Genomic DNA, 60,948 nt, shown 5'->3' with positions numbered 1-60,948 from the left:
TCTAACTCCCGCGGCGTCGTTTTAAAATTATTGTCAGTTACATAACAAATCCATAGCTAAGTTTTTAAAATAATGAATTAGTGTCCTGATGCAAGCAGTAAGGACTCAATTGTCTCACGTTGTACAAATGTGAGTCACGAAGACGAAATGTCAGTTCCGTCCGACTTTCGATATCTCTTACATAATAAATAACGAATCTCCGCCCTAATGCACATAAAATTATTTATTTATTTTCTACTTTTTAACGATTAAATTAATTAAACAACCGATTAACCATTTGAAAAAAAAAACAATAATTTTTTTAATCTCGGTAAAAATTTATAATTACATTTGATGGGCAAAACATACATGTGGACTCGTTACACATTATTTAAGTGCACGTTTAAGTGAGCTAACGAAGCTCAGGTGCCTAATTGATGGAGAAAGTATTGCTAGACTTGGCTTATGTTTATGTTTGAACACAAACTAGATGTTGATAATAATTAATGTTTGGGAGTCTGTCGTTAGTTTCATATTATTATTCATATATTTATGAGGAGACGGCGGATAATTAATTATAAATATGTGGAAGAGTTTTAGAGTACTAAATTATGTTATATCTGGAGCATTGAATTTATACAGACTAGATATTGTGTGTATATATACGTAGAGCCAGTAATAAGTGTTTGTATAACGTGGGAATGGCTCGCTGACCAATATCATTACGGTGTCTCGCTCAACGATTCCTATCCCAATTTGGACAATTTCTCACTGCTACAATTATCATACTGTAACGTGTACGTTTATTATTAACCCTATGGTTTTGTTGATTAACGTACTGGATAAAAATAATTACGGTTCTTAAATATAATTTCAATTGCAGATTTTATTATTATTTTTTTTTATGTCGATAATAGTTTTAGGAGTCGAAGGAAATTTGTTCTCTGAGGGCTGGATATTTTAAGAAAGGACAGGGAGGGTTATGGAATTTTGTGATTTTTTTATTTTTTCAAAATTTCGAAATTAGGTTATAGTTAAAATAGCTGTATCTTTTTAAATATCGTTCTTATAAAATTTTTTGTTGATACCAAAATTGTAGGAAATTGAATTTTCTACAATTTTGGTCTTTTTACAAAATATTCTAAGACCAACCGTTTAAAAGTTACAGCTGATTAAAGTTTTTGATCATTATGAAAATGATTTCCAAAAATTCATCTATAGCTTACACTTAAAACCGCCATATCTTTGAAAATATCAGTCCCGCAGAATTTTTTGTTGGTACCAAATTTGTAAAAAATTAAATTTCCGACAATTTCGGTCTCTTTAAAAAATATTCAAAGACTAATCGTTAAAAAGTTACAGCCGATTAAAGTTTTTGATCATTATGAAAATGATTTCCAAAAATTCATCTATAGCTTACACTTAAAACCGCCATATCTTTGAAAATATCAGTCCCACAAAATTTTTTGTTGATACCAAAATTGTAGAAAATCAAATTTCCTTTCCAGTGAGCTACCTACAAGTCCACTTGTCGCCATTAATTACCACATAACTTAAAAATATTTTCTTAAATTTAAATTGACAAAATAATAACAGGAGTGTAAAATAAAATAAAATTTATTCAAATTAAAATAACATGAATTATAATTTAAATTGAAGGTTTAAACAGTGGTGAAGAATTGTTTTAAATACCCATTGAATTATAAACATAAATGGAGATCATGTACAAGAGTTAAATCATTGCATATTCATGAGTCCGAATAAGTAACCAAAAGTAAACCGACAGTGCATAACATGTCCGTCCTATATCCACATACATACGTCAGACATGCAAGTACAGATGTCAGTTGATTAAATGATACCCTTATGGTAAAGCCCAAGAATTCGATTATTCAACAGATCGGCGTTAATTTGACGAAGGACCTGACAGCCCCTCCGGTTTTGTTGCTCCACTGTTGGCTTTCCCTCTTAGGCTTTGTCCATAAAATAATATTACACGAATTCACGTCACTTTAACAAAGATCCATGACACTGCCGATTTTTAACCGGCAATTTAAGTACCCGGTAAATTTAAAAATCGTCATTTTAATTTATCTTGTGCTTAAGCTTTTTAATTATTTAATTTATATGCGATGACAAGATTTCTCTCACTTATATATTATTTTAAAAGATAATTAGTCATCACCTCCAGTCATCACTTCCATAAATTCTGCAATAAAACATTTTAATTTTACGCAATAAAATAAATAATTATAATAAATAATAAATAATAAATAAATAAATTACCGTCAAAGTCGAGTGTGCCTGAGCCATCGGCATCGATTTCTTCAATCATTAAATCGAGTTCCTCGTTTGTTAATTTGTCATCTAACTCGTGTAGAATATCGCGAAATACGTCTGTTGTTATGTAACCGTTTCCTTCTTTGTCGTATAGACGGAAGGCTTCACGTAATTCTTGTTGCATTGCCTCAGTGTCCTCTTCTACTAAAAATCTTGCCGCCAGGGTACAAAATTCTTCGAATTCCAACTCTCCGGATCCTTAAGGAAATAAATTAATTAACTAATTAATTGATATACTAATAAATCATTATTACCGGTTAGTTTATTAATTAAAAAAAATTTATATAAGTATTTATGGCGACGACAGATATATATTTACCATCTTCATCTACCTCCGCAATTATTTCGGCCAGTGTGTTTTCACTGAGCTCGTGGCCCAACATCGTTAAAATTGTCCCGACCATGTCGGTGCCAATGCAGCCTTTTTTTTCGTGGTCGAATGCATCGAATGCCTTCTTCAAGACTGAAAATTTTTGTTTTGACATTTATTTATTGCCTGAGAATTATGCGGGCTTAAGAAATTACCAAATAATGTGTTTTTTTAATCTTATCTTGAAAAAATAAATTTTTTTACTTTTAATTTATATTGCGACTAAACTATTGGATTTAAGTGAAAAATGGCATGAATACTTCTGATAGGAAATTTGATTTCCTACAAAATTGACCCTTTTCATTTTTCTCGTATCTGCGGTAGTTTCATCAAAATTTCGATTTAAAAAATTTTAAAACGAAAATTTCTATAATGATCAAAAAAAAAATTTTGGCAGTTCACTTTAAATTGAAATTCTATGAAAACTACTGGATTTACATGAAAGTCAGTAAAGACTTTTTTGTAGTAAATTAAATTTCCTACAACATTGACCCTTTTCATATTTCACATATCTGCAGTAGTTTCATCAAAATTTTGATTTTAAAAATTTAAAAACGAAAATTTCTATAATGATCAAAAAAAAAAATTTGGTAGTTCACTTTAAATTGAAATTCTATGAAAACTACTGAATTTACATGAAAGTCAGTGAAAACTTTTTTGTAGTAAATTAAATTTCCTACAACATTGGTCCTTTTCATATTTCACGTATCTCCAGTAGTTTCATCAAAATTTTGATTTTCAAAATTTAAAAACGAAAATTTCTATAATGATCAAAAAAAAATTTTGGTAGTTCACTTTAAATTGAAATTCTATGAAAACTACTGGATTCACATGAAAGTCAGTGATAACTTTTTTGTAGTAAATTAAATTTCCAACACCATTGGTCCTTTTCATATTTCACGTATCTCCAGTAGTTCAACCATAATTTTAATTTAAAACTTTTGAAAACGAAAATTGCTATAATGATCAAAAAAAAAATTTTTTTTTTCAACTTAAAATCAAATTTCTCTGAAAACTATTGAATTTACATAAAAGTCAATGATGACCTTTCTTGTAGGAAATTGAATTTCCTTCAAAAATGTATTCTATACTTTTTCCCGTATCTCCAGCAGTTTAACGATAATTTAAATACAAAAAACGAATTAAAAGTGTAAAATAATAAATCTTCATGTCAGAGAAATAAATTACGTATCACTATAAAATAAAATAAAAATTTTCAACTAGCGGAAGCGTAATAACATAAATAATAATTTAATGATTTAACTTACGGACAATTTGATCCTTCGTCAAGTCATCCTGAATAAAAATAAAAATAAATAATAATTAACATAAACACCTTTCACTAGATAATTTAAATAAAATAAAACATTATTACACATATGTAACATAAAATTATCGAGGCACTTACCATATTAGAATCTAATGAATATTACAAGTAGTATTAAAATAAAAATAAAAATAAAAAAAGTTAAACCCGACTACTTATAAAAGTGATAACTAGCCGATATGTGCGACCGCGGTTTTAAATCACTCGGTTTTAAAAGACCGCGGGAGCGAGAGCTAAAATACATGATTATAAAAGTTAGCCAGTAATTCCTGGCACAGTTGACATATTTTAACAAAATAACAAATATAAACGACAGAAAATCTTATAGTGGTTTTCAAAATTCTCGAGGACGTCTGCTAATTTATTACCACAAAATTCGTTTCAATCATTCGCGCATGCACACTAAATTAATTTTTGGCATTAAACAAGTTCCGTCAAATAAACCAGACCCACACTATAAATTTATGCGGATTTAAAATTTTTTTTTCTTTTTACTTGAGCTTAAAAAATATATTTACCAGCGATTGAGTAATTAGCGATTTCTCGGTAAAAAAAAATTCAAATAAAACTAAATGCGATAAGAAAAAAAAATTTTACTAATTATTGGAAAAAAAAAATGGCAAATAAATAAATTAAGGAAATGCCGCTTAGACTAAATACATATTAGTTGAATCAACTTTTTTTTTTATATTTCATAGAACTGAATAGGCTCTAGGTTGATATTACTGGTTGTCATTACATAGTTATGCATTCAAAACCTGGTTTATAACCGCGAATACATAAAAATTCCAGAGTCGAGAAGAGTGATGCAATTAACGGCTGCATGGATTAATTGCATAACGAAGTTGCTCGGGTTATTTTTGCCGGACTCTTTCATGGTTATGATTTAAATTATTTTTACAAAATTATTATGCTTTAATTAGTTGCAGAAATAATTTAGACAGCTACAAGTTATAGGAGGTTTTTGGAAAGGGAATTTTATTTCCTACAACTTCGACCCTCATGAAAAAATTTTTAATTTCAATCATTGGAAAGTTACAGCTACTTAAACAATTTGGTAATTTTTTCAAAATTTTAATTTTTGACAAACACTTAAAATCGTCATATCTTTTGAAATATTGGGTTTACAAAAATTTTTATTGATACTAAAGTTGTCGGAAATTGAATTTCCGTTTCAAAAACCTCCCATGACATCTATTTATTTCTAATAATTACAAAGATATCGCCTGTCAAGCCAAACATTTTTTAAGTTAGAATGAAATAATAATTAAGATAAATCACAGTAATTGAATGAGAAGGAGAAAGAAAAATGAATAAAGTAAAAAGTGAAGGGAGATTGAAGGCATGTCTTATCAAATATTTAATCAATATAACATAATATTTTAAAAGCATATTACAACCCGCGAAATTGTCATATTGAATGCAGGTGCGTGCGAATAATCTTGAATTAATGAATTAATTGAAATGACATTTAATAGCCAATTGCATCAGATATCGACTGATTGACTTATCAATAACTTATAATCGAATGCTTTGAATTTATTGCGCTGGTTTATCATTCATCAATTTTTAGTTTTTTATTTGTTTATTTTTATTACAAATACAGAAGTGATATAATATATATAGATATTTAAATTTATATTTATGTGGTGTATAGGTTATATTATACGATGATAATTAATGAGTTGTTACAATTTCTCCAGTCCAGGGACAATCAGTGCGTCATTGCCTCCACGAATTCTAAACATACAAAAATTAGATTGTGAAATAATTATTATAAATGGAATTTTTTATTACGTCATTTAAAAGTCTTTTCAAAATTGATTATAATCAAATTCAAATATATATTTTTTTTTATTTCAAACTTTTGACTGGTCCACTTTTCTCAATTTACAAGGCTACCGACTTCCGTTTACGGTAACAAATTTTTTTATCACTTCCTCTATAATTTTTTAAAAATTAAAACAAAAAATCATAATTCGAATTTAGAATTTTTTGACAAATATCGAAATTATTTATTTTTCTCTTATCTCCAGTAATTATTAATGTACACAGAAAAAAATAATTTCTTGGCGCAAGAAATTTTTTATATTATAAATTGAAAACAAAAATTTTCTTGAGACAAGAAAAAATTTCTCGGTTCAAAAAATTTTTTCTTGCTCTAAAAAAATTTATTTTCGCTCCAAGAAATTTAAAGTTTTCAATTTATAATTCAAAAAATTTCTTGAGGCAAGTAAAAATTTTTTTGGGACAAATAAAAATTTCTTGCACTAAGAAATCCTTTTTTTCTGTGTAGGGGAGACCGGGTCAAGTTGTCACATCAGTCATTATAGACAAATCGAGCGAAATACGAACATTGATCTGCATCGAAGAGGAGGCGATTCTTCGATGCCGATCGCCACAAATGACGGCTGTGATAATTATCCCCAGTCTCCCCTAATTCGAAAATGAAAACCCAAAAAAAATAAAAACCTTCAAAATCCAAAGTCCCGGAACCATCGGCATCAATTTCTTCGATCATCATATCCAACTCGTCATCATTTAAATTCTCATCAATTTCACTGAGAATTTCTCTGAAACACTCAGTAGTAATATAACCGTTTCCTTCACGATCGTAGAGCCGAAATGCTTCTTTGAGCTCTGATTTAAGTGCCTCGACATCGACGTCCTCTTCCATAAATCTCGATACTATCGTACAAAAATCCTCAAATCTAACTTCTCCGGCTCCTGTACAATATTTTCAAAAATCACTCCCTTGATAATTAAAATTAATAAATAAATAAATTACCAAAGGTGTCAACTTCCGCAATCGCGTTGTCTAAATCCGCCGGAGTTTCCGTTTCAATTCCCATCATGCCTATTATTATACTAATATCAGCAGTCGCGATAATTCCTTTTTTTTCTTTATCGAATGCATCGAAAGCCGTTTGAAGTTCTAATTAAAAAAAAATTCATTTAAATTATAAATACCAAAATACCCCATTATTTAAATACATACGTTTCTTTTGGTCTTTGCTCAATTGTCCTGGTTCCTGTTAACAGAAAAAAAATTAAAAACCGTCACTTCACTAAAAAAAAAATTTAATTAAAAACCAAAAAACACTTTACCATTTTTTGCAAATAATTATAATTACAAAAATGTAATAATAAAAATAACAGTAATTAAAGTTGACTCGGGCGTGGATTAAATGAACATAAACGTTTTTCGATGAGCGATCAAACTCTTAATGGCTTTACGATCGAATTGATACGTCAAATTGATCGATTAGAATTAACGCAATCTCGCATACCTCAAAGACAGCTCATTACAAATCATCTGTTGACATTAGATTACTCTTAACTGTTTCACAACTAAATTAGGTGAGTAAGACAAGTGCATGACCTACTACCCAATTTATCAATTTAAATCGATTATCGATACTCTATAAGTCCTCCAAGATCATCAGAATACCAATCAATAAATTAATTGATTCATTTCTTGAGTAATTAAGTATTTAATTAATTAATTGGCTGAAAAAAAAATAAATATTGGGAGGAATTAAAAATAAGACGGAGTTTATTGTTAAATAAAATGTATAAACAATAATACAATTGTTATAGTTCATTACTATCATTGTTATAATAATGATGATAATAATAAAAGTCAGTGGGTATGTAGCTCATTACCAAGTTCTTTTCCTATACTCAATAGACGCGAATTTACTTTGGCAGATTGCCTAAGTTTTAATATATACCAAACTCGACCTGCTTTGCCAATCAAGATTAAAAAATATCAATATATATATATAGACATTAATAAAATATCTTTTAACTTGATGACTAAAATAGACATTAGCAATAGACAACATTTCGTTAATAATTATCTTTATATTTTTATTTTAATCTTGTGCAATAAAATATTTTATTTTGTCTATTTTTGATTTTGGACATAAAAAAAATTATCGGAAAATTTTTTATTGACTTGGTAATTATTTTTATTAATTATTGATTTTTATGGATCCTAATAGGGGAAGGGGGGCAAAAGGAGGTAGGGTAGGCAAAACGGGGTACCCCCAAAATTTTATAAAAAAAAAATTTGATATTTCAAATGGTTTTTAAACATTCCAAAATCACTTTTGTAAATATAATTGAGTGTTATTTTGAATTTTTTTTGTCAAATTTTTTCATAAATCAATTGTCAGTTAAAAAATATTAATGACTTTTGTTTTATAATAAAAAATTTTTTAAATATTTTTTTCTTTCTTTGCATCTAATAATCATCTGAAATATAATTTTTCTTCATGTAAATGACAAAAAAATTAAACTTAATGAAATTCATTTAAAATCCATAAATTTTTTTTTTTACCTTTTTTAGGAGGTACCCCCCCATTTTGCCCGCAAAAATGAAAATTTTTTTTCTAACGGTAACTGAAAATTTTTTCTATTTACTTTGAATGTCATTAAAAAAAAAAAAAGATTTGGCTTATTTAAGGGAATACGCTACCGGACCTCTTTCTCACACTCAGAAAAATAATCGGGACTATCTTTGTTGCACACGTTGAGTAAATGAGAATTTTAAAACAATTTTTCTCGGAGACGAATTAGAATTTTTGAAAATACGAAATTTCTAGCCCTCTGTTAAGGTTTTAAAAAACGCTAAAGATTCTCTATTTAAGGTTTCTAATGTTTGTCCGTAAATTAAATTGAATTGAAAATCGGTTACCGTTAACCCTTAAGTCCTCGAAAACATGGAATTTCCTTAAGTACCCCGTTTTGCCCCTCCCTCCCCTAAATTAACGGGTAACAATAATTTGAGCTTTAATTAAAAAAAAAAAAAAGGATTTTTTGGGACAAAAAATTTTTTCCCGCTTTTTAAAGAAAAATTTCAAAAATGAAAAAAAATGACATCTTATGCAAATAAATAAATTTATTAATAATTTTCAATACATATTAAATTTGTATTTCAAAAACCCGACAATGAACTCTCGCTCTCAGCCATCAACAAAGAAACAGTTCTCACACCATGTAACGGATGTGGCGGCAATGGCGGCGGGCAATTATCAATCCCACTTTCTTCTCTAGCCCCCCCGGCATCTCGTATCGATTCATACTCATTAGCAGCAATACCTATCGGCGTCAAATAATCAATTTCGCAGTTGTCTCTCATCTCAAATTTCACCGGTTCGCCACTTCCGGTGGCCAAATTACCCACCCTGACGCCCCGCGGCAAAACCATGGCCTCCACGCCCCCGTGTTTAACCATTACCACTCTGCTGCTGCCTCGCAATAAGCTTGGATTGTTTCTGACAATAAAAAAACAACCGCCCGCGCATCCGAGACCGAACAAAACGCTCACTATTGTGTACAGAGACAATACAATTGCTTTGTCTTCATTCGACAGCCACAAATTTTTTTTGCACCCATCATCATCATTATTATTATTGTTTTTAATTAATATACTTTTACAAACGCAATTAAATCCACCAGAGCTAATGTTTCCTTCCTCTGCTCCCATTGCCTCTAATTTCGTTTTACTTAAATTTATTTCTATTAAATCCAACGAATTATTACAAATTATTTTAATTAAACTATTATTACTATTTATTATTTCCGTGGTGTCAGTAGAAGAATTGCCACAGAAATCAGCATCCAAAAACGACAAATTTCTATTTCTATCAGGACCTAAACATTTTGGCATCTCGGTAACCAAATTTGGAGCCTTCATAAGAAATTTTTGTATCCAAATAAATTTACAGTCGCATTGCCATGGATTATTTGTCATGGTGACTTTGAAATCCGGATTGGCGGTCAGTAATTTAGTAAAAATATTATCCGGAAGTGTGGACAATAAATTGTTGGTTAAAAAAATTTGCTTGAGACTTTTGCAGGCATCGAAAGTGTCAAAATTTATGTGGGTAATTTTTGAGGAATCCAAGTAGAGAGATTTGAGATTAGGGAAACTTGAAAAGATTTCTTTAGAGAGGATGGGAATATTGTTGCCTTGTAATGAGACTAATTGGACGTTTGATAATTGTCTTTCTTTTGTTGGTTCATTACCGAGGATGAGGCTGCGGCTGGAATTAGAATCGGGTCTGGGACTGGGACTGATCCTAGAGCTGGTAATGTTGAGAAGAACGGCTAGATTATCAATAGATCGATCCAATTCAATTGTCTCGAGGGTTTCAGCGACATTCGATAGCAAATGCCGTTCGGCGGCGTTAATTATGTTGTTTTGTACAGCGAAATTACGCAAATTCGAAAGTTCTTTGAAGACGGATTTATTGAGAACGGAGAGTTTGGTATTCACTAGTTGCAAATTTCTGGTTGTTATAAACAAGTCGGAGAGAAAAGCTTCAGGCTCGATTTTATCCAGCTGACAGTCTTCGAATCTAATTGACTCGACGGCTAGATTTACGGAGGGGCTTAAATTTATCCAGGATTTGGTCAATTTATTTGAGGGAAATCGGGCGCTTTTGAACACCAAGTCAATTGATCTTCTGGATCCGGGACTCGGGCTTGGGCATCGGTCCTTGAAGAAGAAAAATTTATTAGAGCGTACGAATTAAATGCAAGTGAGACGACTTTTGTTTTATTTAATGGATGACGTAAATAAAGGAAAAAAATACCTGAAAGACGGATAAGCAAGAACCGATTTGTCCAGAATCGGACCAAAAAATTGAACTGAAAGTAATAGTTTTACATGAAGTAATGACGCAATAACTCTCGGAAGACATTTCAGATCTTGCAATAAGACTTTTTGCGGGATACGGGATCAATGTTGTGGTAACACCGGTTTTTTCTTGAACTTGCACTTCTTTGCAACAAGTGTCCTCATCTCGTGGTCGAGTTCCTGTGCGGTCGTGGCTCCAAAAAAATAACAGTAACAGTCCAATTACCAAGCCAGTCATTCCAAAACCAATTGCTTTAAATTCTTCGACCCTTCAATTTCACTTCTTATTATTTTTAAATCAATCAGATTCTTTTTTTTTCAGATATATATGATTTCGTGGTTATTTGAGATAAATAGACGTCATAGGGGATCATTGGAAAGGAAATTGAATTTCCTACAATTTTTGACTCATTGCAAAATATTCTCAGATCAGTAATTCAAAAGTTACAGCCGTTTAAAAAGTTTTCCTATTTTTCAAAAAATTACCACAACTGCATTCACAGTAAAAACAGCTGTAACTTTTGAAATATCGACCCCACAAAATTTTTTATTGATACTAAAATTATAGGAAATTAAATTTCCTTCAATTTTGATCTGATTAAAAAATTTCATAACATCAATATTTAATGAGTTACATCTCAAATAAAATGACTCCAAAAATAAAATCACGTAAATCATAACTCTGACGTTAATTCCTACACTATTTTATATTCTCATCAAACATGCAGCAAATTAAATCCCTTTTCCTCACCCCATAACGTCAAATTATCAGCTAATTATAATTAATTATCTCAATTAACACAAATTACCTCACTGTACGCATGACTCTGACAGACTAGAGCATCTGCAGTCCGATAAAACAAAAGTATATTTTTTTTATAAAGTAAAATCAATAAATTATCAATGCCAATGAAATAACAATAATAATTATTGCATATATTTTATTCACTTGGAAGTACAGATAGACAATTTTAATTTATAAGAAACAATTACATACAAATATTTATTCTGGTGAATTTGGGCGATCGCGAACTTGTTTAATTTTTTTAATTAACCATCATTACTGTAAATATCAATTACCCAAGTAATCAGTGATCAGTAATCATCACAGTAATTATCATTACCGCCATAGAGTAATTACTATCAATTTAAAATCTAATAATTGATTAATTCACGTAAAGAACAAGAGTAAGATAAAATAGATAAATTTTATATATTTAAGAATTTTTTTTAAATTTATTCGTTAAATTATTTTTTATTCAAATACGATCACGCAGATACAATTCACGTGCGCAACAAGCGTTAATTTATAATTTCACTTCCTATTATATATCTGGTACTTATATTATTTATTTATATTTATTTAATTGGGGAGAGGGACGTTCTATCTCAAACTAAAGGTAAATAATTTTTTTTATTTAAACGTAAGTATGCAGCCATAAATGCACACTTGGGCATTTTAAATTTATATTTATAATTTATTAAACACTTTTTTTTTTTTTTTTTTAATAATTGTAAGACTGTACAAAAATACGCTTATTTAATAATTATAAATTAATTAAATATTTATCCGGCGTAACTCGGGTCCGCCTACGGCGATTCGATATGTCATGACATGGTTCTTATCCTTACCCATAACTATTTTCCATATTATATTTTATCATATATATATATTTTTTATTAATATTTAAATGTAACTCGTTATAGATTTGAAACTCACTTATGGAACTAGTTTATTTTTTATGGGATTGTGGGTTAGATAATATGCCGCGTGCGTTTCAAGAATAAATAGGGCCAGCTTGAAATCGCAGTTGGCGTATTTACAAAAAATATATATTTTTTTTTTTAAACTAAACCCGAGTAAAAATTTAAAGCTGCTTTGTTACGTCATTCGTTTGAGAAAACGAATTACAAGGGCAAATTACAAGGGCTGTAACTTTTGAAATACCTGTCGTATGATTATTTTTCAAAGGACCTTTTTTGTAGGAAATTCAATTTGCTAAAAAATATATCCACAAGTTTTTTTCGGAAAATCAATAGTTTACTCGTGACAAGCGTTCATAAGCCCGACACAATTTTATTCAACTTTGAATACAACAAAACTTTCAGCAGCCATAACTTATAAACTAATAATCCTAGGGTAATTTTACTGTAAACTTTTTTTGTTAATCATTAAATTTCCTACAAATTATTCCTGAAAATTTTTTTTGTAAAACCAGTAGTTTAGTCTCGGCGGCCGTTAGAAATTTATTTTCTCAATCTCGCCCTTTTCTACGCGACCCATCGTTGGAAAAATAAAATAAAGTTTTCACCCACTTCTGGGATGAAAAAAAATATACATTATTTATATGCTTTATTATATATTATAATATATACTATACTATATATTACGGCGTAGATAAAACAGATAAATTTTTCACGGTTCCCAGTACCAGGAGATATGTTTATGATTTTTATGGTCAAGGTAACTATCATAACTATATTTATCACACTACAATAACAATATATTTATATTTATATATATAACGTACTGGAAAACATTTAATGATATGTATAATCGTCCTCGTTTATTAAAGAGGGCTGTGACTTTCATTTAATTCTAAAGTGCAAAGCGTGCTATCCAAATTTATATTTAATTTATTTATAAATTTTTAATTATTCATATAAATCAATAAATATATATATGTATATAAGTACAAAGTACTTATATAAATATATCGGACTCGTGTTTATTCTAAAAATTAATACCTACGCAAATAAAATCCCGCTGCAAGTGTTCGTTTCCTGTTGATATAAATTATTGGGAGTACAAATGTTACAACTCACGCGTAATTATGTCATTGCTACATATCCAGTACTCTATATATTTAGTTATTTATTTAAACTTATAGTTAATTTATAAATAATTGCGTAATTTTACTTTTTATTTATTGAGGAGACCGCTAACTTTTTAATGCCACCGCGCGTGCGCTTACAAGACTCAAAGGGGCAAAATGGGCCGAGTATTTTCTACTAATTATTTTTCTTTAATGTAAATTACTGAAAAAAAGTCAGGGGAAAATGGACAGTTATAAAATTTTTTTGATTTTTAATTTTATTTTTGGTGGCCCATTTTACCCCGAACTTTTTTCGCGTCCGTGTATTTTATTTAAATTTTTTACTGGACTGATTTTATATTTTTTTAAATTTTTGACAGCCAATTTTACCCCTTATTTTTATTTTTAGCGCAGCCTCCAAAAATATCGAAACCCAAAATAAAAATTTTTTTTTGAAAAATTGATATGTAGGAATTTGACAATTTTATTAAAAGAAAAAATATTTTTTTAAATTTTTGACAGCCCATTTTACCCCTTATTTTTGTCTTTAGAGCAGCCTCCAAAAATATCGAAACTCAAAATAAAAATTTTTTTTTGAAAAATTGATATGAAGGAATTTAACAATTTTATTAAAAGAAAAATATTTTTTTTTTAATTTTTGACAGCCCATTTTACCCCTTATTTTTGTCTTTAGAGCAGCCTCCAAAAATATCGAAACTCAAAATAAAATTTTTTTTTGAAAAATTGATATGTAGGAATTTGACAATTTTATTAAAAGAAAAAATATTTTTTAAAAATAGTTGGCAACCATTTGATATGTATAAGACTTTGTATTTTTTTTTTTTTCTAATTTTTCTTAAAATTTTAATAATTAGTTGCAGATTGTCCGAGTAAATTTAATTGTAATCATTATATATTTAAAATGGTATAATTTTTCACGTTAGTTTCTCATTGTCTAGTATAATTGCTTTCTTTACATAGAGGTGAAAGTATCGTGAGAAATGAAAAATTCATGAATGTGTAATAATGATAAATAAACACAAGTTAAGTGGAATATTTGTTTTTGTTAAGAAATAATTCAATAACATACTAAAGTATTTGTTGAAATAGTAATTGCAACTGTAATTGTTGTTGCAGAGCTATTGTTATTACTAAATATATTTATTTAGTGATGTTACTGAAACAATTTTGAGGTTATAACGTTAACAAAATGGAGTACCGGGACTATGTAGAGATGGTGAAACGCAATAACATTTGAAGATGATGATATTTTACCAGTTTTACTAACGCAACCCATTTTCTCGAGAGGTAAATTCTGGAGCACGTACTCACGTCTTTCATTTAACATCATGCAGACTGTACGTTTTTTCGACATTGTGTCGTCGTCTTGACCTTTTAAATTTTTTAACCAGTAGGGAAACCATTGGAGGTCACATGTACAAATTAAAGGATTATCTGTAATTTTTTTAAAAATTTTTATTAAAAATTCGCGGTTTCGCGCACGGAAAAAAAAAATTCTTGACTGAAGGTAAATATTCTTGATTCAAGAAAATTTTTTTGGAGACTTAAATTTTCTCAGATAAAGTAGAAATCTCCGACCAAGACGAATTTTTTTTAACCAAGACAAATTTTCTTGGCTCAAGAAAATCGTGACTTGGTTCCCAAAAACGTTTGTCTCCAAAAATATTTTCTTGACTCAAGATAACTTTTTTTTCTGTGCGGTTTTACAAAAATTAATTTACCTGTTATGTCGATCATAACTAGAGTATCGATCATTCCTTCGGTTATTTCTTCGGGAATGTGAGTGAGTTTGTTATTTCCCAAATTTAGTGACTGGAGCGAATTCAAATTGTCGAATATCGTGGGCGGTAAAATTTTAATTCTATAAAAATAATTATTTTAGTTGGAAAAAAGTAATAATTGGATTGGAAGGAGAGCAGGAAAATGTCTTTTGAGATAATCACAAATTTTTCTGAAGATTGAGAAAGGATATGGAATCGCCGTATCCTGCAAACGCGTCCTCCGGAAGATATGTTATGTTATTAGATCTAAGATCCAGGTGCCGGAGACGGTGAAGACGTCGAAGTGCATCGCTCGGTATTACGTGCAGATTATTTTCTCCCAGTCTCAGATATTGAAGATTTTCTGTGATAAAAAATTTTTTTATTTTAACTCTTAAAAATAAATGAGATAAGTAGACGCCATAGGTGATTACCAAAAAGGAAATTTAATTTCTTAAAACTTTAGTACTCATTAAAATTTTTCTCAAACCAATTTTTTAAAAGTTACAGTCGATTAAAGGTTTTAATTATTTTTTCAAAAATCTAAACTTTATTTTACACTTAAAATAACCATATCTTCTAAAATATTGATTTTACAAAAATTTTTAATGATACCGAAATTATAGAAAATTAAATTTCTTAAAACTTTAGTTCTTACAAAAAATTTTTTAAAATCAATTCCTTAAAAGTTACAGCCGCTTAAACGTTTCGATTATTTTTCCAAAAATATAAAATTCATAATTTACACTTATTATAACCATATCTTCTAAAATATTGATTTTACAAAAATTTTCAATGAAATTGAAATTGTAGAAAATTAAATTTCTTAAAACTTTAGTTCTTACAAAAATTTTTCGAAAATCAATTCCTTAAAAGTTACAGCCGCTTAAACGTTTTGATTATTTTTCCAAAAATATAAAATTCATAATTTACACTTATTATAACCATATCTTCTAAAATATTGATTTTACAAAAATTTTCAATGAAATTGAAATTGTAGAAAATTAAATTTCTTAAAACTTTAGTTCTTACAAAAATTTTTCGAAAATCAATTCCTTAAAAGTTACAGCCGCTTAAACGTTTTGATTATTTTTCCAAAAATATAAAATTCGTAATTTACACTTATTATGGCCATATCTTCAAAAATATTTGTTTTACAAAAATTTTCAATGACACCGTAATTGTAAGAAATTAAATTTCCTTTTCAAACATCACCTACAATATCTATATATCTCAACTTATGGAAAAATATGATAATCGATTAAAATGGAGTATTTAAAATTTATTTACCCTCTAATCCGATAAAAGCATCGGGATCAACATGAGTAATTCTATTGCCTTCGAGTTCCAAAGAGTTTAATTGCGTCAAGTGTGAAAATACTCTAGCCGGTACTTGGCGAATTTGATTATGCGCCAATACCAGCGAGTCCAAACTTTTTAATCCTGCGTTAAAAAACAATTTTAATCAAGCGTTAAAATAAAGGCCCGTTACATCGTTACAGTTTACACTCAAGAAACCGCTTAAATTGATAATTATTCGGGTTAAGTAACAATAAAACTATTTTTCAGCCGCAATAATTTTAAGTATCCCATAAAAATTCATAGCTCTATTGTGGCCGTAAAAGCGAATGAAAGATAAAAACAAAAAATGTGAGATAACACAGAGCAGGGATGTTTTATAGAGCTTTTTGTAGGAGTAGTTTATCCTGCACTCGCTTAAAAAAATCCCTAGTTGTTTCATTTAATCGCATTCTCTATCCTCTCATTTACATTCTGTCTATTCGAGTTCTGTTCATATTTTTTTTTACTTTAATCTACTTATAATGGTTATAAATATGAATATGCAATACCTGAGTGCATCTTATGAATTTGATGAAAGCTAATTTAAAAGCACTACGTCTATGTGAGATCAGTGACCGAGATAGTAAAAGTTCATTGAAAAATTCACGTTCGCATGAGAGTAAAATGGCTAAAGCTTTAACTATACTTTAAGTATCTTTTATATATATGAGGATGGAAAAATGAACTATAAACTAGAAAATAATGTCCGCATAAAAAGTTATACATACAAGAATGAATGTGATGTTGGGTCATGTTACCCGAGATTTAAAACCCGTGAAATGGTTTCTCGCGACCACGCGACATGTAATCTACACTAATAAATTACGTCTTTTTTTACCACGAATTGTCAAATGTTATCTGACATCGAGTGATTTACCTAAAAACGACCCATACTTTTTTCTATTGGTAATTTTACCTCAACTGCTTATTTTGCAGCATCAGTTTTAATTTTTGTATCCAGAAAATCGGGAGTTTATTTTTCTTATCAGTGATAAGGGCATTAAATTCTGATATGGATACAAGGATATTTTTTTTCCTACACGGAAAGAAAATTATGGGAAGTTTTGTTATGCATTATGGGAATGGTTCCCATAATGGTATGGGAATAGTACCTATACTACTATAGGAATGGTTCCCATATATTATGGGAACCATCCCCATAATAGTATGAGAATAGTTCCCATACCATTACGGGAATGGTTCCCATAATGGCATGGGAATAGTTCCCATAATGGTATGGAAATAGTACCTATACTACTATAGGGATGGTTCCCATATATTATGGGAACCATCCCCATAATAGTATGAGAATAGTTCCCATACCATTACGGGAATGGTTCCCATAATGGCATGGGAATAGTTCCCATAATGGCATGGGAATAGTTCCCATAATGGTATGGGAATAGTACCTATACTACAATAGGGATGGTTCCCATATATATTATGGGAACCATCCCCATAATAGTATGAGAATAGTTCCCATACCATTACGGGAATGGTTCCCATAATGGCATGGGAATAGTTCCCATAATGGTATGGGAATAGTACCTATACTACTATAGGGATGGTTCCCATATATTATGGGAACCATCCCCATAATAGTATGAGAATAGTTCCCATACCATTACGGGAATGGTTCCCATAATGGCATGGGAATAGTTCCCATAATGGTATGGGAATAGTACCTATACTACTATAGGGATGGTTCCCATATATTATGGGAACCATCCCCATAATAGTATGAGAATAGTTCCCATACCATTACGGGAATGGTTCCCATAATGGCATGGGAATAGTTCCCATAATGGTATGGGAATAGTACCTATACTACTATAGGGATGGTTCCCATATATTATGGGAACCATCCCCATAATAGTATGAGAATAGTTCCCATACCATTATGGAAATGGTTCCCATAATGATATAGGAACTATTCCTATAATATTATGGGAACTATTCCCATAATGTTATGGGAACCCTCCCTATAATATCATAAAATTTTTTTTTTGCACAATAGTGTAGAAATTTCCCAAAATTTGAATTTTCTTGAATGTTTTGTGCTAACAAAAAATTCTTGTTAAAAATTTTAATGTTTTTTTGCCAAATACGATTTTTTTTTTCAATGTTTGAATTTTTGTTTTTATGTTTAATAATATTCCTGTGTATTGTAGAAGTAATTACCACACTTCTTTAAATTAATTTTTTCATGATAAAATGGGAACCATTCCCATAATATTATAGGAATGGTTCCTATAATAGTATGGAAACTATTCCCATAATATTATGGGAATGATTCCCATAATGGTATACGAACCATTCCAATTGCATTATGGGAATCATTCCTATAATATTATGGGAATGGTTCCTATAATATTATAGAAAGTATTCCTATAAATTATAGGAACCATTCCTATAATTATAGGAACTATTCCTATAATTATGGGAAACATTCCTATAATTATAGGAACCGCTCCCATAATTTATGGTCGTAATTCCTATGATGGTATAGGAAAAAATTTCACAAAATTATGGGAACCGCTGCCATGATTTTCTTTCCGTGTACAGAATTTCACTTTCTGAACAGAAATATTGGAATTTTTATTGACGTCAGTATATTCCTTTGCTCCGATTTATTAAAAAAAAAAAAATGTTTGAAGTAAAGTTATAATTTTTTAGTTTCACAACTTGGGTCGATAAAATATTAACGCGGAATATTTAATTTCAGCTAACCGGAAAATAATAAATATTTGCATAAAAAAAAAAAAAAAAAACTGAAGCTGAAATAAAATATTTACCTAAAAGTATAACTTGCATGTACAATGTTTATTTTGAAATTAAACTTTTCCCGCTTTCTCATTTAAAAAAAAAAAATTAACTGTAAATATTCCAGGAATTAAAAAAAATAAATTTCCTATCCTCGGGTTCCGTCCTCTATAATTTAATAAATTTTTCATTCCTTTCCACAAGAGACTGTCCCTTTTTCTTGTCAATATAAACCCATGAAAGGGAAGCAAATAAACATAAATAAAGTCTAAAAATATATGACAAGTTGTTTATTAAAAAATATAATACCTTCAAAGTCTCCTTCTTTGATAGTTGAAATTCTGTTTTCCTGCATCTCCAGTTTTTTCAAAACATCCAGGGATGATAGTGCAGAGGTCGGTATGTTTGTCAGAAGATTTCCTCCGAGATTCAGTCGTTTTAATTTCCGACTTCGTAAATTGTAAATAAATAAAATAAAATATTTGGTTTAAATGAAATAGTACCGGTAGCAGTAACAATAATAATAATAATAATGATAGAGGTAGACACGAGCAATGTAATGAAAGCTTTAAATTGCGTTACTCATATACGGTGTAATAAATAATAAAATACACGAGTGCCGAGAATATTTAGTCCTTTGAAATGAAACTTTTTGACGACATACCAAAGCGGTAATGCAATTTTAATCATTTTTGCGACATATTTAAATATTTAAATTTTTAATATAAATATATTAGTTTAATCTTACTCGTCAAGGCCTTTGAATGCATCTGGATCAATTACGCTTATTTTATTTTCATATAAACTCAGTATTTCCAGAGTGTCCAGTCCAGCAAATGATTTACTACGCAACTCACGAATTTTGTTTCTATTTAAATTCAGAATAATGAGGGCGTGAAGGTTTGTCAGCGCTGATGATGGAACAGCTGCCAGGGAATTTTGTGATAAATCTAGTTGAGTAAGTCCTTTTCCTATAATAATAATTATTATTATTATTATATAAATGGGCTCTACATAAATGAAAATTGTAAATTAAATTGAGTTAATGAGGTCTAGGTACGTTTTGACAATTGTGACAATAATAACTATACTATTTTATTTGGTTACTTATAACTTGTCAAATATATGAGGTAGATTCATGTTGTTTATGGTCATTAGAAAGGGAATTTAATTTCCTACAATTTCGGTAATGACAAAAATTACTGTGCGATCGATCGTTAAAAAGTTACAGCTAATTAAAGCTTTTGATTATTTTTCCAAAAATACCAAATCTACAATTTATACTTAAAACGGCTATATCTTTTTAAACATTGATCCTACAACAATTTTTATTGATACAAAAATTGTAGGAAATTTAATTCCCTACAATTTTAGTCTCAGTAAAAATTCTCCTAAGACGACTAGTTCAAAAGTTACAGCCGTTTGAACAATTTGATTATTTTTAAAAAAGTATATAATATATATAATCAGAGTTTATACTTAAAACGGCTATATCTTTTCAAACATTGATCCTACAACAATTTTTATTGATACAAAAATTGTAGGAAATTTAATTCCCTACAATTTTAGTTTCAGTAAAAATTCTCCTGAAACTACTAGTTCAAAAGTTACAGCCGTTTGAACAATTTGATAATTTTTAAAAAAGTATATAATATATATAATCAGAGTTTATACTTAAAACGACTATATCTTTAAAAATATCGATCCTAGAAAATATTTAACGGAGACCAAAGCTGTAGGAAATTGAATTTCCTCTATGAAGACCTCCCACAACGTCAATTTATCTTAACTTACTGAGAAACTCTAAATAAAAGTAATTTCATCTCAACTATTTTTTAAAAAATTCCAAAACAAAATTAAGTAACTTACCAATTGAACTAAGCGAGGATTCTTCAACCGTAGCCAAACTGCTGTTGTGAATCGCCAGATGCTGTACCACCAGTCCCAGAAAAATGAACCCTTGTAGCTTAGGCAAATTGTTGTGTCTCAATTTAAGATAAAAAATAACCGCGTTCTGTGTTTTTAACGCCGTCAGCGCGGAAGTTATATGCAGATGGTCCGTGCTCTCGCAAATGACATCCAGTCCATTTTTTTTAACCGAACACGAGCACGGTCTAATGTCAGCCTGATTCGGACACCTCGCGATTGTCTGCCCCAGCCCTCCGCCCACGCAAATAATTACAACAATCCACGTCATCCATGTCATAATTTTCTTCATCTTCACTTCGTATTAAATTTTTTCGAAACTTCCTCACTTTCTTCTCAAACGAATTATTGTTCTTCTATTTATTTCAATTCTCTTATATTTATTTTTTTTTCTTATCTACAACTACTGGTTCCCATCTTCATTATTTATCCCACGGCATATCTATTATTAAAACATAATTAAACACAATATTAATAGTAATACACAGGTAATTACAATTGATTTAATTAATAATAATTAATTAATTAATTAATCATTGTACGTAATAAACTTCATCGCATGTTAATTATTATTTCCATTCACTCTACACATCCGTAAGAAAAAGAAATATATAAATGTATATGAACATGCATATATATATATTTCAAAAGATATTACAAAATCACTTTATCACTAAGTATTAAAAAGTAGTGTAATAATAATGATTAAACTTTCATGTTTCAGGGACGTATTTTAAAATGCGAATTTTTTTTTTATATATTTAATATATTTAAAAATATAGATCACTTGTTTATTACTAATGCTAATATTATGATTACTGTTATTATTATTATGAAACGACGATAAGCAACAAATAGATAACAAGGTCAATCAGATTAACGGAGATAAACATAAAGCGAATGTATATTATTATTATAAATATATATTGGACATATGATATGACACTGGTGTTGTTACTGGTACGTATTGCCAGAGGTATCTCTGATGTTATGTACCGAGACCTGGGTTACTCGCATCGTCATTTGCTTCCAGCCTCTGCTCTGCGACCGGGTAATGGGTTGCTTCCGGTTTTATACAATTATCAGATGTGCGTTCTATGATACTGTCATATATTTTTATTTATTTTTTATTTTGTATGAAAGGCAGAAGGGTTTTTTTGGAAAAGTGAGGGATGAACTTTTTAGATTTTGATTTTTAACTTCCCGCTAAGAAAATTGTAAATTTTAAAAAATTTGAGGAGTTATTGGTTTCGGTCCGACTTACGAAAATCGAATTTCCATCAGATGTCGACGTTTTGAGGTCCTAGGAAGCTATTCTGACTAATTTCAAGATGATGTCCGAGTGTATGTATGTACGTACGTATGTAAATACCTGTATCTTTTGAACGGATGAACCGATTTTGAACTTTAAGGTGTCATTCGACGCGGCTTGTCAATATCTTGAAGCTATGAGAAATTGAGCTTGATCGGTAGGGCTCGTTCAGAGATATTCCAAAAAATTCAATTTTTTCAAAAATGTTTTTTTTGGATAACTTTTAATGTGCTCGATGGATTAATTCCAAAATGGACTGGGCTCTAGAGCTTTATAAGCCGCGTCGAATGACACCTCAACCATCAAAATCGGTTCATTCATTCAAGAGAAACCTTTGTCGAAAGAATTGAAAAAAAAATTTTTTGTTTTTTTGGAATTTCTCAAAAACGACTCGATAAATCGAATTCAAAATTTGATCAGCTTTAGAACTTGATAAAATGCGTCGATTGCCACCTCAACCGTCTCAATCGGTTTATTCGTTTGAGAAAAAATGTAGAAAAACGTTTTTTTTCGAAAACAACGGGAAGTTCTTGAGCTCGAAAACAGCGGGAAGTTTTGGGGCTGGCCCGCAGGGTCAACTGACAGGCCGATTTTTTTATTGAGGATGTGCGGAGGCAAGGATTGAAAATGTCTTGGGAATTCATATCCACTCGTTTTAACTTTTTTCCGGCTACAAAAAGAGTTTAATGGGCTTTAGGTCTCTGTAGGCTAGAAGATTAATTGAGGTGATAGTTTACTGGGTATTAAAAATGGATAGAATTTTTTTGGGTTTTATGATAACGAAGAAAGAGTAAAATAAAAAGGGAAAAAATGGGCATGAAAAAAATTTAAACGCACGATTCTATTGACATTAGAAATTCAAATAAATTTTTTAATGAAAATTAAATTTACAAAAAAAAATAGGGTAATTTTACCTCGCGTCCAATTTGCTAGTTTTTGAATATTCTTTTGTAAAAAATATTCAGTGGCATTTGCCACTGGGTATATTAAATATACAAAATAACTTTGTTTGCATTTTCAACAAAATGTAAAAGAAAATGTGATTTTTTTCAATAGCCCACTATTTAGTTTACCCGGTGAACCGAATTGTAATAAAATATATGATTACTTTTGTCAAACAAAACTCTACCTCTATACCGCAAAAAAAAATTTAATATTTAATTAAAATATCAAAGGACGAAAACTAAATTTTCAATTTTTTCCATTTTTCGTTTCACTGCCCATTTTTTCGAATATTAAAAATTTATCTATTTCTATTTTTAATTATCTCCGAATTTCAAATAATAAAAATAATATTTCCACATCTTTCAATAACTTTTTGTTCACTCAACCGAATTTTTTCAATAATTACTAAAAAAAATATTCATATTCCGAATTAAACTTTTCCTCTAGTAATTTAAAAAAAATTTTATTAATTATCGATTTTCCCGTTATCTTGTAAATGATTTTTCTCCCGTGAATTAAATTTCTGTTTAAATTATTTTTCTTTTTTGAATAACATAAATTTCCATCTCAAAAGTTCTAAATGTCCAACATGAAACAATGAATGTCTAGTATAGTTGGAGACACGGGAAAATAATAGAAAGATAAGAGGAAATAATGGCGATAAAAGTTTGGACATTTATTGAAAAACCCGGAATGGGAGAAAACTTTAAGGGCAAGAGATTGAATCAAAAAAAAATATTTCCCTGTATGATTTTAATTATAAACAAAACCCTGTGACGTTGGTATATTTTCATTTCGCGTGGGTGTAATTTATTCGTTTATTTATTTTTGAAAATATTGACTGAAAAAAAAAATTTTATTGATAAAACTGACACTTGGTAGGCCGCACACGTATGAATGAAAATTATTTATATAAAATAAAAATAGCTGAGCTGAAGAAATTCAAGTAGACCCGAGAATTGGATCCAAAGGTTTCCAGTCTTAGAAGGCATGAGGTGAATTTTTTTTCTTTCGCGAAATTCTTTCAGCACATACAGCAGTGCACTTATTTTTCAATTTCTCGTTTACTTATTGAGCTTGCGTTTAAACCACTGGGGAGTATGTGCCATTTGTTCAAATTGCCAACTACAAAAGAACAAAAAACCATGTCGAGAAACTAAAATTGCTTTTATCTCAGGCGATCGAGTTATTTAAATCGAATAAGCGAAATACTAATGGAAGTACATTTTTCAGCTTTAATCTCACTAGGTTACTAAACTTACTTGTTACTTATTTCAATTGCGCTAATTGCTAATCGTGTTTTGCTCGACCTACTTTTTTTTTTGTTAAAAAAATTACACTGTAAAAAGAGCGGTGTTGAAAATGGACTCGTTTTAACTCAGCCCGGTGTTAAAATTAAATTACACCGGTGTAGGAGAAGTAATTCACCGGTGTTAAAAATACCGGTGTAAAAGCGAGGTAACCGGTGTAAATGCGGAGTAAAATCGGTGTAAAAGCGGGGTAACCGGTGTAAAAGCGGAGTAAAACCGGTGTAAAAGCGGGGTAACTGGTGTAAAAACGGAATAATATCGGTGTAAAAGCGGGGTAACCGGTGTAAAACGGAGTAAAAGCGGGGTAACTGGTGTAAAAACGGAATAATATCGGTGTAAAAGCGGGGTAACTGGTGTAAAACGGAGTAAAACCGATGTAAAAGCGGGGTAACTGGTGTAAAAACGGAGTAAAACCGGTGTAAAAAGCGGGGTAACTGGTGTAAAAACGGAATAATATCGGTGTAAAAGCGGGGTAACTGGTGTAAAAACGGAATAATATCGGTGTAAAAGCGGGGTAACTGGTGTAAAACGGAGTAAAACCGGTGTAAAAGCGGGGTAACTGGTGTAAAAACGGAGTAAAACCGGTGTAAAAAGCGGGGTAACTGGTGTAAAAACGGAATAATATCGGTGTAAAAGCGGGGTAACCGGTGTAAAAGCGGGCAAATTGCGTCCGCTTGGAGTATTAACTTTAATAATTATAAAACACGAAAAATGTCAATTCTTCATGAAAATTAATAAAAAATATCATTTATTAACAAGTATAGTGATCGAGTAAGTAAAAATATTCACAAAGCAAAATATTTTAACACCGGTGAAAAATATCTACACCGGCGGCGGCGTTCTTTTAACACCGGTACAGAATATTTACACCGGTGGCAGCGTTATTTTAACACCGCTTTCGGGGGTAAATTTAACACCGATAATTTTAACACCTTCACCACTTGGACGTACCTCGGTGATTTTTTACAGTGTATTTATAAATTTATTAGGTCGATAGATTAAAAAAAAAAATTTATTGAATAAGGCAATTTTGAAAAAAATCAAAATATTGAACAGGAAAAAAAAATTTAATTCGTTTAAAAAATTTTTTTTCTAATTCATTACAAAATCAATTAAAAACTTGAAAGCTTTTATTTCAAAACCAACTGCAAGTGCACTTTGAAGTTAAAAAAAAAATCACTTTAACTTACACTTGAAATTTTTTTATCAAACAAAAAGTAAATCGCAATTTATACAATTCAATCCTGATTTATTGCCTGAAAAATCTGTTAAATTTTCCAGTTCCGATGTATGTCAGCATTTCCATTAAAAAAAAAATAAGATAAATAAATAAATTCAACTCGATAGAATTTTTTATCGAACAATTCAAAAGAAATTTTCTCTCAGGAAATATTTCATCGTCATGAATAAATTTTCCATTTTTCCAGCGTTAATAAGAATATACGGTATAGTAAGTACTCATAAGTTTACTAGTGCTCTAAGTACCCGAAGGTTTTCCTCAAAAAAATTACAATAATAATCCCCGGAGGAGGAAATTAACTAGAGTGTAAATAGTACTTAAATAAAAGTATACTTAGCAACGAAGAGTACACAGATAAAAAGTTATGTGCCAACAATTCAAGTACTGAATGCTATCCCGAGTACTCGGATCTTTGCGAAATAATAATCGCAATATTTCAGAATTAAAAATTTTCCTGATTTATAGCGGAGCCAGTAAGTGAAATATTTAAGCCGTAAAATATCTATTGTTTATTATTTTTTTTTTATCTGTACATTTATTCGTTACATCCATTATCGGCTTTAGCAATCGATATGTCTCACTTTAGCCTCGAGAACAGAAGATAAGCCTATCCATGAATGCACTTCCTCCGGCACAATTACCTCCACTCAAGAGCTGGATCTTTAAATATTCAATCTCCCTCTACTCCATTATATTGACAAGACGACACAGAAAACACATTGTTTGAAATAAAATTGTGGAATAATGTACATCCGATTTACTTCAATTGTACTGAGACCATTTTAACTCCCTGTTCACAGATACTCATAATAAATCCTCTGAGAAAAAAAAAAAAAAAAAAAAATTCTCGCCAAGAAATTTTTAACGCGACTTTTATCGATATATCGTTAAATATATAAGATAAGTATACATAATATATGGTCATTGGAAAGCTAATTTAATTATCTACAAGTTTTGTCTAAAAAAAAATGTCGTAAAATCAATAGTTTTAAAATTATGCCTCTTTAAACAATTAAATAATTAAACAACTTTACCATAAAGAGCAAATGTTTTTTCCTTCAACTAGATATTAAAATATCTCTTTAACTATCGATCCTACGAGATATTATACAAGAGCATTATTATAGAGGACAAAATTTCCTTTCCAGCGATCACCCTAAACGTCTAATTATCTCGAACAATAATCAAGATTCAGAAAAAAAAAAAGTGCACTCAATAAATCATAATTTCGTCATACCCAGCAACCATTGACACGCAATTAATTATAAAGTAAAAAAATAAACGCGAAGGTCATAGCATTCTACTCACGTCTGTGTACGCCCAGAGAGTACTAAATAAAAGCCAGCGAGTTTGTCAGACATGTACATGTACATATAAGTCTATGCAACGTTGACTAAAACATAAACTATTTACATTTGGGAAACTATTCATACAGCTAACGTCATCTCCAGCCGCACATACTCCTCGATCGATAGCTCAATTTATTTTAAGGGTATAACACGAAGCTTACAGGCGAAACCAGTTCAATCCAGGCACTCTCCATCGGAAAATCACCTTCCAACCTCTGCTATAACTCGACTCTAATGCTATCAATACAACATTTATTATCATCTTCCATCCGTGCACACTTTAGCCCATTCCTCCTGTTACAGTGCAGACTGTACTCGGGTGTACATTATTTAATTGTCCCTTACTTATATATATGATATATGCACAGCCGACATATTCCTGACTATCAATAAATTGCGACAGCACAACCCACACGTTCTGTATTATCCGAGTTATTAACCAACTTTCGATAACGACCATACCCGTAAGATTGCTTTTAGTTTTCCTTTTATCTTTTGTATCAGTAACATATTATGGGTGTTAATAACTATCATAAAGTTAATTTAGTTACACAATATTTAATTGGTAGTAGGAATATGTAATACATTGTATGTATATGAATAATATGTGAGCAATTTAATCTATGATATTAATAAATGATACTTTTTTATTTAGATAAATGTATTTGCATTTAAATTATATACTGAGCTAATAAGGGGAGTACTAATTTAATAATTGATTACAAGGCAGACAAAACGGACCGTTATTAATCCGACCTTCCAGTTGCTGTAGAAGAAATTTTTTTCCAGGGGAGAAATGGAAAATTTCGCGGAATATGTATTTTTATGGTAAGAGGCTTGTAAAATTTTTTTATGGGAGATAACTCCGCACAACAAGAAGGTTTTTTGTTCCTTACGATGTCCTTTTGTAGAAAAAAACACGAAATCTCTAGAAAAAAAATTATTTTTTTCGCAATCGACGTCGGGCAGATGCAGGCAGATGACGCTGTCTATGTTTTTTAGGGAGAGAGACCCGAAAATTTTTTCTGATGGGAATAACTCCGTACAATATAAACATTTTTTGTTCATTATGATGTCCTCTAGTAGGAGAAACGGAAAAAAGTCTTAAAAAAAATTTATTTTTCGAATCCAGACCCATATGAGGATGAATGAAGACAAATGAGGATGACTATCTATGAAGAGTAGCCCGTAACTTTTTCCCTGTTGGGAATAATTCCATACAATACAAACATTTTTTGTTCATTACAATGCCCTCTAGTAGAAAAACCCCAAAAGAGCCCTGAGAAAAATTTATTTTTCGAATTCAGACCCATATGAGGATGAATGAAGATATATGAAGATAACTGTCTATGAAGAGTAGCCCGTAACTTTTTCTCTGTTGGGAATAACTCCATACAATACCAACGTTTTTTGTTCATTATGATGCCCTCTAGTAGGAAAAACCGACAAATGTCTTTAGAAAAATTTATTTTTTGAATCCAAACTCATGTGCGGATGGGTGAAGATTGGCGAAGATGACTGTCTATGAAGAGTAGCCTATAACTTTTTCCCTGTTGGAAATAATTCCATACAATACAAACGTTTTTTGTTCATTATGATGCCTTCTAGTAGAAGAAACAGAAAAAAGTCCTAAGAAAAATTTATTTTTCGAATTCAGACCCATATGAGGATGAATGAAGATGAATGAAGATAAATGAAGATGACTGTCTATGAAAAGTAATCCATAACTTTTTCCCTGTTGGAGATAACTCCATACAATACTAACGTTTTTTGTTTATTACGATGCCCTTTAGTGGAAAAAAACGCAAAACCTCTAAAAAGAATTATATTTTTTTGGTAATAGACGTCGGGCAGATACAGGCAGATGGAGGCAGATGCGGGCAGATGACACTGTCTATATATTTTAATGGAAAGTGGCCTGTAAATTTTCTCCCATGGGAGACAACTGCACACACTATTTTTTTTTAAATTCTAGAACTAATTAATATTTGTGTCGAAAATAAAAATAAAAATTTAATTACTCTTTACTTTAGAATGTAAATAACAAGAGAAAATTAAAAACGTAACATTTGAAAATTTTTAATTGACTTGTAAATGGGCGAGGATATTTCTAGCAAGCGATAAAATAGGATTAATTATCTATAATATTAAATTTAAATTTAGCACATATTGATTACAATTTAGCTCAGCATTTATTGCCTCGTAAAATGCTTTATTGTTTGAGCTGCCAAAGGTACTTGTAAGTAAATATTTTTATTGACTCATTAAATGTTAATAAATTTTTTTTATTGTCATTAGTTTTTAATTTTAACGTCAATTCAATTTAATTTATTTATTTCTCGTATTTTCTCTAACGTTTTTTTACGCGGACATGCCATGATTTTTGTGGATGACCGACAAGAAAGTTAATATCCCAGTTATAAAACTGTTTTATGGAATTAATTTACAGGGCCCGATGAGACGCTATCGTATTTCGAGGTGCGCTAGTAAATTCAAAGTAAAGGAAAAAGCTTTTTGAACCGTGACTACGCTGTAAAGAAGCTTTCAGGACTGCAATTACAATTCTACTTTACGTTTTGCCCTAAGGAGATACACGGTAACGAAACAGGAAATGAAATAATAATTCTAGGGATCCTCAATCTGCGTTCAAGTTTTTTTTTTTTAACTTTATGCTGTATGTATGGAAATTTTTAATGTCCGAGTTCATAAAATATTTACTTTGATACCGCGTATTGTGCACTCGCTGGTTTTCAAAAATTCATCTGACGTCAACTTCATGAGAATATAAAACGCGACAAAAATATATCAAAAATAAATAGATTTTTTATTTTATCAGATTTATCAAAACCATGGCTTTGAATATCAGCACAAAATCCAAAAGCTGATAAAAAATTAATTTTTGAAATTCTATTTTTGAATTTATTCAAAAACTACTTGACAGATTGATCTCAAAATTTTTGAAGGCCTCAAAATTTGGGAAGTTTTTGAAATTTTCTCAAGAAATATTCAAAGTGATTAATGAATTTCAAAAAAATCAAGAGTTTGTACATTTGTACACATGCGCACTTACTCAGAACCCGGGTCAAAAATGAAACTTGATTCAGGCTCGCTTTACCTTATTTTCTTTTGGAGTTATCGATTTGCTGACGATTTTTCGATAAGATCTCGACTTTTTCGACTTAAATTAAATTTTTTTCAACTTTTTGAACTTTTTTCATCTTAGTTTCAACTTATTTGAATTTTTTGATCTTAGTTTGAACTCATTCGTCCTTTCTTTGAGCACGATAGTCATTCACGTCACTTTTGACTTGCTGAACCAAGTTGAAAAAAAGTTATTTATTTGCCTTACTTTCGCCTTAATTTATAAAAATTATATCACCGTAGTTTGGACTTTTTCGCCTTATCATTTAAGTCGAATAAGTCTAAATCAAATCAATTTCGACTTGATTTAGACTTTTTCGCCTTGTATTTTAAGTCGAATAAGTCTAAACCAAGTCAATTTCGACTTGATCTTGACTTTTTCGTCTTAAAATTTAAGATGAGTCTAAACCAACCCTGGTTAAAAAAGAGAATTAAAAAGGATTGAGCCATGTACCGGGACCATATTTAAGATAGGATTGGTAGTATTAAAAAGGATTAAAAATATTGAAAAATTAATTCTTTCTAATGCTTTTTGATTCTCTTTTTTAATCAGGGAAGTCAATTTCGACTTGATTTCAACTTTTTCGTCTTGAATCGTGACTAAGTAAGCCAGTTAAGTCTAAACCAAGGCGAAAACTCAATGTATTTTATATCTCCGTAAAAAAAAGTCGAGGTAGTCTTATAAAAAACAGGTCCAAATTTCGACTTGGTAAACCAAGTCTAAATCAAGTTTTATTTCTGACCCGGGAATCATTAAAAAAAATTTCATATTTTTGAATTTATTCAAAAACTACTTGACAGATTGGTCTCAAAATTTTTGAAGGCCTCAAATTTGAGAAGTTTTTGAAATTTTCTGGAGAAATATTCAAAGTGATTAATGAATTTCAAAAAAATCAAGAGTTTGTACATTTGTACACATGCGCACTTGCTCAAAATCATTAAAAAAAAATTCATATTTTTGAATTTATTCAAAAACTTGACAGATTGGTCTCAAAATTTTTGAAGGCCTCAAATTTGGGAAGTTTTTGAAATTTTCTCAATAAATATTCAAAGTGATTAATGAATTTCAAAAAAATCAAGAGTTTGTACATTTGTACACATGCGCACTTGCTCAAAATCTTTAAAAAAAAATTCATATTTTTGGATTTATTCAAAAACTTGACAGATTGGTCTCAAAATTTTTGAAGGCCTCAAATTTGGGAAATTTTTGAAATTTTCTGGAGAAATATTCAAAGTGATTAATGAATTTCAAAAAAATCAAGAGTTTGTACATTTGTACACATGCGCACTTGCTCAGAATCGTTAAAAAAAATTTCATAGATAAAATACGTAATTTAAAATCCAAAATATGTTTTCATAAATTAAACGCGAGCCAATAAAGTTATCAAATGGCTCATCTGAGGATTATACTCACTCATCACCCAAGATTTACCCATTAACTCACAAATCACGATTAATTTCCAGCTCTATGAGTTTTAATATGCTCGATATCGTCACCATCAAGTGTAACCCGACGTCAGCCCTGATTAACATTTTTTTATATTCAAAAATTAAAATGTAAGGATTAAAAACTCATAAAACTTTTATAATTTTTAATTTGCTGTTATAAAAATAAATTGCATCTATTTCATTTTAGAGGAAACTTACGCACTTTATTATTTTTTTTATTACCGTTATTACCGACAAAAAAGTGGGTCACTGTCGTTAACGAATGCCGTTTCAATTCCCCATCTACTCTTTAATCTCTTGAGTCAATTTTTATTTTTAAATAATAACGAAAAATGGACATTTTCACCCACAGATTATTATTTTTAGTCTTATCGTCTCGTGCTCACTCGTCGCGCTTTTTTTATTTATGTCTGCACGAATTGAAAAAAATTCAAAAAAAAAAAAGTCACCTCATTAATTTCAATTTTTAATAACGAAAACAATTTTTATAAAATAAAATAAAATGTATCTTGTCATTTAGAAGGACAATATTTATTATTTCACATAAAAATTTATATATATTTATGCTCGGACTTGTCATTGGTCTGAGCGACGTCACGAGAGCCAAGGGATGAATGAGTTTTTTTACATCCCGTGTCAAAATAGACGTAAATTTGGCCTTAAAGAGCTATCAATAAATAAAAACTTGACGGTAAAATATTAGTAAATTATATAAATATATGACAGATATATATACAGTCAATTAAAAATAAAATCGAGCTAAAAATATTATAATTTTATTATGACAAAATTTATGAATTTAGTTTAGTTGAGTTTAGTTTTAAAGTCGGTATTGAATTATATCAAAGAGCAGCCAACTTTGAGTTAAAACTCGGGTCATTGGTTTTTTTTGCTTTTTTGTTTTATACATTTCTTAGTTTCATGAATCCAAGCGCAAGTACAAGCGCAACTATTTTACAGATAAACTTTCCACGACATTTAAAGACTTCTTGCAATATTATCTTACCGGGGAATGAAACTAGTGCAGACAGAAAAGTAAACGCGTGAAAAGTATGCGCGTGCTGGTGGGTGGAGCATTTTATGACGCCAAGTTTCAACGGATCACGCGATATAACATAACGTATTTTATTTAAGTTAGAAACAAGTATAACGAGTACTGGCGTATAGTACAGTGAGTTCTGTTCACTGATTGTACGCACGATTATTTAAATCTCTATGGGTCTATTCTTGTATTAGATTTATCTTTTAAATTATTTTTATATGTATTTTATTCTGCAATATCTATATACAACATTCACTTTTATTCTGCACTTGTACAGAAAAGGGGGTAAAGTGAACTTTCAAGAATTTTCAGCGACATTTTATTTCTAGTCACTAATTATTTGATTTGTTTTTAATTATTTTACGGTTTTTAATTTATTGGAGTGTTTTAAAATTTTGGGGGCAAGATGGACAGATAAAATTTTTGATTAAGGAGAGTAAAAATGGGGACGCGGCTCTGGAAAATAATCTGCTAAGATACTAAATTACTATAAATTGTTGGGTGGTCACTTTGCCCCCCGGAAAGTTGTAACAAATTACAACTTTTGGACGGATGAATTTTCTTCAAGTGTTGCGGCAATCAAAGAAAGTTGTCTGATTATTTTCTTTGATCGACCGCTAGAGTACTTTCCAAGTTATTTTGAAAGTTCACGGTATAATAAAAAAAATTAAATTTTGACAAATTTCAAATTGTATTGTTTCTTTAAATCATAATTTGATTAAATCATAAAACCAAATTTCGGATGACAATAAAGTTAGCAGACATTTGAGAATTTTTGGATTTTCTTAACAAAAAAATAAATAATAAAAAAAATATTTTGAAAAATTGCACGTATAATTTATAAAATTTCCGACATGTGCATTTTTTTAGAAATATTTTTTTTTCATTATTTATCTGTTAAAAAATTTTTTTTTAAATTTTAAATGTCTGCTAACTTTACTATCATAAATTTCGGACATTTTTTAGACATAAGACCCTTGTCCCTATTTCTATTCCTAATTTCCTAAAATAATTATTGCAATGTGAGGCAAATTGGGCCGCCTAAAAAAATTTTTAATAAAAATTTCACGTTGTCTAATTTACCCCGCCCATTTCCCTCAGTAAATTATAAAAAAAGATATAAATTCAATGATCCATTTTGCCCCTAATAGTAATTATTAAATCACTGGATAAATAAAAATAAAATTCCGTAGAATAAAAATGAGAGTTGACATAAAATTCCGACATTGTAGAGGAAAATACTTAATAAAATAATAAAAAAAATAAAAGTATACTCGATATATAGCCAGAGATCATACAACAAGTGATTCAACCCGTGCGCTGGTGAAACAGAGCCACTTGTTACGTGCTCAGACTCACCATTTACTCGTTTTAACACCAGCTAAAAAAATGTTAAAAGCAAAACAAAAATTCATGAGTGTATTGATTCCATTCTCCCTTACAATGGGTATTTTTATCACGTACTTCAAAGACACCCGTTTCCTCTAATGTATCTGGTTGTACTTTATGCTTTACGCTCTCTACTTGTTCATTCATGTCTCAAACAATTTATTTCAAACAACAGAGTAATCCAACTCAAAAGACAGATTAAATCCGTAATTGGAACCTCAACTTTAGATGTTAGAGTTCTGAATCTTAATCATTAGTCCCTGGATCTCAAGGACTGATTCCTAAATCTAGATCAATCGAGCCCCAGATAAACTCAAATCTAGATCTAAATTTTTTCCAAAGAATTAAAAATTAAAAATTAATTTTTATCTCAAAACTGCTCTAAAATAAAACGACTTTAGATAACAATAATAATGAGCTGATTAAATTGACATCAAGATAAAATTTATTATCTCTTGAAATAAAAATTTCTTGAGAAAATAAATTGCGGTTTAATTAAGAAAAAAAAAATTAATCACAGGATCACTTTCACTGGCGCATAATTTAAGTGAAATAACTGACCTGAGATTTATTAAAAATAGTTAAATGTCATTGGTAACCGATCGTGAACACTCGCGATGGACAGAACAATAGAAATCGCGTTATCACCTCAGACTGACTTACACAACCACTCGGACTTGTGTCAAAGTGCAAGTTTGTGTGCTCGGGGGTAGTATTTTTTGGCGCCGGCGCTGTAATTTCGCGCACCTGCGCCCTCCAGGTTGGCATACATACCCACTAAAACCCCACCCGCACCTTCGTCTCTTCTTGTTCTTGTAAGAACACCTGAGTAAACTATCCGTGTAGTATTTTTTTCCTTTGTTCGAGCTTTCCTAGCTAGCGATTCTACTGCCACTGGAAGAACCACCTCTACACCCCCGACTTCCACCTTCGCAAATTTACTTTATTTACTTTTTTTACTCTATTTTATACTTTTTTTACTAAAACTATTCTTTACAATATTATCTTGATGACACAAATGGTTAAATGATTAATAGACAGTGTGAGACATCCGGTAAATAAACTTTTTATTTCAAATATAAATAAACACAAACGATCTATAAGTTTATGTGTTTTGAGACCGAGTATATTTTTTTAAAATGCAACTGAGTAAACAAAATATTTTGATATTTCAAAAAAAGAAAAGGAGGGAGAGATCTATTAGAAATAAATTTTATTTAAAAATGTCAAAATTGGCCGATAATTTTCAAAGTTCTGTCGTTTCATTTAAAAAAAAAATACCGTGGCCGAAAAAAGGTTGAAAATCGGCTGACTCAATTTGTTGGCCTCTTTATTAAGAATAATAAAATTTCGGCTTGTTCTTGGCCTCTTACAATAAAATTATACGGCTTCGACGTGATTTCGCCCAAATTTAGGCCTCTTTGATAAAAATTCTATGGTTTCAGCGTAATTTCGGTCAGATTTAGCTTTTTCGGCCGAGTATTTTTGCCCGGGAATAATAATAATTATATTAAAATAAATATCGCCGGCAATAAATTGGAAAACGTTTCGTTCCGTCCAATTTAAATAATTTATTTTTTTATTAAATCCCTGACTTTGGTAATTTCTCTGATATAAATAATTTATCAAATTCAAAATTACGTTTTTTTTTTACTTTCAATTACAAATAATATTTTTTCTCAAAATCATTAAAAAAAATCGGTCACGATATCTCGCGAACGAATTAACCGATTTTGATGGTTGAGGCAGCAATCGACGTGTTTTATCAAGTTCTAAAGCTGATCAAATTTTGAAATTGATTTATCAATTCGTTTTTGAGAAATTTCGAAAAAACAAAAAAAAAATTTTTTTTGAATTCTTTCGTCAACGGTTTCTCTTGAACGAATGAACCGATTTTGATGGTGGAGGTGGCATTCGACGCGGCTTATAAAGTTTTAGAGCTGATTAGATTTTGGAATCAATCCATCGAGCGAATCAAAAGTTATCCAAATAAAACATTTTTGAAAAAATTTTATTTTTGGAATATCTATGGAATATATGGAAAAGTTACAGAATATTTACATACGTACGTACGTACACACATACATACACTCGGATATCATCGTGAAATTAGTCAGGATAGCTTCCTAGAACCTCAAAACGTCAAAATCTGATAGAAATTCGGTTTTTGAAAATCGGACCGAAACCAACAACTTCCCGAATTTTTGAAAATTTTCAATTTTCTTAGCGGGAGGTTAAAAATCATCTGTAATTTTCGACAGAAAAACTTTCTAACAAATTTCTGACAAAAATTTAAAATTTCGTATATTACACCCTCGTCACTATTGTGAGCGAATCCTCGATTCCCTTGAGAAAAGTAAAACCACTATAGCGAATTTGATAAGCCAAATATTTCTTGGTTAAACAGTTATCGTAAATGAAACCGTAATCACTATTTGAGCAGACTCTGGAGACATTGAACATAAATTATAATTAGTTAATTTGTTGCGTGTACGCTAATTACGTAACGCTGCCGGTTGTCATTAATAGGCGTATGTGTCTGATTGTGGGGCAAACTAGGTCAATACATTCTTGTTCGTCCCTTGCAATCAAACTTACACATTCTCATTACTTTGTTCCCAAGTTCTAAGCTCGGTAAAGACAAGGAACTTTTGGTCTTGCGGAACTTAACTTGAACTGTTAACTTATTTTCTTTGTCTTCGAGTGAAGATGCAACAGTTAAACTCGTGATTGCTAATTCATCAAAGTCTCAGATGCTAATAAAACACTGTCTTGTATAAACTTTTTCGTTTTAATCTAGATATTTAAATAACTTTTATATTACAAATTACTCCGCTGAGTATCTAATAAATTAAATATGAAGTTTATGTGCAAGAATAAGTTTTTGAAAAATAATGAAGATCAAAAATTTTTTTTAATGATTAGAAAATAAAATTGGTAATTATATAGAAGTGGGGCTCCCCTGTTTTTTGGCCATAAAAAATCCAAAAATAGAGTTTTTCACAAATTTTTTTTTTTCATTTTGTTCTACTCTTCGGCGGATTTATGGTAAAAATTAAATCAATACCCAAAAAATTCAATCTCATAAAGATTTTGGCGATTGAAAAGTCAAAAAATTAAATTTTTCATTTTCAATCGATTATTTGAGCATTAAAACTTTTTTTTTTATAATTTCTATTTTTTTTATTGTTGCGCATAGAAATCTTTATGAAATTGAATTTTTTAGGTATTGATTTAATTTTTACCATAAATCCGCCGAAGAGTAGAACAAAATGAAAAAAAAAATTTTCGGATACCTTCATTTTTCGATTTTTTATAGCCAAAAAACAGGGGAGCCCCACTTCTATATAATAACCATAAAATTAATGATAAAAAAAAATAGAAAATTAAAATATTAAATATTTTTTTGGAAAATTTATTACTGCGTAGATTGCTAAGGATCTGGATAAAATTAACCTGTGAAAAGATGGAAATTGTAGAGCACTAGGTAAAATAAATAATCTCGAGTAAAAATATATATAGCGCAATGCAATTTATGAGCTCGAGCTGCAGATTGTGGTTATTCGTCTAGGGGAAAAATAATTTTAGTAATAAAAAGTAAATAGAATTTACTATTCTATTTTCCTCCGTGTTCAATATTTTTTCTATTCCAGTAAATGGTTTTAGTTTAAATTGAAAATAATTTTTTTTTTATATAATTAATATTTTATCTGAAGATCCATATTGTGCTCATCGTTTTTACCAGACATTAAAATTGACTGAAAAAAGTTTCGAGTCGGCCCGTTAATTATAGAGAGGGACCAACTTTATTTTTTATTCAAATCCCGATAAAATCACTCACGCAAAAGTTTTTACTTTGCATTAACAATGTAAATAGCTTTTTTTGTTGAGAATTTTATTAGCCAAAAAAAACTCTCGTAGAATAAATCGATAAATTAAAAATTTATAAACTTCTAAGGATTTCAAAGACGAAAACCGAAACTCAAATATTTTTATCGATGCCCTAGAAAATTTATAGATAACGGATTTTTTTTTTTAGTTTGCTAAAACCGATAATAAAAAAAAAAAAAGAAAACAATTTGTCTGTCATTTAAATGTCAAGAGTTATAAAATAGTTAGCGACCTTTCAAAATTCCAATTGGAAAAATATTATTTTATAATTAAAATCAAATATTTTCTACGTCACCAATGAAAAAAAAGTTTATCGGACTGATATATTTGCATAAATATATGTATGTATATATAGAAGTATGATGGATGTACTTCAATCAAAATGGTAATACAGTATTCAATGTATCAAACTATTGATCCCGTCTCCAAAAAGTTCAACGATACGAAAATAAAATTTTAAAAAATTAATTAATTATGCTTACATAATAATTACGTCATTAATTTATCAGTATATATTGCATAATTTTCATTGTGAGAAAGAAAAAAATGTTATCTTAATTAAAATAGCAAATACCCTCTGCGCATCCCGACAATAGGGCGTCGTCATGACAACGGTCGGTCTCCAGGAAAATGGTTAATCCTAATACTCAAATATATTTAATAAAACGAATCTTAAACAATATAAATGTACCAATTATTGATACTAACAGCTGAGTTGACTTTGTACATTAATTACGGTTGTAATTATTTTTAAGCTCAAGTTTGTTATTTTTCTTCTTTCTCTGAATTTTTAACTTTTTTGGAATTATGAATAAGCCACTGAAAATTTTATTTTAATGGAAATTAATTTCATCAGCGGTTAGAAATTTCTTTTTCAAGGTAAAATAATTTTATAGCTCACTGAAAATTTATTTTTCATGGAAATCCATTCCATTAGTTATTGAAAATTCTTTTTAAACGGACATTAATTTTCGTTAGCAATTAAAAATTTATTTTTCATGGAAAATTTCTATATTAGCCTTTGAAAATTTATTTTTCATGGAAAATTTCTATGTTAGCCTTTGAAAATTTATTTTTCATGGAAAATTTCTATGTTAGCCTTTGAAAATTTATTTTTCATGGAAAATTTCTATATTAGCCTTTGAAAATTTATTTTTCATGGAAAATTTCTATATTAGCCTTTGAAAATTTATTTTTCATGGAAAATTTCTATGTTAGCCTTTGAAAATTTATTTTTCATGGAAAATTTCTATATTAGCCTTTGAAAATTTATTTTTCATGGAAAATTTCTATATTAGCCTTTGAAAATTTATTTTTCATGGAAAATTTCTATGTTAGCCTTTGAAAATTTATTTTTCATGGAAAAAAATTTTATCAATCATTGAAAATTCATTTTTTAAAAGAAATAATTTTATTTCCCATTGAAAAATTATTTTCCATGTCAAAAATGTCAATTACAAAATATTGAATGTCTAGAAATGAAAGAAGACAATTTTAAAACGAGAGTGAAGTCGACTAGAGCCAAAGGCGAGTGCTGCCATCATGTTTTATCCTCTTGATTTTGCATTTTTCATAATAACCTTTGTAACTTTAAATTAAATGTCTAAATCCCTCGAAACTAAATTCAAAACCAATAGTCCATGAACAAATTCAACTGTCACTTGGTTTGTTACAATAACGCATGACTATTCTGAGGTTACGATTCTGACAGAACTGAAATGAAGTCCGAAACTAATTTAGCAGACAGAAACTAGACGTTTTCCGCCCTCGGGAAGAAACTGATCAGTTTCTACCCGAGTCGCATCACTCGTTAAAGCTCACAATAAAAAATAAAATAGTAAAAGTAAAACAGTTGGCTGTTTGTAAAATAAAAAAATTCATAAAAAATATTCATTATAATTTATTCAAAAAAATAGACATTTAAACTTAATAAAGATTTATAGATATATATTTCTTTAACTACAATTTTCATTACAATTTGATTTTTTAATTATATTATAATAAATAATATTCGTTCAAAGTACAAACATTAAAATGTCATCTCGTTTATTTTTTAATTTATCAAATTAGCATGTCCCATTTTTTTTTTTTAAAGTATTTGGCAAAAAAGCTGACAAAATTACATTTCATTATTTATATTGATAATTAATTTAATTACTATTAACTAATTAATATTTTATTAAATATACATACGTATTTAAATTAATACCTTTGGTTAAATATTTTTTTTTTTTTTTTTTTTCAAAAATTAATACCGTCGGTAAAATATTTTTATATTTTAAATAGCAAAGCATATTATTTATATAGGAACTCCAATACTCTTATTTGAGCTTTCCATTTTGGATTTATTATTATTAACTTACAAAAAAAATATATTCATTACAAAACAATGAATTATTAAATAATAAATAAATAAATAAATAAATTTATGTGCAACAGTAAAATATCTAAATTTTAATCAATCGATTTAATAATTTAATTATTAAAATTTTGTGCTTAGGCCAACTGATTCGTATATATTCTAGTCTAAACTTCAAATCCAAACGTCTAATAATATTTTTTTCATCATAAACAAACAATTAATTAGTTTAGAAAACGCATAAATTATAAAAATGGAGTAATACTTACAGCAAATATCACTCAGTACGTTTTTTTACAATTACTCTATACAGTACCTATTTAATACATTATTTATTATTATTAGTAACCTAAATTAATTAGATTATACCAACAAAAATATAATTATAATACTGGTAATCATGTTTGACTTAAAAAACTACTGTTTTTTGTAATTAATCCCGCGCTGCTCTCCGACATTGGGATCACGGCTGATTTTTCTCCTGTTGGTAATTTTGTCCTCGACTTAATGTTGGGTTTTATTCCTTTTAAAATATTCTGCAAAGATAATTTTTATTTATTGACGAAGCTTTCGAACGCTTGGTATCGATCTTCAGTCAGACATTTATTTTCTAGACAATTTCAGAGTTTATTTTATGGTGAAAAAAAATATTTAAATTTTAAATTTACGGATACTTCGAAATTTTATGAACACTTTTATATTTGTCTCAAAAATTTACCCGTTTTTTTTTTTACCAAATAAATTTTCCTGATTCCTCCTCTGTCTCATTCACAAAAAAAAGCACAAGTAATTTTTCTAAGTCACCAGAAAAGTATACAAGACTAAAAAAAAACTTTTCGAACTCACGAATTTACTTTGCCATCACAAATAATTTATAAACTCTAAAGAACATTGAAACATAAATAATAAATCCGTAGTTCGGGACAAAACCCGAGAGAGTACGGAAGATAATATAAAAACGTCGATACGTATTACAGGTGACAGCTCCAATCTTTCCGACAAAAAAATCAATTTACGTGTGACATAAAAGAATGAAAAATAAAAAACGTACCTCTTTGATTGATCCAGGTGTGGCCAGAACGTAGTAAATAGCGTACGCAGGTATCCACATCATCGACGAGAAACTCAGACAAAATCCAACCACTTCAGCCCACGTCGGGTACTCATATTTGCTCCCGTATTTCAGGGGCTTGTATTGGACACATTGGAAGACGAAGATAAACTTTTGGTAAAAGAAAAAAATTAAAGTAAATATTTACCGGTAGTAAATTATTTAATCTACAAATGGGATCTGACATGTTATGATATGCTATCATGTTTCCTATTATTATTATTGTTATTTGTTTACTTAATATCATGATAAACTTACAGCCATAATAACTGGCGCAAACACAAGCCAACAAATGTACCAAAATTTATTTAGCCGTATCCCCATCATTTGATGAACACAGTCGCAGAATTTTTGTGCACCAAATATCCAAGATATTGCTATTGTTTGGAAGAAACATACCCACAGTATTGACATACCGCTAGCCGAGTAAAAGTCCATCAGTTGGAATATGTAAACTCCGCCCTGTTTAAATTGTTTCAAGCAATTGGTTTAGAATCGAGTGAATACCTTTAATTGATATGGAATTGATAGATAAATATATTTACTAACGTGAGTAACCATGGGAATACCTAACAGGAACATGAGAATGCAAATAGCTACGGTGAACTTGTTACGATGAGGTCGCAAAGTGTCAGGCCAATTATCGACGACGCCGGTGATGAAAGACTCGACTATACAGAATTCACTGTCGAGCCCCAGGATCTATAAACATTTTTTTAAGTTTATATTTTATCTATAAACTGCTACTAATTTTAGCAAAAAATTATTGAAGAAAAAAAAAATAAACTCCTTCATTTCAAAAATTTTTTGGTCATTATTAATTTAATTTAGTCTACTTTCTTTAATTATTTTTTTTACGAATTTACTCATGTCTGGATTGATAAAAAAAAATATTTTAACCTTTCAAATTAAATAACTTTAATTTAAAATGACAAAAATTTTTTTTAAGTTCAAAAATAAAAATTTGTAAATATTTTATGTAAAATAACTTACAATTAACATGAAGAAAAAAATAATTGCCCAAACAGGAGCGCCAACAAGTTTCAAAACAACTTCAGGATACGTTAAAAATACTAAACCAGGACCGCTCTTAACAACATTCGATACTTCAGTGCCTTGTTCGAGAGCAATATGACCAAGTATCGAGAATGTAACGCACCCACCGAGTAAACAAGTCAAAGTATTTACTACGCAAGTTATCAGTGCATCTCTAAAAATAATAATCGACTCATTTAATCAATTCATTATTTGAATATTGATTTAAAAAATAATTAAAATTACTTGTAGCAGTTATGGTGAAATTTATTGTAAGAACCAAGAGCCGGTAATGCGCCAGTCCCGATGCTGTAGGCAAAGAAGATCTGGGTCGCACCGTCAATCCACGGGCCCGGTTTGAGAAGTTCGTCCCACCGAGGTGTCACGTAGTAAAGAAGACCGGTTTCAGCTCCGTCCAGAGTGACAGCTCTTCCCAAAAGAATGAAAAGCACGACGTACGGGAACAATGCTGAAAACCAGATTATCTTACCACTCTGATGGAGACCCCGTCGGATTATGAAGTAAACCAGCAGCCAGCCGATCAGTAGGCAGCCCAAAAGTTCCCACTGCATCCCGCCGATTTCTTCAATCCCGCCAGTTATCCCTAGTACTCTTCGTCTGCAAAAAATCATTATCATTAGATCAGACATTAATCAATTAATTGACTAATTAATTAATAAAACTTACTCCCAATATTCTTCAACGGGAGTAGTGTGATGATAACTCTCATTATGGGTTAAATTAACCGAGTGACTTGCTTGGAATTTTTTCAAATCCGTGCCATTGGAGGCGTCGAAACAATCATCGGTATTCCACCAGTTGTCTGGAAGTTAGATTTTTAATTAATTTTAATTAAAAGTTATTAACAAAATAATTAAACTACGAGTTAATAAAGTATGTAAATGAATATTTCAACAACCGCATGAGCTCCAAGGTAAATTTGTTAGCCTGGCAAATGTGCTGATGAGGTAGAATAGTGTCCACGCAATAATTATACAGTAATAGACATCAAGGAAGAAGACTATCGTCATCGTGGCATATCCAACACCTGTTTCAAATAAATTTTTTATTATTTTTCTCACCTCCGGGCGGAAAGCGTCAACTTTCGTCCCGCTGTGCAAAACGAAGTTGCCGCTTCCCGCCTCCGTCGAGGAGAAAAATAGTATACACTCCTCGGGAAGTAAGTAAGAAAGCCTCAGATCACATGTTTGTTGACCTCGGCTTCGCCTCGGCCAACAATTACATGTGATCTGAGACATTTCTTACTTTACTTCCCTCGGTGTGTAATATACTATTATCTCAGTATATTCTTCTATTTAACTTGCATTCATTCGTTATTTCAATTTCAGTGAATGGTGGGGGGTTAACCAATCACAGAAGAGAGTTAATGCAGCCGAGGAGGGGATATTTGTAATCAAAAGCACATGAAATTTATGTAAACTTGATTGGTTAACCTCAACTCAAAAATGTATACAAGAAGAAGATCCGCGCGCACGCGCCTGCGCGGGAAATATGAATTTGTAAATTTTAATTTAGTAAGTTCTGGGCTTATAAGTAAATTATGAGCTTACCTTGAAGGATAGGACACAACTGTCCCACAAGTGTCATTCCACCAGCCCCCAGGTACTGGCCAATAGCGACTTCTTGGAAGAAAATAGGGATGCCGCAGAAAATCATGGCTATCCCATAGGTAACGAGAAAAGCACCACCGCCATTCTTGTAGCAGAGATAAGGAAACCTCCAGACATTTCCCAGCCCCACGGAGACACTGATACACGAAAACAAAAAGTCTAATTTATTGCCCCAGCCGCCCCTTTCTTCGTCGTCCTCGCGGCTTATTCCCACAACCGGTTCATTGCAACTCCTGATCTGCGGAGACGTCGTGATTTTTTTGCTGCCAGCACGCGATGACTCGCCAGCCGGAGTTATTTTCGCCTTGAACTCTATGAACGTCTGCTCCGGATCCACCGGCTCACGTTCCTCGCCCCAATAATACATTTTTTCAGTCATATTTTTTTTTTTTCTGTAAATAATCATCGATAAATTGATTAATTCTAGACATATCACTAAAAATTGCCGGAAGAAATAAATAAGAAAATGATATTTATTGCAACACACAACTACACGTGCATCACACAACTAAATAATATGTCGTAGCAGAGTAGTCGGGTGAGTTGGACAGAGATAAAGATAGAAATAAAACCGCGAGAGAGAAGGATGCTGGACTAAAATCAATAGTTACGTTTGCATCATATACTTTTGCTCACGTGGAAGTTTGTAACTTAATTTTATATTTTTTTTTTATCACCTCCAATCAATATCCTTATCATTATTATTATAAATATCAACAATTTTACTATACTTATTATTTAATTGCCCACTTTCTAATCACTTTTATCAAAACACTATTAATGACGCACTCACCCCCTCTCTGCGTTTTTACATCAATTTTAAATTCGAAATCAGTCACTTTGCAATAAATATAGAAAAGTATATAAATAAATGTCAATAAAAAGTATAAGTACAGGTATAAGTATAAGTATAAATATAAATACTGATGAATAATTTACCAGGAGTAAAGCCGGTTCACCGCTTCGACATTAATTTCAAAAATAAATCGCTAGGACGATTATTAAAAAATCTAAAATTTAGAAAAATATTTTTTTTTTATTTTCTGCGGATAATTGTGTTTATAAATATAAATAAATAAGAGTGACCTACCTCACAGAGGTTACCGTTGTAGAATAACGCTCGAACGCAGGACAGGGTGCCAAAGAGTCAGGGAGTGTTGGACGCATGCGCTCTTCAGGGGGATGAAAATGTTATAATTTGTTAATGTTATGTAACATAATTACTTTTTTTTTTAAATTTTTTTATTAAAGGTTATTTACAAAATACTATAAATTAGGGTAAATATATATAGATATAGATATAAATGTAAATATAAATGTAATTATTAATTTTTTAAAATTAGCGGGCGGTTGATTTTTCGCTGGAGCTGCTGGGAACGGATAACCCGCGACGGCTTCGCAAATTTCGGTGATTACTTTCTATTGCGCGATTTGCTTCGCGCTTTTTTTCGGCGAATGGTCGAGATTGCCAATTTGTACCATAGGAAATTGGGGTAACTTCACGCTGGTTCATATAATTTCCATAGTCCGTTGACACTTCGGACTTGCACTCGTCGCAGTAAGACCCCGCTTCGCTTTTATCCGTCAAGACATCTTCGATTTCTTCATTTCTTTTGGATATTTTTTGTCTGAAATAAATTATTTATGTTATCAATAATTAGGCTGAAAAAATTTGCGGAGTGAACGCGGATTAAATCCGCAATAGATACGGAGCGGATGACTATTTATTTACTTAATCCCCTCGGAGTAAAATTCACTCCAAAGGGAAGTTTATCTGAATATTAAAGCTCCGAATCAGAGTGAATGCGGATTCAAAATAAAATCCGTAATCACTCCCGATATTTTACGGTGTAATTATTATTAATTAATAAAAATAAACCTAAAAGTTCTCATGGTTATCAAGTGAATTAAGTTATCCCATAGACAAATAAAAATCCTTGCCAAAATATATGTAATATAATTAACATATACGACAAGTAAATAAAATATCGTTGCAAGTATCATCGATAATATCCAACTGATAAAACTTGCTGACAATAATTTCGGTTCGGGTGTCAACGGATCATACGAAGCCCAAACTTTTTTCCACCAAATTGGGTTATCACCTTTATCTTCATCCTACAAAATAATGAATAATTATATTCAGCAATAATTACATTAATTAAAAAAATACATACGTCCCAATAGTTAAAGACGGTACAGTAAAGAATCCTTTGGATAATCAACCAGTACCACAATGCGGCATTTATTATGACCCAACTGAATGCAGCCTGAAAAAATAAAATTATTTATTTACTGAATGGTCGGGAGTAATTGAAGTGAACGTACCTGAAGTACAGCCTGAAGAAATGTCTTGTTGGTCGCAATAGGCAGCCATCTGAAGCTCAGACTACGTCTCAGAGCCACGCAGATCGCGGTGATGAGAATAAATGAGGGAAATGTGTGACTAAAATCAGGTCCCAAAAGGACCTTGGCATACTCACGCAGGACTTTGTGACGCAGCGACAGAATTTCATGGGGCACTGATACGAAGGTCAATATTTGGGAGCTCAAAGCTGTTAAACAGGACATGTCAGACTGTCATAATATGACACCAGGCCCTATTTGGTTAATTTGTAAATTATAAATAATAAATAATGTTAAGGTCGGTTTTAAATGCTAAGGAAAAAATAAATGAACGACTCTTGACATTTGAAATAATCGAACGCTGCTATGATCTACTCGATCAATAAACGTTTCTTCATTTTTTTTTCCACTTATCTGTCTAATTATCTAATCGTGCTGTAGATATTATAAATAATAAATTAGTTTAAGAAAGATTTTTTTTTTAACTCTATTTAATTGACAATACGGTATAGATAAATGTTATATAAGATCGTTGGAAAGTAAATTTAATTGCCAACGACTTTTATAAAAATAAAAACCAAAAAAATCAATTGTTTTTAATTAATTACCATTTAAAGTTATTTTCTGAACAAAATTAATGTAACTTTTAAACGAATCATTTTACGACATTTTTTAATGAGACAAAAATTGTAGGAAATGTAATTGGCTACAATTTTTGTTTGATAAAAAATTCTGTAAAATCGATAGTTTGAAAGTTATGATTATTTAAATGTTAAAAAAAATTAATTTACATGATTGTATTTTTTTTAAATTTCAAATGAATGTAATTATTAAACTATTGATTTTATGACATTTTTTAATGAGAAAAAAATTGTAGGCAATTTAATCGTCTACAATTTTTGTCTAAAAAAAAATTCTGTAAAATCGATAGTTTGAAAGTTATGATTATTTAAATATTTAAAAAAAATTAATTTACATGATCGTATTTTTTTTAATCTTCAAATGAATGTAATTATTAAACTATTGATTTTATGACATTTTTTAATGACAAAAAATTTGTAGGAAAAAAAATTAGCTTTCCAATGACCCCCTACAAGACCTATTTACCTCAAATAATTACGGAGATAAAAGAAAAAATCTATTAATTATCAAGGTAAAGTATTTATTTGAATAATTATATAAAAGCGATATATATATATACAAAAATATTTACAGTTAATGAATAGAAAAAAAAATGATTGAGCTTTAATTATAAGTTATAAGTTATATATCATAACGTCAGTCTAGATGAGAAAATAGTCAGGGCCAACGAAGGATCCGCACTTGGGAAAGTCTTGGGGCGGCGGTACCATGTCACCGGGCTCTCCGACTTGCAGAATAACATCCAGACCGCGAGTCCACTCGAGAGCATTTTCGTCACGCAACATCCAGTAGCCTGCGAACGACAAGGACATACATTTACGTACATATATATCTGGTCATATTATTGAATAACAAGCAACAACCAACAGCCGACAGCCGACAGCAATTTACTATCCCCGTGAGAGCGAATATATAATAATGCCGGTATCATTTTATCGATCCCGACCTTGAATGTACGAGCTAGTATGTACGCAAATATTAAATTAAATTACCTGGATTGTCGGCCTTGAATCGCAACGCCACAGCGCCGAACTTGGGTACAGTTATCGTGTCTTTAATAGCTGGTGATTCAAAATTACGTGAAAATAATAAATTTTGTTTATCCAATTTTTTTATTTCATCTAGACTCTTCTCTCGTCCGAATCTACGGCCCGCCACTACGTAGAAGTTGTATCCGTGAAGATGGTAAACTAGGTCATCACGTCCAACTACGGATCAAGTATCAAAAAATAGTATCTTATATTTATAGTAATAATAATTATGATAATGAATTGTGGTAATTTATCAGACAATAGACAAGGGCGCAATGAAGCTGGGGATGAAGAGGAATGTCTGGAAGTTAAATCAATACTTTAGTGGTGCGAAGGTCCTACAAGGGAATTCGGATCAAGGTTTTTTTTTTGGAAAAGTGCTCTCTCTCTCTCTCTCTCTCTTTCTTATGTTACTTTTGATTTTAACTATTAATATTATAAAACAATAGAGGAGAACACTAGACCACTGGATTAACTCGAGGGCTCTTTAAAGACGTCGACGGGCTTAATAATTTTTTAACAAGTAAGGATTTTTTAATGCTTGTACACGGAAAGAATTTTTTGATAAAAATTACTCTGTAATTTCGAGTAATCCTGGGTCGTTGCAAAAAATTGGTATATTTTGTTTTAAATTTAATATTTTTTGTTTAAATATTAACGTTGCTAGACTATGTATTAATCTACTGCTGAGTAATTTTTTAAAAGTCTTATATTTAATCGATTATTGTGAATATCTCATCTTAATCTATTAATTTTTACTCCCCAATATACCATTCTTTAAAACCCATTAACTGTTTGATGAAAAACTGCTTATAACTCGAATAAATTTTCTTATCTATGGGAGTAATTTTTACTCTAAACTGCAGGGTAATATTTCAGTAGTCTCCGTTAATCGTCGGTTAATATCGGCTTCAATTAAATGTCTTTTATTTTGCTCGCGACAACTTACATATGTTACGCACACAAACGTAGGCTTGGAAAAAAAGACGATCTCTGTATCTCTCTATAACTTAATATTTATTTTAAAATTAAAAAAAAAAATTTGTATCTTTTCTTTTTCAACACAATAAGAGTAATTTTTTTTTATTTTTTTTCAAAATATTTATTTTAAGTCATATTCTAAGGCAATTAGATGGTTGTTAGATTTTTTTATGGAAATTTCAGCCTATTAATTGTAATTTTTATTGTTATTCAATATGAATTTTATAAATTGAATCATCAACTTTTTATCGTAACCTACGAGTAAAAATTGAATTAGAGAGAATTTATTTAGACAGCCGCTAGGTGTAATTTTTACTCGCAATTGTGAGTAAAAATTAATCTGATTGATTTTTACTCACTGAAAGAGTAAAATTTCGTAATTCGAAAGTAAAAAGTCGTTATGGCCCAAGATTACTCGATTTAGAGTAATTTTTAGAATGAATAACATGGCAATATTCATACGAAAATTCTTTCCGTGTATGCAAGGGTTGGGCAAAATGAACCGCCAAAGAAAATTACATGTTCAAAAAAAAAAAATAAATTTCGTTCCCCAGTCTCCAGGCCTAAATCAATACCTTGGTCAATTAGAATAATCTCAACACTGGAACCCAAGGGAATGCGACGAGTATTGACGCATTCACACGCAGTAATACCATTCAGCTGACGACAGCGTCCAGATGACGTTTCGGAGTCATTTTCATTGCACAACATCTCCTGAGGGACATCCGAACCTTGAGTCAATAACGGAGAAGACGGGTATGTGAACGACGCATTCCTAATGCTCATAACACGAGTTTCTAGATCAGAGCCTGCAAATAAATATAAAATGAGAAACTTAAATACACAAGAGACAGAGTAAAGGTAAACGATGATGAGTTTGTTTGTAAAACTAACCCGCAATCTCAGATGGATGCATCCTCTGATTAATAGGAAGATAAATAGTTACATCTGGTTGTGTGTCTAGTGCCGGTGGTAAATTTGATATTGCTTTAATCTCAGTTGAACAAACATGACCAGGTGTGTTGCATTTATCTGCTGGATTTGTTGTCATTTCAATTTCATCATCTTTATTATTATCACCGAGGGGATTTGTTGCATCGTCATTTAAATTAACGCCATTGTACTTCAACAATGCTGATCCAATCACGGTTGCATGGCAGCCTTTGTTGGTATGGACATTAATATGATAAACTGAAATTACTCTGTCTGCTCTGACAACAAAATCTGCACGCTCTCCTTTTGCCAGAGTTATCGACTTGACTTGCTGAGGGACCACGGGACTCCCGTCAAGCGCGATGACAGTCAGCGGATGCTCTTGGATCCCGAATGTTATGGGACATGCACCGGCACCACCCGCGTGGGCGAGTCGGAAACGATACCTGACCCCCTGGGTGACGTTGAAGGATGTCAGTGGGACTGGCGGTCCATTTGGTTGCTGTCCTCTGCCGTTGATGAGCAACAGCGCGGGTTTTTTGTTCGCCTGACCAGCCAAAGTGTCAGTGACTATTGAATGGTGCCATTGGGATACCAGCAATACGTGATCTGGGTCGTCGACATCGTATAATGAACGGTGAGGCTCTCGCACGTCGGCTTGACGGACAATCAGCGAACCGAAGATACCGTTCGCTACATCAACACCTGAGAATAAGTAAATGTTTAGTGATCTGAGAGTCATTTCTTATTTATTTTTTTTGTCTTTTGTGTTTGCTTTTGTTGATATTTAAATGACGTTTTTTTTTACTTTTTAATTTTGATTTCTAAATTTTTTTAATGACATTGTTATTATTACTTTGGAAAGTGTTCTATTCACAGAGTTTTGACTTTACAAAAAAACGTTTCAAATAAATTGTGTAGGAAATTTAATGAGCTACAAAAAATGTCTTGAGCAATAAATCGATAATTTCAAAATTTAAAAAGTTATAGTCATTTTAATGTCAGATATTAAAAAAATCTGGTCAAAGGTTGGAGTAATTTTTAAAAATCCTTTTGCAACTGCAGACAAAAAATAAAATAATGAGAGTTAACCTGAATGGGAATGCCAAAGGTGAGTCCCAGGTACAGCAGCCCGGAATTTATATTGAAAAGTAGTATAACTTGGAATAGGACATTGTGTCACCAGTGGAACACCATCCATACACGGAGTTTCACGTTGGGTTTGCCCGCGCCAATGTATCGACGCCGCTTTGCCCGGAAGCCTGTTTACAACATCCACGACCAGTATATCGTTCTCGCAGACCTTGAATAATTTATAATTATTTATTATTTAACCCAACATTTCATTTTATCTTATTTTATATAACTTTGTATGTCATGACGCAAGCACCTGAATACTGGGGCCAGGCAGCTGCCTATTCGCCGTCAGGATTCCTCGATGATGCCCATCCGCCGACACGCAATACTTCCCAAGACAAGCGGTCTCATTGGCTGGGCAGTCTCCGCAGGATCTAAAAATTTCGAGCCATTAAAAAAGTTCAAATGTCATTGGTCGTTGCTCGGTTGCAGGTTTTTTCGTCCACATACGCTCATTACATAACGGTTTTTGCAACGGCACCAACTATCTAATATCTATGCCCAGATTGACTGGCAACCCGTTACTACATTACAGTCTGATGCAACTCATGACATAATATGTCTTGTAATAAGTAAACAAAATAAATAAAAGTCTTAATAATAATAACAATAATAAAATAAATTAAATTACTTGCTGAGTGTGTGGAAAGGCTCTAAAGTTAATTTAACTCGGCAAATCATCGGCCAGTCTAAATGATGACACGGTCTGTCGCATGATAAAAAAGTTTGTTCTGTAACAAAATAAAGTTATTATTAATAACAAGAAATTTAAAAAAAAAAAAATAATAATGATAATATTTAATAGCTAACGACTAATGATGTCCGATTTAATAACTTTTACTTTTAACCTCAAGCTTTCACATCTTGGTGACAATACAAGTCACTTATTTATTTATTTGATTACTTATTTATTTAAAATAAAAGTCTCTAGAGATTTAGCTAAAACTTACGCGGCAAGTAATTAAAAACATGTAAAAATCCTGCCGCAGATAAAACCATAAGGACGACAACGGATGTTCGTAGAAAGTATGTCAATGCAGGAACTTTTCTCGTCATTCTGTCAGACGGCAGACGATTCGACAAAAAAAATAAACTTGTTAATTGATTTTCACTCAATCTAGACAAATAGTCCAGCGAATTTATTCTCGGTAACGCGAAATCATTTCGCGAATCCCTTTGGAGCTTGAGGGTTGGATCAGAATAAAAAAATGTAACACAGAATCATTTTAATGTTTAAAAAATATTCACTTATTAATTTATGAAGGAGATTTATCACTAACGCTCCCTAACGAACCGGAGTCGACGCCTGACTAATGTAATGCTGAAGTAAGCGTCAATGCGGACGCAACTGCTCAAAACCAGCTAATGTAACCAAAGGAAAGGAGACTTTGTGAGCATTTGACCATCAATGATTCGTGACATTCAATTATTACTTGCTTGACTGGGTTTTATTTATGTTTTAATCTGTAAGTGTCCGTCAATGCAGTAGAGTTTGCGCTGGGACTCGAGATTAAGACAAAGACAAAGGCAAAAACGGAGGCAAAGACAAAGACAAACTAAATAGTGAGACTAATGTTAGTATTACGAATTTATTTGAATAAGAGTGAAAGTTCCGTTGCCAGAGGTCTCGGCAAGAACCTCTGGCTTTTTCTCTTTCTCAGCTTATCTCAAGTATACCTTCAATATATATCTTTCTTTCTTGTGTCAAGTACTAAAACACTTTCATCTTACGACCTTTCTCCTTTTTATACATATATATATGTATATATATTTTATAAAATACATACAAGCATATTAAATAGTACCAAGTTTAAATGGTAGTGGTACTTTTCTTATATAGATTAAACATAATTTCGCTTTCGCTGTTGGCGTGAGTCTCGTCTTGCGTCTGATGGTCTTACACTTGCATGTGCACTTACACTTTACATACATGTATGTTTGCTTGTAATGTACACCGACTTACGCTACATACACATAAACACTTTTTTTACGTTTATGTTTATATTTATTTATGATAGAGGCCTGGAAAGCAGGTTTCGTTTTGAAATATTCTTTCTTCTTTTTAAAAAATAATCTATTGATTAATGGTTCAGTACTTGCTTTCACACTAAACATCAAACGATATATACATTAATATAAAAATATATGTATAGATAATATGTGTCATTAAATTATGATCCTGTAGTTAACAGACAATTAACAATTTTTATATTTTGTTTTTTTAACAAATTAATAAAAAAAATTAAAAAATGCACATGTAGAAAATTTAAAAAACTACAGGTGCAATTTTTTAAAATATTTTTTTTTTCATATTTTATAGTTTTTAAAAAAATTCAAAGATTATTAGACGTCGGCTAACTTCAGTATCATCATTAAATTTTGTCCATTAAAAATTTATTTTATTTTAAAAATTGAGTGGAGCGAAGAAAAATATTTTGTTATCAATCATCTAAAATATATATAACGTCGAAACCGGAAAAATATTTTTTGCATCAAGTGAAACTACATAATTTTATTACAACTTATTGTTATTGTTTTTACCGCATATTCGTTATCGAGTCATCACTTTCACCTTTATTGTCATGGTTTAAAGACTATTTTTATGGCGCCTTAAACTTTATGACGGCGAGATACAAAATATTATACAAATATATGTTTACAAATTCAAAAGTATTTTACTAGATGATCGTTAATGTGTCAGATAATTATTACTGGGCCAGATAATTGGTAGTGTGTCAGTTTTATGGTGCGTAAATGTCAAAATTAATTTTTAAAAATTTAACTCACCAGGAATTGGAGTCAAGTAAATAATCGTTGCGACGACAGATCCCAGTCCTACGAAAATCGCAAAACGGAAGAACATTTTCCGAATTTAGTATTGATGATTTGTCAACACGGAAGAAGATTTGCGTTGTTTTAACGTAAGAACAGGATAAATAAAGAGGAAAGTTACGGTATCGCGAGTTAAAGACCTGAGGTATTATAAGGAGTGACCGGTATCGTAGTCGCAGGTATACTAGCAACATGCTGGCAAGTTCATTGCCAGAGAGAGAGTTGATGGTTTGTTGATTCTTGATTCTTGATTCGAGGATTTAAAACGCTACTGCTAAATATCAACTAATGTTAAACTAAAAATAAATAGAAAGACCGCTAATTCTATCTCTTAGACAGACTTATAGACTCTTAATATATTTATAGATTTTTTCTAATATTTATGATGTTGAAAAGAAGTATATGACGTATCACGCAGTGATATTTAACTCAATTAATTGACTGTACATCCTCTAATATCTTGTTTCTACTTAATATTCTTTTTTTATTTCGTCATGATTTCTCGACTTTCTGATATCTATTCAAAGTGGATTAAAAAGTTATGACGATTATATTTTATTTCCTTGATCCAAACTTACTTTTTATATAAAACAGATAGCAATCAAATTTATTCAATTAGATAATTACCTGGTTTTATTTATTTATGGATACTTCAAATTTTTGCCGAAGCCGCCGATAGATGGCAAAGACAGAAAATATTTTCGTAAGTGAATTTGTTTATTAAATATATTTAAATGGATGGGAAATTGGTTTTTAAAATTGGAAACGGGCGGGATTAAAATGTAATTGCGGCCTGGGAAAAATATTAAACGTGGTCATACGTTTATATTATTTCTTAATGGAGATCAAATGTAAATATAGGTCATAAGTAACTATTAGAAAGAGGAAATATGTTATTTTATAAAATGAAATTATAGAGAAAGAAAGTAATTAGATTTTTTGTAATTGCTGTGGTTTTACAAAATGGGTTCAAACCACAATAATAATTTAGTTAATTGTAAATATGTCGATATTTGGATACTTTTCTCTTTTCATTTGTTGATGACAAGTCGAATCGATGTCTCCCCCGGTGGAAATTTTTCGGACTTTTCTCTGAAAAAGTCTTTAGAATTTTGAAAAAGTCTTTAGAACTTTAGAACTGAGTTTTTCAGAGAAAATTCCGAAAAATTTCCACCAGGGTCAGTAGAAAAGTCTCAATTTCGTCCCTCTGAATAAAAATCGGACATATTTTTTTTTCAATTTATCTACTGATTGTTGTCCCGCATTATTTTTGAGTCTCTCCCAATGTAAAATGAAAGAAAATGCTGGAGAATAAAAATTTTTTAAATCCTAGTCCATCCACAGAAGCATGTCGATGTCATCTCGATGACATGTCGAAAATAAAATAACTTGTGATCCTTTAGGTAAAAAAAAACTATTCTTTGTTTTTAAATCTTATTGGATTAACGATCCTGAAGTTAACAGACAATTACAAATTTTTGAATTTTTTTTTCAACAAATAAATTACAAAAAAAAAAAAACTAAAAATACACATGTAGAAAATTTAATAAACTATAGGTGCAATTTTTCAAAATATTTTTTTTTTATAGTCAATCGTTTTTAAAAAAATTCAAAAACTGTCAGACGTCTGCTAACTTCAGTATCATCTTAATTAAATCATTAATTGAATCCTATTACTGCAATAATTTTCCTCGTGGTAAAAATTTAAATAATGGCGGGAAAAATTGAATTAAAAAATTCCCACAAGATGGCAGAAAGAAAGTAAACAAGTTTGTAAATATTTTTGGTATTTATCATGTAATTTATAAAGTGTAATTACAAAAATTAATTCAAATGTCAGTGATAAAAGTTATTTAAAAATTATAAATTAATAAATAAAGTGAGTGATTAATCAAAATGCCTCCGATAAAAAAAATGGTTGGTTATAATTTTTTAAAAATAATAAAATCCTCTGTTCGAATTCAAAATAAAAAAATTTATTTACATTTTAGAAAAGTAACAACGGATGGCTGGACCTGGACATGGATTTCAGTCCAAGTGACCCACCACCGCGGAAGGAGACCAAGAAGCCCAGACAGGAGCCAATGGACCTAGATTACATTGACACTCTGACAGTGACCAGACGCAAAGACCAAACCAGCAGTCTAGCGACACTTCTTGAAGCCTGTGATCCCCAGAAGTCATCAGAGTTAGCCGTCAGTAAGCAGAAGCAGAACGAACTGTCAGATTGGCTGACAGAGAAGGCTCTGCCCGGTGTCCCACGAATCCTCGTGCTCTCCGGACCCTCTGGTTGTGGAAAAACAGCAGCCCTGAAGGTCCTCGCCAAGGAGAACAAGTTCGACATCATCGAGTGGATCACTCCCTCCGACTCGGCTGCTAACATCAACGACAATTACATGACAATCAAGCAAGCTGATAAATTTTCCGATTTTTTTATCCGCGCTACCAGATACAACTCAGTTCTGAGCAACCAATCAAACCGCAAGCTCCTGCTGGTCAAAGACATTCCAAATGTTTATTTTTTTGACAAGCAAAGCTTCTACGATTTACTAACGTAAGCTTATAATTTTAAATCCCCGGCATCCAATCAATGATTAATTTTATTTTAAATCCTTAGGCAGTATTACGAACTTGGAACCCATCCCCTGGTATTTATTTGTCCAGACTCGGAAGCCAGCAGAGTCCAGCAGTCGCTATTCCCAGCTGAAATAGTTGACCAGTATGACATTGACAAAATAAACGTCAACGCGACGACTCCTGCGGCAATGAAGAACATGCTGAAGCGGGTCACCGCGATCCTCAACGCGAAAGCCAGACACATGTTGCACGTAACCCAGCACAATATTGACGAAGTCTTGTCCAACAGCATCGGCGATGTCCGCAGCACGTTGCTGAATGTCATCTTCACTTCTCTTAAAGTTCCCGGTCGACAAGCGACCAGTCACTGCGAGCTCCGCGAAGAAAGTCTGGGTCTCCTGCATGGCGTCGGGAGAGTGATCAACCCCAAACGCGAACCTAGTGACAAAGCACCAGGGTCCTGGAAGTTCGTTCACGATCCCGATGACATCGCCTCGTACTTCCAGTCCCATGCCAGTGTCTTCCTGCACTTTTTGCATGAAAATTATCTGAACACTATGGAAAAAATAGAGTACGTTGATGTCGCGTCAGATATTATGAGTTTGTCTGACACTTTGTTCAGTGAATGGCGGGTAAGATTTTAAATTGTGATACTGAAGTTAGCAGACGTTTAATAATTTTTGGATTTTTTTTTAAGACGATAAAACAAAAAAAAAAATTGCACCTGTAGTTTTTCAAATTTTCTACATGTGCATATTTTTATTTTATTTTTTCGCTATTGATTTGTTGAAATACGAAAATTCAAAAATTTTTAAATGTCTGCTAACTTCAGGATCATAAGTTAGCCGACGTCTAATAATTTTTGGGTTCTCTTTAAGACGGTAAATAATAAAAAATAAAAATTTGAAAAAATTGCACCTGTAGTATTTAAAATTTTCTACATATGCATATTTTTAGTTTTTATTTTTTATTATTGATTTATTGGAAAAAAAATCCGGAAATTTTTAATTGTCTGCTAACTTCAGGATCATTTTAAATTTAATTATTAATTTTTTAATATTTATCTATTTTATTTTTTAATTCCAGGATCCAAATCTCACTAAATTAAATTTATCACTTTGTATCCGTGGGTTGATGGTCAGCAATGAGACTCCTGTGTTACGATGGAATCCCGTACGCAAACCAAAATCAACTGAAACTAAACAGTAATTATTATTTTCTTGTTAATTAACTAATTACGAACTTAATTACCTTGTAATTAATTGCTCTCATGAATTTTTTTAGTCAAAGAGACCTGAATGTCGCCGAAGAACGTTACTACAGATCAATAATACGCCCAAAGGCTGTAAAAGATCCACCGAACCTAGAGACCATCATCGAAGCAGTCGATTAAATTCCCAAAAAGTAAACCCATCAGTAATTATATTTTTTATCAGCATTAAGTCACCAATTAATCAAAAAAATTATAAATAAATTATTTACCAGTATTTTAAAAATTGTTTTTTGAAATTGGCGCCACTAGTCCTTGGATCTGTCACCTGTCATCAGCTCCCACGCACTCACATTACACTAATTAAATAAATGTAAACAAATAACCACCCACATCTTTAACAATTAATTAGAAATAATTACTGCTAATTAATTAAATAATTATTTATTTATAATGATAAAAAATTTTAAAGTTTATTTGTGTCGATAACCTCAAAGTGCAGTGCAATTATTTACAAAGACTGTTTTTATCTAAATATTTAATTTAAAATGATTGAATCACCAGGATGGAGCACTGACAGGGACAAGGAGATTCATAAAGCTGCTGGTAATGTGCAATTGCGTAAATACAGTAAATTATTTAATCGGTTAAGTGAAGACTGGTACGAGAGTAAGTCGTCAATAAATTACATCATCGAGGGGCCGATTCGGTTGATCTGTCACTGCAATGAGGAAGAAGGTCTGATGTCTCTAGTAGAAATGGAGAACAAGAATCTGTCAAAATTACTGGCTACTGTAGCGGCGACTTGTCGCGAAATCCGGTTGCTTAAACAGGAATCGCAGCATCATTACACGAAACTCTTCAATCATGGGGAGAAAAGTGACAAGGACACTGATAATTACAATTTCAATTCTCTGCTGACAGACTGTCAGGATTTGTCGCTGTATGTGAACAGAATAATGTCAGTGATTCACCTGACAGTCCAGCAGCTCTCGAGCTTGACCACCAGCACCAACGAGATCTACCTGCCGGCGCTGATTGAGCACCTGGTGGACTTGTTTGTCATCATGGTAACCTTGGACGAGATCGTCGACTCGCTTCCGATGATCCTCGACCAGTGGAAGAAGTACCGGATCCAAGTGCGCTCGGTGATGCACAACCCCGGCAAGTTTTCAGTCAACGAGTCCAAGCTCATGACCTTCGACAAGCTGCTGAAGGACCTGCACAATCAGCTGCTGACCAGGAACTTGTTTTTTAAGGCCATTGATCATGTGATGGATGTGAAGAAGAGTCCGGTGATGAATGATCATCTGATAAGTTATTTGAAAAACGTTCTCAATGACGTAGAATCGAAACTAACGAGCGTTTGTCTGATCAACAGGTCCTGGATACGTTTGAATGTCGGGCTGGTGGTCTCTGTCAAGCTGTTTGGAGTCTCTGATAAGAAGCTGATCAAGAAACTCTGTGATGTCAATAAGAAACTGTATGCGGTGACGTTGGTAGGGAACATCGTCTGGATTCCGAGCAAGTTTCTGACGGATTACATTGGCAGCGAAGCGGGGACTGTAAATAATACAGTGGGAGAGCGAGTTCTGGGTGTCAGGATGCAGAAGTTATCAGTAACTTGCGGGGGATTGATAAACAAATCGATGCAATGGTGCGTGGAAGCAAAAAATTTACTCTGTGGGACCGAGTTCCAGATATCTGATATAAAAAAACAGTATTTGCTGATAAAGGAAGTGATTTCTTTGATGGTGCAGATAAATGAGCAGGTGTCGTTCATCACGAACGTCCACGCGGCTCTCGCGAAACCCATGAACAGAAGCACTGTCCAGCTTATTTGCAGAATGATTGAAGTCCAGCGAACTCTGGAGATGACTGTGCACTCGCTGGGTCCCATGGTGGTGCAGGCGCAGAGTCGCGGGCTCCAGTATCTGAGCTACGAGATCCTGGTGATACTGGAGAACGCGCGCAAAGGATTGATCCAAAAAGACCAAGGCTACAGTAGGGAAAAATTGGATGCCTTGTCACTGACTTGTCTGAGCATGAAACTGATCAACGGGCCCGGCTCCGCTGATCGCAGGCTGATAGTAAGATGCGCGCTGTCCTGCGTCAGACAACTCGCGGACGCGTTCAAAGACGAGGAAGTGATAAAACTAAAGCAGAAGCTCGATGACTATGACATTATTGCTGATTTGCATGCGAACGTCGCCGAAGCTTGCGATTACTCGGTCTTGTTGCATCACCAGTCGATGATTCCCGCGTATTTCATGTGCGTCGCCGAGAGCACGCAGGACATAAGTCATCTAGTCCATCTTCTTAATGCCTTCAACAGTGCAGTGATTCGCCAGGAACCCTCAGAGCTGACCGCGACCCGAGTCAACGAGCTCAAGGAAGCTGTGGTAAAGTTTATCCTGGAACCAGCTTGCAGGGAAATAGAAACAAGTCTTCGGCTTCACGTCCACGCCCATCTGAAACTCGACACCACGAACCCCTTCAAGGTGGGGGCCAAAGACGCCGGGAGAATTGTCAGATCTCTGCCACTACCGATCGCGGGCAATTTGATCAGCGCCAAGAGATTTGTTGAGCACTACCTAGATGACATATTCTATAATCTCACTACCGTTGCTCTGCACGACTGGAAGACCTACAAGACGATGCACGCCCTGGCTAAATACAAATTGGGTCTCGATTCGGTCCAGAACCACTTGCCCACTCAGACTCTGGAGCAGGGTCTAGATGCGCTAGAGATAATGCGCAATA

At 31.4% G+C, this 60,948-nt stretch overlaps 8 protein-coding genes across 10 annotated transcripts in view; 2 read left to right on the top strand and 6 right to left on the bottom strand.

Annotated features, from left to right (window-relative positions):
* Positions 1 to 1,580: 1,580 nt before the first annotated feature.
* Positions 1,581 to 4,250, bottom strand: LOC130665155 (troponin C, isoallergen Bla g 6.0101-like). Its single transcript, XM_057465445.1, has 5 exons — positions 4,098 to 4,250; positions 3,958 to 3,985; positions 2,639 to 2,782; positions 2,266 to 2,517; positions 1,581 to 2,188 (listed from the first exon to the last, which is right to left on the bottom strand). Exons 1-5 carry the CDS (start codon positions 4,098 to 4,100, stop codon positions 2,154 to 2,156), a joined length of 462 nt encoding a protein of 153 aa, XP_057321428.1. The 5' UTR covers positions 4,101 to 4,250; the 3' UTR covers positions 1,581 to 2,153.
* Positions 4,251 to 5,530: 1,280 nt separating this feature from the next.
* On the bottom strand, positions 5,531 to 7,285 carry LOC130665154 (troponin C, isoallergen Bla g 6.0201-like). The gene is made up of 5 exons (XM_057465444.1): positions 7,125 to 7,285; positions 7,015 to 7,048; positions 6,805 to 6,951; positions 6,489 to 6,743; positions 5,531 to 5,756 (listed from the first exon to the last, which is right to left on the bottom strand). Exons 1-5 carry the CDS (start codon positions 7,125 to 7,127, stop codon positions 5,731 to 5,733), a joined length of 465 nt encoding a protein of 154 aa, XP_057321427.1. The 5' UTR covers positions 7,128 to 7,285; the 3' UTR covers positions 5,531 to 5,730.
* Positions 7,286 to 8,742: 1,457 nt separating this feature from the next.
* LOC130665032 (uncharacterized) lies at positions 8,743 to 11,972 on the bottom strand. Its single transcript, XM_057465274.1, has 3 exons — positions 11,475 to 11,972; positions 10,622 to 10,934; positions 8,743 to 10,524 (listed from the first exon to the last, which is right to left on the bottom strand). Exons 1-3 carry the CDS (start codon positions 11,486 to 11,488, stop codon positions 8,959 to 8,961), a joined length of 1,893 nt encoding a protein of 630 aa, XP_057321257.1. The 5' UTR covers positions 11,489 to 11,972; the 3' UTR covers positions 8,743 to 8,958.
* A 2,359-nt stretch (positions 11,973 to 14,331) lies between these two features.
* LOC130665033 (leucine-rich repeat-containing G-protein coupled receptor 5) lies at positions 14,332 to 35,186 on the bottom strand. Of its 2 annotated transcripts, none has more exons than XM_057465276.1 (8): positions 35,031 to 35,186; positions 21,236 to 21,734; positions 20,115 to 20,337; positions 19,676 to 19,815; positions 16,553 to 16,705; positions 15,446 to 15,626; positions 15,224 to 15,363; positions 14,332 to 14,936 (listed from the first exon to the last, which is right to left on the bottom strand). In XM_057465276.1, exons 2-8 carry the CDS (start codon positions 21,582 to 21,584, stop codon positions 14,656 to 14,658), a joined length of 1,467 nt encoding a protein of 488 aa, XP_057321259.1. In that variant the 5' UTR covers positions 21,585 to 21,734; positions 35,031 to 35,186; the 3' UTR covers positions 14,332 to 14,655. The 2 variants fall into 2 exon arrangements, with proteins under 2 accessions (XP_057321259.1, XP_057321260.1); XM_057465277.1 differs by lacking the exon at positions 35,031 to 35,186 and adding an exon at positions 21,835 to 21,853.
* Positions 35,187 to 40,450: 5,264 nt separating this feature from the next.
* On the bottom strand, positions 40,451 to 45,654 carry LOC130665328 (sodium- and chloride-dependent GABA transporter 1-like). The gene is made up of 11 exons (XM_057465662.1): positions 45,587 to 45,654; positions 45,436 to 45,506; positions 44,437 to 44,886; positions 43,785 to 43,913; positions 43,553 to 43,688; positions 43,112 to 43,483; positions 42,824 to 43,040; positions 42,380 to 42,532; positions 42,089 to 42,292; positions 41,771 to 41,941; positions 40,451 to 41,255 (listed from the first exon to the last, which is right to left on the bottom strand). Exons 3-11 carry the CDS (start codon positions 44,873 to 44,875, stop codon positions 41,118 to 41,120), a joined length of 1,959 nt encoding a protein of 652 aa, XP_057321645.1. The 5' UTR covers positions 44,876 to 44,886; positions 45,436 to 45,506; positions 45,587 to 45,654; the 3' UTR covers positions 40,451 to 41,117.
* Positions 45,655 to 47,976: 2,322 nt separating this feature from the next.
* On the bottom strand, positions 47,977 to 54,629 carry LOC130665413 (uncharacterized). 2 transcript variants are annotated; one of them, XM_057465774.1, is made up of 8 exons: positions 52,517 to 52,930; positions 52,198 to 52,297; positions 51,820 to 51,940; positions 51,522 to 51,732; positions 50,391 to 51,134; positions 50,072 to 50,305; positions 48,477 to 48,692; positions 47,977 to 48,277 (listed from the first exon to the last, which is right to left on the bottom strand). In XM_057465774.1, the coding sequence occupies exons 1-8, from the start codon at positions 52,620 to 52,622 to the stop codon at positions 48,126 to 48,128; spliced, it is 1,884 nt and encodes a 627-aa protein (XP_057321757.1). In that variant the 5' UTR covers positions 52,623 to 52,930; the 3' UTR covers positions 47,977 to 48,125. The 2 variants fall into 2 exon arrangements, with proteins under 2 accessions (XP_057321757.1, XP_057321758.1); XM_057465775.1 differs by lacking the exon at positions 52,517 to 52,930 and adding an exon at positions 54,354 to 54,629 and having other exon boundaries at positions 47,978 to 48,277.
* A 1,526-nt stretch (positions 54,630 to 56,155) lies between these two features.
* LOC130664782 (cell cycle checkpoint protein RAD17) lies at positions 56,156 to 58,471 on the top strand. The gene is made up of 5 exons (XM_057464878.1): positions 56,156 to 56,315; positions 56,390 to 56,952; positions 57,016 to 57,607; positions 58,062 to 58,180; positions 58,260 to 58,471. The coding sequence occupies exons 1-5, from the start codon at positions 56,295 to 56,297 to the stop codon at positions 58,366 to 58,368; spliced, it is 1,404 nt and encodes a 467-aa protein (XP_057320861.1). The 5' UTR covers positions 56,156 to 56,294; the 3' UTR covers positions 58,369 to 58,471.
* Positions 58,472 to 58,600: 129 nt separating this feature from the next.
* LOC130664790 (WASH complex subunit 4) overlaps positions 58,601 to 60,948 on the top strand; it is a 3,412-nt gene continuing 1,064 nt past the window's right edge. The window contains exon 1 of the mRNA XM_057464887.1: positions 58,601 to 60,948. This exon is cut by the window's right edge and continues 1,064 nt beyond it. Coding sequence (XP_057320870.1) covers positions 58,734 to 60,948 — 2,215 coding nt within the window. The 5' untranslated portion in view covers positions 58,601 to 58,733.

This window comes from Microplitis mediator, chromosome 3 (genome assembly GCF_029852145.1).
Source record: "Microplitis mediator isolate UGA2020A chromosome 3, iyMicMedi2.1, whole genome shotgun sequence".
Taxonomy (NCBI): Eukaryota; Metazoa; Arthropoda; class Insecta; order Hymenoptera; family Braconidae; genus Microplitis; species Microplitis mediator.
The sequence above is the reverse complement of the archived record's forward strand: the minus strand, read 5'-3'. Positions and strand labels throughout refer to the sequence as shown.

Excerpts from the sequence above, each read along its gene's own strand:
- LOC130665155 (XM_057465445.1), bottom strand. Across the intron at positions 2,783-3,957 it reads GACGAAGGATCAAATTGTCC|TCTTGAAGAAGGCATTCGAT; the intron begins GTAAGTTAAATC and ends AAAAATTTTCAG. Across the intron at positions 2,189-2,265 it reads AGGCACACTCGACTTTGACG|AATTTATGGAAGTGATGACT; the intron begins GTAATTTATTTA and ends GTTTTATTGCAG.
- LOC130665154 (XM_057465444.1), bottom strand. Across the intron at positions 6,744-6,804 it reads TGCGGAAGTTGACACCTTTG|GAGCCGGAGAAGTTAGATTT; the intron begins GTAATTTATTTA and ends AATATTGTACAG. Across the intron at positions 5,757-6,488 it reads CGGGACTTTGGATTTTGAAG|AATTCGTGGAGGCAATGACG; the intron begins GTTTTTATTTTT and ends TTGTATGTTTAG.
- LOC130665032 (XM_057465274.1), bottom strand. Across the intron at positions 10,525-10,621 it reads CTTGCTTATCCGTCTTTCAG|GACCGATGCCCAAGCCCGAG; the intron begins GTATTTTTTTCC and ends TTCTTCTTCAAG.
- LOC130665033 (XM_057465276.1), bottom strand. The coding sequence starts at position 21,584 with ATGAAGAAAATTATGACATGGATGACGTGGATTGTTGTAATTATTTGC. Across the intron at positions 20,338-21,235 it reads ATCCTCGCTTAGTTCAATTG|GAAAAGGACTTACTCAACTA; the intron begins GTAAGTTACTTA and ends TTATTATTATAG. Across the intron at positions 15,627-16,552 it reads TGCTTTTATCGGATTAGAGG|AAAATCTTCAATATCTGAGA; the intron begins GTAAATAAATTT and ends TTTTTATCACAG.
- LOC130665328 (XM_057465662.1), bottom strand. The coding sequence starts at position 44,875 with ATGACTGAAAAAATGTATTATTGGGGCGAGGAACGTGAGCCGGTGGAT. Across the intron at positions 43,914-44,436 it reads GTTGTGTCCTATCCTTCAAG|GTGTTGGATATGCCACGATG; the intron begins GTAAGCTCATAA and ends TATTTGAAACAG. Across the intron at positions 42,293-42,379 it reads GTATTCCCATGGTTACTCAC|GGCGGAGTTTACATATTCCA; the intron begins GTTAGTAAATAT and ends CAATTTAAACAG.
- LOC130665413 (XM_057465774.1), bottom strand. The coding sequence starts at position 52,622 with ATGACGAGAAAAGTTCCTGCATTGACATACTTTCTACGAACATCCGTT. Across the intron at positions 51,941-52,197 it reads CCTTTCCACACACTCAGCAA|ATCCTGCGGAGACTGCCCAG; the intron begins GTAATTTAATTT and ends CGAAATTTTTAG. Across the intron at positions 50,306-50,390 it reads GCATCCATCTGAGATTGCGG|GCTCTGATCTAGAAACTCGT; the intron begins GTTAGTTTTACA and ends ATTTATTTGCAG.
- LOC130664782 (XM_057464878.1), top strand. The coding sequence starts at position 56,295 with ATGCCTCCGATAAAAAAAATG. Across the intron at positions 56,316-56,389 it reads TGCCTCCGATAAAAAAAATG|AAAAGTAACAACGGATGGCT; the intron begins GTTGGTTATAAT and ends TTTACATTTTAG. Across the intron at positions 58,181-58,259 it reads AAATCAACTGAAACTAAACA|TCAAAGAGACCTGAATGTCG; the intron begins GTAATTATTATT and ends GAATTTTTTTAG.